Here is a 63,776-nt window from a genome sequence, read left to right as displayed (position 1 = left end):
TCAGCCCCTTCCCGGTCACCAAGTCCGGGAACCGGTACGTACTCGTGGCTATGGGCTACTTTACAAAGTGGCCCGAGGTGTATGTGGTGCCGGACCAGAGCCCGGTGACCACAGTGGAGAAACTGGTTGCATAAATGTTCACCCGTTTCGGGGACCCCGCCGAGCTACACAGCGACCAGGGGCGGAACTTTGAGTCACAGGTGCTGGCTGAGGTCTGCAGGCGCCTGGAGGTGGCGAAGACCCGGACAACGCCGCTCCACCCCCAGAGCGACGGGTTGGTGGAACGCTTTAATAGGACATTGTCCACTCAGCTCGCCATCCTAGCCAGCCAGCACCAGCAGGACTGGGACCGCCATCTACCCCATGTCCTGTGGGCATTCTGGACTGCAGTGCAGGAGTCCAGCCTGTGCATGCCTGCCGCCCTGATGCTCAGGTGGGAGCTCCCGACATCTGTGGACTTGGTGTTCGGGGCCCCGCCTGAGCCCGACGAGCCAGCTTGTACAGAGGCCAGCTACTTCCGCCAGCTGCTGGACCGTCTCCAAGTCGTCCACGTCTTCACCTGCCAGGCACAGGACACCGCAGGCCTGCAACAGAAATGGGTCTGTGACTTGCGCTGCAAGGGACAGGCGTTTGCACCGGGGGACCGAGTTTGGATCCACTGCCTGGTCCGGAAGAAAGGCCTGTCCCTAAGCTGCAGGCGCACTGGCAGGGGCCTGGCGAGATCGTGGCACGGATGGGAAATGTCAACTATATGGTAAATGGACTGCATTTATATAGCGCTTTTATCCAAAGCGCTTTACAATTGATGCCTCTCATTCACCAGAGCAGTTAGGGGTTAGGGGTTAGGTGTCTTGCTCAAGGACACTTCGACATGCCCAGGGCGGGGTTTGAACCGGCAACCCTCCGACTGCCAGACAATCGGTCTTACCTCCTGAGCTATGTCGCCCTCTATGTCGCTCTCTATAGGGTACGTATGCCGGACCGACGGCACTTGGTAGTGCTCCACCAGGACCGGCTCGCACCCTACCGTCCTCTCGCCACTACTGCAGCTGGCGGGAGAAATGCTAGCGGCTCTGTCCCCTCAGACCAACCAGAAGCTGAGGCGGCGGCGCCGGAACCAGGGAGCCGACCGAATCGACAGCGGGACTACGAGGTCAGTCGTGGGTGGACTGCGGGGTCGTCGGAGACTGTTGACCCCTTGGGTGGGGGCTATGTGGCGACCCTAGGGTAGCTAGCTAGGCAGTTAGCTACGATTGCCGTCGCTGGCGCCATGTAAATACTAGCTTGTATATAGCTGTGTGTAGCTAGGTGTAGTTAGCGTGCTTTTGTGTGTTAAAAGTGTAGATATCCATGTTACGTGTGCTTGTACAGTTTTGTTGCGTATCGCATCTCTTGTAGTTGTTGTTGAGTTTCCCCCTAGTTCCTTGCTCCTCGTCTTGTGTGTGTGTCGCAGCTTGGAGCCGAGTAGGCAGGAGCAGCCGCGGTTGGCTAAAAAGTTAGAGCTAGGAAGCCAATCAGCGGCCGCTCTGGCAAGTAAACCTTATTTGCATAGCCCAGTCGATATAAGGGGAGACTCCGAGCAGGGTGAGTCAGTGTGTGTTGTGCCTAAGTGCTGTAACCGTCTGAGAAGTAAACCAATAGTCCTTGTTAGGACTGGTAAAATAAACCGAAGCTCTGTGCGAGCGATTCGTAAACTCCAACTCCTGTCTCTGCCTCCATTTGTCAAGCGTGCCACGATATTGTATGTGAAGCTAGCTATCCTAATATTAATGTAACGTTATACCAGCGACGTTTAGTGTACAGTAACATTACCACGACTACTCTCTTGTTACTACTATAAGCTAGCTCACAGCTGTGTTATTACAGCAAATAGTGGTAAGTTAGCTATAGACTAACTTAGCTATAGCTATAGCTTATAGCATACAGCAGTTTTGACGAGGGTTAGCTAGGAAACCAAACAGCCAAGCCCTTGCTTTGAATGAGCAGTAGTGATATTTTACAATTTGTTTTTCTTCTTATCTATATCTTGTAACTGTTATCTTTGAACGTGTAATAAACTATTTTAATGTAACATTAAGTGTGTTCTCCTTTCATTGTGTTGTACGCCAACAATTTATAGTGTTATTTTATCAATAGCTGATTTGATAGCTCTGCATAACGTATGTATTGTATTTTATACCTTTATTTTATATATTTATTTATTTATTTTATGCATCTTATTTTTACTTTCTATTTTCTTTGCTGAAGTGATTCATTGTACAGCACTTTGGTCAACTTTTGTTGTTTTTAAATGTGCTTTATAAATAAACTTGACTTGACTTTGGCTCAATTTTGATTATCGTTTAGTTGGACAAATTCTTATTTGTTAAACGAAAAAACAAAAAAAACGAAACAACGTATGATCATTACATTTGGCCCACATACAAAGTTAGCAGTGTTTTGAACATGCTGTCCTGTCACAACGGCGGTCGTTAGTTCGATGCATCCTTGCAGTGCGCTGTTAACTTTTGCATTTCGTTTTCAGTATAACTTTTGCTTGTCGGCTAACGTTAGCTAAAGCAAAGACTCTGGCTAAAATACATAGCTAACTGATAACAAAATGTTTGTAAGTTAGCTAACATTAGTGGTAGCTAACGTTATTACTTTTATAATGTTCATGTTTTTAATTAATGAAGGTATGGATTTCTCACACTCATCAATGCTTGTCTATTGTTTCACATCCTGTCAGTTTTGCTAGTAGCAGCGCCATGGCTACTGGCAGATGTCAAGGTTGACCAAGGACGAGTTCTTTTGAATATTCACATATTTACATTTTCAAGGGCAAAAAAAAGCTATGTCTGGGCATGTACCTCCATTGGACTACAATCAGACTCGTCATAAGCAGTGTCACATGGTCCGGGTGTCTGAAAACTGGACTCCGAGTGTTTCTACAGAGTCCACCATCTTCGTGTATAAATATTTTTGGACCAGTTGTTGACCAGAATAGTTATGACATCACATTCTAAATAGCAGTTCACTTCCGTGTTTTGGTACAGTAGTTTTCACACCTGATGCAAACCATACCGGAGTACACATGAACCGTACTCGAGACCACCTTTTCAAGTGGACCCGGGCATGGTTCCTTGATCTGTGCCCGGGTACGGTACACAGTGTTCACACTAATCAAACAAACTGGACTTTGGGGTCAAGTGTACTCGGATCCGTGCCCGGGTACGGTACACAGTGTTCACACTAATCAAACGAACTGGACTTTGGGGTCAAGTGTACTCAGATCCAGGCCCAGGTCCCTGATGTGAAAGCCTCCAAAGAGCTTGTCACCACCTGAAATATTGTCTCATTTTCATTGTTTACAGGAAAAAGTACAATATGTGCAAAGACAGCCTTTTGATACGATTTAGCTGTTCTGTAATGTTGTTAGTCCTACTATCTTGAACTTTGGTACTGACATAGCTAATCTAAGCAGTACAAGGAGGAAATTATTCAAGATGTCATTGCCTAGTGCTGATAAAGTGCCCACCTCCCCTTCCCTTAAGTGGCTTTTGTCGCTTGGCAGGCCGCCATTGTAATTAAGAATTTGTACTCAATGACTTGCCTGGTGAAATAAAGGTGAAATAAAAATAAATAAAATAAAAATAAAAATACCCCTTCACTTAAAAACTGTCCCGGTTAATTGTGCTTTATGTTTGCGTGTTTTTTAAATCATGAAATACACTGTGGTGTGGGGATGGCTGGTTTAAGCAGCCACACCTGCCCTGGGTCAAGCTAATTAGACCTGGCTAATTAGATAATTGGTTAAGAATTAGATAATTGGTCAGGCTAATTGGACCGGGGACAGGGGTGGCTGCACCTGTGTGTAGCGAGGCAATCAGTGCACACAGGTTAAATCTGCCATCCCCACCCACACAAAGGAGAGCCTCCCTGTCATGACAGTGCAAACAATAAACAATAAACAGTGCAAGGGAAAAAGTGTTATAACAATAAGTACAAGTACTATATGTCTATTTGGTGTCCATGGGGGTCAGGATAACAGACAAGGTCAGTGGGGGACCCGGGCCTTGTTGATGAGGCCAGCTGCAGTCGGGAAGAAACTGTTCTTGTGCCATGAGGTTTTGGTCCTGATGGACCGCAGCCTCCTGCCGGAGGGGAGTGTTTGAAAGAGTTTGTGTCCAGGGTGGGAGGGGTTGGTCACAATCTTTCCTGCCCGCCTCAGGGCCCTGGAGGTATGCAGGTCCTGGAGGGATGGCAGGTTGCAGCCAATCACCCTCTCAGCAGAGCGGATGATACACTGCAGCCTGCCCTTGTCTTTGGCAGTGGCAGCAGCGTACCAGATGGTGATGGAGGAGGTGAGGATGAACTCAATGATGGCAGTGTAGAAGTGCACCATCATTGGCATTGGCATGTTAAACTTCTTCAGCTGCCGCAGGAAGTACATTCTCTGTTGTGCCTTCTTGGTAAGGGAGCTGATGTTCAACTCCCACTTGAGGTCCTGGGTGATGATGATGCCCAGGAAGCGGAAGGACTCCACAGTGTCGACTGGGGAGTCACACAGGGTGATGGGGGCGGGTGGGGCTGGGTTCTTTCTGAAGTCCACAACCATCTCTACTGTCTTTAGAGCGTTGAGCTCCAAGCTGTTTTGGCCGCACTAGGACACCAGATGGTCAATCTCCCACCTGTAGGGGACTCATCCCCACCAGAGATTACCCCAATGAGGGTGGTGTCATCTGCAAACTTCAGGAGCTTGACTGACTGATGACTGGAGGTGCTGCTGTTTGTGTACAGGGAGAAGAGTAGAGTGCTGATGGTCCGGGAGTCAGGGACGTGTGTTTCCCCAGCTTCACGTGCTGCTTCCTGTCAGACAGACATTAATAATATCAAAATTACAATATGATCAAAATAGTAATGGCAGTGGATTCTTGTAATCGTAGGTCAAGATTTAATGCTGGGCTTATTCTGATACATCGGTTCTGTGCAGGCAACGCTCAGTTCAACCCTCAGTATGGATGAGTCAATCACAATCTCCTACACGTTCATTCGCCGGTGTGCACGTTAAAAGCAGTTGCGCGCAGTGTGACGTACAACCATTCAGACCAAATTGGAACGAAATAAATATTTGATCTTCTTCTGTGGGACTCAGAAACAAATAGGTGCCTGGAGAGTAATTAGTTTGATGTCAAGAAATTTTAGAGCTTAAAAGTACTGTCCGAAATAATTTAAGTTGGCCTGGGTAAATTCCTAGTTTTAAATGGACTTCAATGGGGAAATTTTCGTTTTGGCACCAGCGGCTGATTAAACTGCAATACCTCGAGTAACCACTGGAGTTTATGAGCTTCACGGAGAATAGCAATCCCTGGTCCCCAGGTCTGGGGCACTCCGACCGTCACGGCATCCGTAGAGCAACAGGAAAAATGGCGGCGCAATCCAACGATGCTGAAGTTGAAAATCTGATTAACTCTGCTTCAAAAGAGGAGGTAAAAATTAAACATTTGATTAAACTGAGTTTCTGAATTACACCTTTAACATTGCAAACTATATACTCAACAAGTAAGATTGTATATGCAGTATTAGTATTCATATTGTATATGGTCATTACTGAAAGCTTTAATTGTCCCATGTGTTTATGGGCCTTCTTCCCTCAGAGCGAAGTAAGGCCTCGGTTACTACTTTTACACGGCGATCTACTGAAGATGCTGCTGCAACGGCGTATTTATTCGTTGCGTGTCCGTAAATATATTGCAGACAGTTACATGATTAACTATACTACTAACTGCTAAACTAGGTAGATTACGTTAAGTCGTATTATAGCTTTGACCCGTTTATAAAGTTGTATGTCTTAGCTAGCCAGGTCTAGCTGCATTACTCTTTCAGCGCTGCATGTCAACCAGCCTTAGTTGGCTAATAGTTAGCTAGTTAGATCAGTTGGAACGAGCCAATCGACGTATTTATATATACCTTACTGCCATAAATCTAACTCTATTTGGAGAAGTACACAACTGTGACTACCATAGTCTTACTTCCCATGTTTCTCGAGTTTAGCCGCTGTAGCCAGGCAGATGTAGTTAACTACAACAAGCAAGTTGGGTCTGTGTTATGTTAGCGAGTGACGCTATTTAACACGAAAACAGCAGTTAATAACAAGATTTCCCAGTATTTATTTGTTGCATTGTTGACGCTGAAGATAACGTTAGCTCGCTCTTGGTCGTTGTGGGTTATCAGTCTGTACATGGTAGCTAGCTAATGATGCTGTACCATGCAAACGCTATTACTGCGTTTATAACTGCAATAACTGGTAGTTGACAATATTGACGCTGAAACAATAACTTAAGTTTTTATCACTGTTTTTGCCAAATAGTGAGTGATTGCGATTGAGTTTGGTTTGGCTTTTCTGTAGGTAGTGAGCGCGACACACGGTTACGCTGTTGATGTGCCTTTATGCGTGCGACATGTCTTCTCTCGCCAACAGGGTAACGTTAGAATGAGCAAATCGACCTGCGGTAAAAAGAAAAGAAAAAAAAAAAAAAACTACATGCAAGAAAAATGTCTAAATAATTGAATGTGCACCGAAATGAATTAGTAGACAAAAATGTGTGTTTCTGCATCTATTTAATTATTTTTAAAAAATTATTCATTTCTGTATATATTTATTTACCGATTTATATTTTTTTGTCCTTATGATAACACGGGGGCTGTCAATCAAAGTATCTCCTTTAGCTCTTGAAAATTTAGTATATTATTCCGAGTGTGTTCTAGCGGGAATTGGATTCTTGGTGACCAAGAAAAACAACAACAACAAAAAAAAAACATCATGTCCCCATCTCTATAAATGTAGCCTAACAGCTGTTCGAGTTATGCTGTCTTTGACTGAGTTACGATATCAGACGTGTTTTTTTCTGTTGTATGTTTCTTAAGAGAAAATGAGAGGGTTGATACCCATGGAGGTCATGGGGACACATGGGGTCAGATTAGGGACTCTAGATGGTGTCAAAAACCATATGCATGTAGTGTCCTTTTGGGGAGACCTTTGACATTTTAAATGGTGTATAATACTTACAAAGAACTACATTTTACGCATCAGTGAATTTGACTTTAAGTTCAGCGGTTTATGGGAAATATGCTCAGCTAATTTGCTTTCTGTGTTGACATGAAGATGCTCCAAGTGAAAAAGAAACAGCCACCCGGTATTGATAATAAGCACATATTAGATTGGTCTGTATCATAGGCTATTTGCCTTGTAAAAGCTTGCTTGGTTGTTGACAAACAAAAGCAGCTTTCTTAATCGTTTTTGATGTTCCCAATAACTTAATTCATGGTAAGGCTGCATTCACACCAGATCAGGCAATCCGGCACTTTCCCGCAGGGTTGTGCGGAAGTGTGGGCGTGTCACAACATGGCCCATTTGTGTGACGTCGTGTTGTGAACTTTAACCCCCCGACCATTTCCTGTCCGCTAACTCAAACAAATGTGCACAAACTGAAGGAAGCTTCTTGCTATCGTTATTTTGCAGCGTAGACTGCAAGCCAGACGCAGACGTTGAAGCTGGGTACATGAAATAAACCAAGCGAGGACACAACTGGGAGAGTATCATTGTTTGGTCCATGAACTCCATAGTGCTATGTACAATAAACTAGCATGCAAGAACTGCTAAATAGCTAATCTTTTTTATCCAGCTTAATTCCAACGTTCAGAATTGATATCTAGCTAGTAACTATTGTTTCGGTACTTGTCCCATTACCCGGTACTGTCAAATCACGAACATAAAATCAAATCTTAGGAAATGAATCACATCAGTAATTCATCTGACAGTTGCTCGGTAAACAGCGGACTGCTACGTGGTAATTTGAACAACTTACGTGATTGGCCACCACAGCATGACTCAGGTTGCGTTACGGCAAAAGTTGATTCTGGTTCTACTTCCCGCAGGCCACTGCGTGTTTTTCTGCACCCCTTGCGGCCCCCACTCCCGCAGCCTAAATGCACTACCCCCATTCAAATGAATGGAAAGACTGCTGTTTTTGCCGCATTGCCTGATCTGGTGTGAATCCAGCCTGAGTTACAAAGTTGCCTGTGCCTCAATGTTTACCTACTGTCTTTTTCACGAATAAAGCCCCTTGTTTCATAATCTGAGAATTTGGCTGGTCTCACATTGGAACCATGTTTCCTTGATGTATGTGCAGAAGTAAACCTGTAAACACACATTACACAGCTTTTACTGGTACAGTTATTCCCCACCTCTATTACAACGGGTATGAATGCAACACCGGATTGCGTGTACTTTGGTTTTAATTGTATCCGACTCCATTAAGTTATAACATAACAATAACATAACAAGAACAGGCCATTCAGCCCAACAATGCTCACATTTTCATGAGAAAATTGTACCTGGTGCTCTGATTACCTACAGACCAGCAGTGTGTAAGTTGTTCAGTGTGTTGTGCAGTGCATGAGTTGTGCAGCGGCAGCAGTGTGTGAGTTGTACAGTGTGTTGTGCAGTGCGTGAGTTGTGCAGGGGCAGCGGTGTGTGAGTTTTACATTGAGTTGTGCAGATTTGGCAGTGTTTGAGCATGCTGTCTCATGCAGTCAGTGGTTTGAATGCAGCGACTGTGTTTGTGTCTTCCAGCCTCCTGCTTCTGTGACCATGGAGCAGCTCCAGAGGAGCCGGAGCCGGAGTCGCGATGGGAGTCGGAGTCAGAGCCGGGATCATAGCCGGAGTCAGAGTCTGGATCGGAGCAGGAGCCGGAGCCGAAGTAGAGGCCGGAGCCGGAGTCCCTCGGCACAAGGAGACGGTGACAGAATGAGCTGCAGTAAGATTGGTGAGCCGTGGTTTGGGGCACAAAGCTCTAAATGAACTCTCTCCTCCAGCTGGGGATTGGTTCGTAGTCGGTCGCCTTACGAACTGCACCACACAGTCTGGCTTTAAGTTAATTTTTGATCATAAATGGATGTGTCCACCACTGATACAGGGAAAATGACATATGACAATATATTAGTATAGTCATTCATTGAATAGGGGTTTAGTGGCAGTGAGTGCATGAGGGTTATGGGAGTTGAATAGGGGATGAGTGGCAGTGAGCGGAGGTGGGTTGTGGGAGTTTAATAGGGGTTGAGTGGCAGTGAGTGCTGGAGGGTTATGGGAGTTGAATAGGGGATGAGTGGCAGTGAGCGCAGGAGGGTTATGGGAGTTCAATAGGGGATGAGTGGCAGTGAGTGCAAGAGGGTTATGGGAGTTGAATAGGGGTTGTGTGGCAGTGAGCAGAGGTGGGTTATGGGAGTTGAGTAGGGGTTGTGTGGCAGTGAGCAGAGGTGGGTTCTGGGAGTTGAATAGGGGTTGAGTGGCAGTGCATCTGCTTCTTTTTGCTGTACTTTATCAGTCTGCCTTCATGAGTCACACCAGCACACACAGCGCTGCTGCTTTTCAGGCGAAAACGCCTCAGAAAAATTGTCTCTCTTATCACTAAATGTGCCTCTGCACCCATATTCAGTCTGTGTTACAGCGACTGTCCAGAGGTTTCAGTGCCCTTTATCTGTCTGTCTGTCAGTTGCAGAAAGCGGGGTGGGCGGCCAGGCTAGCCCGGCAGACGTGGGGAGGAGTGGGAGCTCCAGAGGGGGGTCCGGGCCCAGCGACTCGGACAGCGATACCAGCGGAGATACCGACAGCGAGGAGGGCGAGGGCCGCAGGATGAAGAGCAGCGTGGCCCAGATCAGGGTGAGCAGTGGGGCCTCAATGAGTGTGTGCTGAGTGCTGGCAGTGCTGGGTGGTAGTCCTGAGTGTGTGCTGAATGCTGGCAGTGCTGGGTGGTAGTCCTGAGTGTGTGCTGAGTGCTGGCAGTGCTGGGTGGTAGTCCTGAGTGTGTGCTGAGTGCTGGCAGTGCTGGGTGGTAGTCCTGAGTGTGTGCTGAGTGCTGGCAGTGCTGGGTGGTAGTCCTGAGTGTGTGCTGAGTGCTGGCAGTGCTGGGTGGTAGTCCTGAGTGTGTGCTGAGTGCTGGCAGTGCTGGATGATAGGCTGGAGTTTGCACTGACGGCATTTCTGTGTCTTTCACAGCGTGGGTCTGATGACGGCAGCAGGAACCGACGTAGGAGCTCCTCTGCAGAGTATAGGTACCTGTGAGCCTTTCGTCTCCCTGCTCTTCAACCCTTACACTCCTGCTTTCAGTGTGTGTTCTTTGTTCCCCTGGATATTATAAATTAGTTAGAATTATGATGTTATTGAACTATACAGAACACCACACAGGTAAATCCATACAGAATACCTCACAGGTAAATCCATACAGAATACCTCACAGGTAAATCTATACAGAATACCCCACAGGTAAATCCATACAGAATACCCCACAGGTAAATCCATACAGAATACCTCACAGGTAAATCCATACAGAATACCCCACAGGTAAATCCATACAGAATACATCACAGGTAAATCCATACAGAATACCCCACAGGTAAATCCATACAGATTACCTCACAGGTAAATCCATACAGAATACCCCAGAGGTCAAACGAGGTTATTGTTTGGTAAAAGTTCAGCATTGGTGAATGTAGTGATGGGTGTGTTCCAGACATAGAGAGCGGGGGCGGTCCCGGTCCCGGTCCAGGTCCAGGTCCCGGTCCCGGTCCCCTCACAGTCAGGACAGGGAGCGGTCTGAGGAGCGGGGGCGTCGTCACGGCAGAGGTTACTATGGCGCCGGGAGAAACCGTGACAGGTGAGAGGGATTGCATTCTGAGACTAAACGTGGGCCCGTCTTACACTCGGCCAGTGTGTCCCAGCCCAAGTATAGCAGCCCACTATGGTCCAACCTATAATTTACGTTACGGACAGTCTGCCCTCCGTCTGCGTTTCTCACCTCAGCTTTATTTGGATGGGGTTATGGGGAGAGACGAGATCACAGTACAGAGAGTACCCTGGTGGGGGGGGAGGGGAGCGAGCCCTGGGCCGCACGGGGTGGGGGGGAGCTGGCCCGTTCTGGGGCCCCCTCCTGGAGCTTCATCCTGGAGCTCTGTCCTGGGGCCCCGTCCTGGAGCTCCGTCCTGGGGCTCAGTTCACCGCCCTGAATGTTGGCAGCACTCTCGGGCCTTTGGTCATTGACAAACGTTTAAAATGTGCGCTGAAAGTATGGCACCGTCCCCATCCTGCCTACCTCCCACTAGGGAACAATGAGCAAGTGTAATATTCTAACAGCACCACAATGTGGTTCATGCCTGCTAGCACACTGTACTACTATTTATAAGCTGTTTACACACACTTCATACACACTTTTATAAATGGTTTGTGGGAAATGTTTGATCCGTTTGCACCATTGAAACAGGAAAAAAAAAAAAACCCCTATGAAGAAGTTGAAGAAGCCGCTGTAGACTGTAGGTGAATGGCTGAGCTAGATGTGCAGTTCTCCCCGTTGTGTAATTATTTTCTGCCCTGCTGTATTGGCTGTTCCCACCACGCTCTGTCTAATCAGGTCGAGGGGGCGGTACTCCAGCAGAGAGCGGTATCGGGAGCGCCGCTCCAGCTGGGACAGGGAGGCGGAGCCTCGGCGGCGGGGCCGCTCGGCCTCCCCCGCGCAGAGGGACGACCCCCCCGTGGAAGAGCCCCCCGTCAAGAAGAAGAAGGAGGAGCTGGACCCCATCCTGACCCGCACGGGTGGGGCCTATATCCCCCCCGCCAGACTGCGGATGATGCAGGCACAAATCACCGACAAGAGCAGGTCAGCCAAGATACTCCACTCCATTCCAACACTTACGAGACCACACTATCAAGCACCCTACAGTATAGCATGCCCTCTCTCAGGCAGAACATCTATACAACTTTAAAAAAGACAACCATTTCTGTAAATTAACTCGACTGTTTCCTTAAAACATCTCTAGTGACAAACATTAACAACCTGTTAACGTGCGAGACAGAAACTTTAATGATCACATAATGTTACATTGCCACGGTAGACATGAAACACGTCGCTGCATAATCCTAGCTTACCACTGACCACTTTCTGTGGAGCAAGTTACGCATCACAACTTGGAGTGCGCTTCTTTGTATAGAGGACAACCTTACTGCAGTGCCACTAGCCTTCTTTTCTACCCCGTGCAGTAACTATTTATTCATTCATTTATTTATTTATTTATTTATTATGATTTCTTTTTTGTTGATTTTCCGGAGTTTTCATTGGCCACAGTACAATGATGACATGCACCGAGAACAATTGCATTATCTTTAAAAAGTTATCTAGGGCACATGACGTCTTGTTGTAGACTTTTCGTTCACGTTCAAAGTTTTCACTTTGAAGCTAGCAACGCTATCAGCGGTTGTGCAAATGCACTACATGGCTAAAAGTGTGTAGACACCTGACATTTAAAATCTCATCCAAAATTATGGCCATTAATATGGAGCTGGTCCACCATTTGCTGTTATAATAACCTGCATTGCTGCAGGAATTTGCTTCCATGCAACCAGAATAGCATTAATGGGCAGAATGGGCACTAATTGGGCAATTAGGCCTGGCTCGCAGTCGTCTTTCCAGTTGATCCCAATGGTGCTGGATGGGGTTGAGGTCAGGGCTTTGTGCAGACCAGTCAAATTCTTCCACACCGTTCTTGACAAAACCATTTCTATATGGACCTCGGTGTGTGCCCAGGGGCATTGTCATGTTGAAACAGGAAAGGGCTTTCCCCAAACTGTTGGGGAAGCACAGAATCGTCTAGAATGTGATTGTATGCTGTAGCATTAAGATTTGCCTTCACTGGAACTAAGGAGCCTAGCCCAAAAAGGTAAACCTTTCTATAAATTTAGTATGAATTTATTTAATTAAATTTAATGTAGGCAGTTCTTACCAAATGGAGTTGGGAAGTGTGGCAAAAACTAATGTCAAACCCTGCATTTTTTTATTGGTAAGTAAATTTCCTTTTGAACACATTTGCATTATTCAAAGAGGTTTGACTGAGGTAACTGGAGCTGCGTTGCAATTTGGTGTTAGGAATGGAAAGAGATTTGGTTCGCCCCGAAAGAGATTCAGCTTGAGGCGTAGCACCCCTGCGGAATTGAGCTGAATATGAGAGGATGTCTTTAACGGAGGGGGAATGGGTGTTTTAAAGTACCTGCCTTATGCTCTCGGGAGTGTGTGAGAAGGACGTCTCCTGCCGGCATGCATTAATAGAGGTTAAATGCTCTGGGTGGCTCGGTGCTTTACATTACATTACATTTATTTAGCAGACACTTTTATCCAAAGCGACGTACAAAAAGTGCATATTATGGTCATTGGACACAAAACACAGGTTCAGTAAGTTACAATACTAATTTCGTACAACTACTTATAGCCAAGAACACAGTTCAGTGGACAAACACCTGAGGTCCATACGATTAACATGAGCTCAGCTTCTCTGTCCTCATTTTATTACCCTACAGTGCGTTCATTTAGCTGGTGCTTTTACCCAGAGCAACTGAGCTAGACCTGGCTAACAAATGTGTCCAGACCAGCCAGGGTCAGCAACATCAGTAAAGCACTAAATGCAAGTTAACTTGTGCAGACAGGCTTGGAACTATGGGAGGTGGAGGGAAAGGGGAAATGAGTGCGCGCTTCATCTTTCAGGATGAACCTCAAAATGGGAACATTGCTGTCGTCACACTAAATTTTGTTCCTGCATGTATACGGATGGCTAATTTAGAAAAATACTAAGCTAATGACAGGTTTCTCTAATTGCTTGAATGCCAGTGTGTATTTTCTATTAAAAAGGAGTGGTTTTCCTCTCATCTAAGTTATCGGGAATGATTTGTCCAAATTGTATATGCGCTACCCTGTTACGCATATTGTAGTCTGGGTATTTGTGTTCCCGTCAGCAGCAAAAAACGTTTTTTTTTGGGTGAATTTTCCTCTGAGGTCTTACTTAGCCAAGCAGATAAAGAGGTGGTGAAGCCCCTGCAGCAATGTGTCCTCGTGATTTAAAAACTCGTGCCTCATTGAAAGTGGTTACGTGTAGTCATTCCATTTCTCAGTTTACATTTTCATAAAAACCCTTATTTTCAAAAGACACATTGTGTCTGACGTTACGTTTTTTTTTGGTCATGCTTCTTGTGGTTCTTTGCAGTCTGGCTTTCCAAAGAATGAGCTGGGAGGCACTGAAGAAGTCCATCAATGGTCTCATTAATAAAGTCAACGTGTCCAACATTGCCAACATCATCCACGAGCTTCTGCAAGAGAACATCGTGAGGGGCAGGTAGGTGCTAGCCCTGTTAGCTTCCCATTCTACAGAATCCTTACAGCGCTGGCCCTGTTAGCTTCAGGGTAAATCCCATTCTACAGAATCCTTACAGCGCTAGCTGTGTTAGCTTCAGGGTAAATCCCACTCTACAGAATCCTTACATTGCTAGCCCTGTTAGCTTCAGGGTAAATCTCACTCTACAGAATCCTTACATTGCTAGCCCTGTTAGCTTCAGGGTAAATCTCAATCTACAGAATCCTTACATTGCTAGCCCTGTTAGCTTCAGGGTAAATCTCAATCTACAGAATCCTTACATTGCTAGCCCTGTTAGCTTCAGGGTAAATCTCACTCCATAGAATCCTTACATTGCTAGCCCTGTTAGCTTCAGGGTAAATCTCAATCTACAGAATCCTTACATTTCTAGCCCTGTTAGCTTCAGGGTAAATCCTATTCCAGAGAACATCCTTACAGCACTAGCCCTTCGGGGTGTCGTATTCTGCAACTCAAAACTGTTTCGGTCTCTGTCTGAACAGTGCACAGCTGGTGTGTTTTTGCCTTTTGATGAGTTGTTTTAAAAATAAAATGTTTTTACTGCTTAGCTTTTAGAGTGGTTTAGTGCAGTGCATTGTGATCCAGAGCAGTTTGTTCCGGGGTGCATGTGCATGTGTATTGTGTAATGGATTGTGATCCAGAGTGGCGTGTGCACGCTTGTGCACGTGTTGGGCAGTGCATCCATTGCTTTGCATGTATACACGTGAGATGATGTGTGTCCTGCAGTGTGGTTCATAGCACTGTGTGTGTATGTGTGTGAGAGAGCGTGTGTGCGCGTGTGTGTGTGTGTGTGTGTGTGTGTGTGTGTGTGTTGTGCAGTATATTGTAGTTCAGAGCTGTGAGGGTGCAGTTTGTGTGTCTGTCCTGCAGGGGGCTCCTCTCTCGGTCGGTTCTCCAAGCTCAGAGTGCATCCCCCATCTTCACTCACGTCTATGCTGCTGTGGTGTCCATCATCAACTCCAAGTTCCCCCAGATCGGAGAGCTCATTCTGAGGAGACTCATCCTGAACTTCCGCAAGGGCTACAGGAGGAACGACAAGGTGAGGCAGAGCTAGCCGCTGCAGGGATTTCCACTGCAAAATCCACACTAACGTGCTCACTGTAAAATCCCCTCTAACCTGCTCACTGCAAAATCCACACTAACGTGCTCACTGTAAAATCCACACTAATGTGCTCACTGTAAAATCCCCACTAACCTGCTCACTGCAAAATCCACACTAATGTGCTCACTGCAAAATCCACACTAACATGCTCACTGCAAAATCCCCTCTAACCTGCTCACTGCAAAATCCACACTAATGTGCTCACTGCAAAATCCACACTAACCTGCTCACTGCAAAATCCACACTAACCTGCTCACTGCAAAATCCACACTAATGTGCTCACTGTAAAATCCCCACTAACCTGCTCACTGCAAAATCCCCTCTGACTTGCTCACTGCAAAATCCACACTAACGTGCTCACTGTAAAATCCACACTAACCTGCTCACTGCAAAATCCACACTAACCTTCTCACTGCAAAATCCACACTAACCTGTTCACTGCAAAATCCCCTCTAACCTGCTCACTGCAAAATCCACACTAACGTGCTCACTGTAAAATCCACACTAACCTGCTCACTGCAAAATACACACTAACGTGCTCACTGCAAAATCTCCTCTAACCTGTTCACTGCAAAATCCACACTAATGTGCTCACTGTAAAATCCCCACTACCTGCTCACTGCAAAATCCACACTAACGTGCTCACTGTAAAATCCACACTAACGTGCTCACTGCAAAATACACACTAACATGCTCACTGCAAAATCTCCTCTAACCTGTTCACTGCAAAATCCACACTAACATGCTCCCTGAAAAATCCCCTCTAACCTGCTCCCTGCAAAATCCCCTCTAACCTTCTCACTGCAAAATCCACACTAACGTGCTCACTGCAAAATCCACACTAACGTGCTCACTGCAAAATCCACACTAACCTGTTCACTGCAAAATCCACACTAACCTGCTCACTGCAAAATCCACACTAACATGCTCACTGTAAAATCCACACTAACGTGCTCACTGCAAAATCCACACTAACATGCTCACTGCAAAATCCCCTCTAACCTGCTCACTGCAAAATCCACACTAACGTGCTCACTGTAAAATCCACACTAACGTGCTCACTGCAAAATCCACACTAACGTGCTCACTGCAAAATCCCCTCTAACCTGCTCACTGCAAAATCCACACTAACGTGCTCACTGTAAAATCCACACTAACGTGCTCACTGCAAAATCCACACTAACGTGCTCACTGCAAAATCCACACTAACGTGCTCACTGCAAAATCCACACTAACCTGCTCACTGCAAAATCCCCACTAACGTGCTCACTGCAAAATCCCCACTAACGTGCTCACTGCAAAATCCCCACTAACGTGCTCACTGCAAAATCCCCACTAACTTGCTCACTGCAAAATCCACACTAACGTGCTCACTGCAAAATCCACACTAACGTGCTCACTGTAAAATCCACACTAACATGCTCACTGCAAAATCCACACTAACGTGCTCACTGCAAAATCCACACTAACATGCTCACTGCAGAATCCCCACTAACGCGTTCACTGCAAAATCCACACTAACCTGCTCACTGCAAAATCCACACTAACGTGCTCACTGCAAAATCCACACTAACGTGCTCACTGCAAAATCCACACTAACATGCTCACTGCAAAATCCCCACTAACTTGCTCACTGCAAAATCCCCTCTAACCTGTTCACTGCAAAATCCACACTAACGTGCTCACTGCAAAATCCACACTAACGTGCTCACTGCAAAATCCACACTAACATGCTCACTGCAGAATCCCCACTAACGCGTTCACTGCAAAATCCACACTAACCTGCTCACTGCAAAATCCCCACTAATGTTAATGTGCTCACTGCAGAATCCCCACTAACGCGCTCACTGCAAAATCCACACTAACCTGCTCCCTGTGAAATCCCCACTAATGTTAATGTGCTCACTGCAAAATCCACACTAACTTGCTCACTGGAAATTCATCACGGCATATTTCCACTGTAAAATACTCACTGCAGATTCATCACGGCATAATTCCACTGTAAAATGCTCTCTGCAAATTCATCATGGCATATTTCCACTGCAACAAGTTCACTGCAAATTCGTTGCCAGAGTACTTGCTGCAATGTCACTGCAAAACTGCAATTTCTTCATCATTTACTGCTCTCTGTGGGTGGCAGTGTAGTATAATGGGTAAGGTGTTGGTCTTGTAACCCAGAGGTTCGATTCCAAGGTAGGACAATAGTACCGCAAACTCGTCAACAGGACAACCTGCAGTTGAATCTGAGACCTTTCTCCTTCTCCTTTTTCAGCAACAATGTCTGACAGCATCCAAGTTTGTGGCTCACCTCATTAATCAGAATGTGGTAAGTGTTTGCAGTCCCTCTGACCTACACGCATGAGGGGATGATTCACACGCGTGGCAGGTTTTGAGAAAAAATAAGTGCTTTTTCTTTGTGGGAAGAAAGGCATGCTAACAAGGAGAAACCTTAATGTGCAATTAGGCATTATAGTTACCCAGCATCTGTGCCTCAACCCATGAGCTGCTGACACGTATCAAATAACATTATAATGCAAATATTATATAATTAGGCATTATAGTTACCCAACATCTGTGCATCAACCGATGAGATTCTGACACGTATCTCCTCCAGTCACATCAGTCAAACTTATTTCAGGGGAAATTATTGGTCAAGTTGCATGACCACCAAGTTTTATCAGTTTTACTAATTTTACTGCTAACTTTTTTATGCTCTGTTGGAGGCTATGCCATAGAAGGTCAGTCGATGTCTCAAATTCCCATGTTCGTGTTAAAGTAATGTTTCACACTCTTGACACGGTTATAACGATAATATTTTGTCTATAAAGTTAGTATTTTATATCGGTAGCTACAATATTGGTTCGTTTCATGTTTTTTCTTTAATTTCCGTGCGATATGAGTTGAATTTACATGCTTTTCCCACCTCAGATTCTTTGTATGCAACACTGATTTTTACTTGGAAAGTTTTTAATTTTAATTTTAACATGATTGAATGTGTGTGGCGGTATTAGCATTAGCGGAAGCAGCCCTAATGATTGAATGTAAGTGTGTGGTGGTATTAGCATTAACGGAGGCAGCCCTAATGATTGAATGTGAGTGGCGGTATTAGCATTAGTGGAGGCAGCCCTAATGATTGAATGTGTGTGGCGGTATTAGCATTAGTGGAGGCAGCCCTATATGATTGAATGTAAGTGTGTGGCGGTATTAGCATTAGCGGAGGCAGCCCTAATGATTGAATGTGTGTGGCGGTATTAGCATTAGTGGAGGCAGCCCTAATGATTGAATGTAAGTGTGTGGTGGTATTAGCATTAGTGGAGGCAGCCCTTATGATTGAATGTGTATGGTGGTATTAGCATTAGCGGAGGCAGCCCTAATGATTGAATGTGTGTGGCGGTATTAGCATTAGCGGAGGCAGCCCTAATGATTGAATGTGAGTGTGTGGCGGTATTAGCAGTAACAGAGGCAGCCCTAATGATTAAACATAAGTCTGTGGCGGTATTAGCATTAGTGGAGGCAGCCCTAATGATTGAATGTAAGTGTGTGGTGGTATTAGCATTAACGGAGGCAGCCCTAATGATTGAATGTGTGTGGCGGTATTAGCATTAGCGGAGGCAGCCCTAATGATTGAATGTAAGTGTGTGGCAGTATTCGCATTAGCGGAGGCAACCCTTATGATTGAATGTGTGTGGCGGTATTAGCATTAGCGGAGGCAGCCCTAATGATTGAATGCGTGTGGCGGTATTAGCATTAGCGGAGGCAGCCCTAATGATTGAATGTGTGTGGCGGTATTAGCAGTAGCGGAGGCAGCCCTAATGCTTGAATGTGTGTGGCGGTATTAGCAGTAGCGGAGGCAGCCCTAATGATTGAATGTGTGTGGCGGTATTAGCATCAGTGGAGGCAGCCCTAATGCTTGAATGTGTGTGGCGGTATTAGCAGTAGCGGAGGCAGCCCTAATGATTGAATGTGTGTGGTGGTATTAGCATTAGCGGAGGCAGCCCTAATGATTGAATGCGTGTGGCGGTATTAGCATCAGCGGAGGCAGCCCTAATGATTGAATGCGTGTGGCAGTATTAGCATTAGCGGAGGCAGCCCTAATGATTGAATGCGTGTGGCGGTATTAGCATCAGCGGAGGCAGCCCTAATGATTGAATGCGTGTGGCGGTATTAGCATCAGCGGAGGCAGCCCTAATGATTGAATGCGTGTGGCGGTATTAGCATTAGCGGAGGCAGCCCTAATGATTGAATGTAAGTGTGTGGCAGTATTAGCATTAGTGGAGGCAGCCCTAATGTTTGAATGTAAGTGTGTGGCAGTATTAGCATTAGTGGAGGCAACCCTAATGATTGAATGTAAGTGTGTGGCGGTATTAGCAGTAGCGGAGGCAGCCCTAATGATTGAATGTGTGTGGCGGTATTAGCAGTAGCGGAGGCAGCCCTAATGTTTGTGTTCTCTGCGGTGGATGCTCCACCCCAGGCCCATGAGGTGCTCTGTCTGGAGATGCTGACCCTGCTGCTGGAGCGGCCCACGGATGACAGCGTGGAGGTGGCCATCAGCTTCCTGAAAGAGTGCGGCCTGAAGCTGACCGAGGTCTCGCCTCGCGGCATCAACGGTACGCCCCACAGCCTTTGTATAGCGCCTTTCATTTCGGGAATCTCACCTCAACCACCACCAGCGTGTATCAAGCAGCCTGTAGCGGGACTGATTGATGCCACTGACATCCCACCAGTATGCAGCTCTGAAGGACACTGCAGCCTTTTTTTATATCTGCTGTTCTATAATAATGGTTCCTTAACTTTCAATGTGTCCTTTCTGTTTTTAGCAATTGCTGTTAATGCTTTTTCTCTGTATTTTATTGAATTCTTTCTTTGCTTTCTCCTGCATGTTTCTATAAATTTTTTCACTAGTCATCTTGTTGTATTGATTGTTTCTCTGCAGCCATATTCGAGCGTCTGCGTAACATCCTGCACGAGTCAGAGATCGACAAGCGCGTGCAGTACATGATAGAGGTGATGTTCGCCATCAGGAAGGATGGCTTCAAGGACCACCCGATTATCCCTGAGGGCCTGGACCTGGTGGAGGAGGAGGACCAGTTCACACACCTGCTTCCTCTGGAGGACGACTACAACCAGGAGGATGTTCTCAGTGAGCTCCGCCCCCTGGGCTGCCCTGCCCACAGCCCCCACCCCTCAGCTCCGCCCGCAGCCCCCACCCCTCAGCTTCCCCCACAGCCCCCACCCCTCAGCTCCCCCCACAGCCCCCGGCCCACATCGCTCAGCCCACAGCTTCCCCCACAGCCCCCACCCCTCAGCTTCCCCCACAGCCCCCACCCCTCAGCTCCCCCACAGACCCCCCCCAAGCTCCCCCCCGCAGCCCCCCCCCCCCTCAGCTGCCCCCACAGGATCTCTGGCCAGTCAGTAGTATTAATCAACTAATCAGTTAACTAAATTGAAAACCCTGTGGAGAAAAAGCATTGGAAATCTGCCAAGGGAACCCAAGGCTCCAAAATTCTGACTGACTTTTAGGGCTACGAACTGCAACACTCTTTTAGTCATGTAAACTGAACTTCCGATGCCAAGGTCGTATTAGCTTTTATTAGTGTTTGTTTTGCTTGCTTGGTGGCCATTTTCTCTGTGTGGCTCCAAAGACAAATGTGTTTAATGTACATTAAATGAAATGTCCATTAGAGACTGTTTGGGTGTCGCGGTTATTGCTAGTTATTGTCGTAATAATGGCAATGCTTAATGCTAACACTTATTGAATGTGCTGTTATGGGAAATTGACCCTGAGTACATCTCACTCGCAGTGGCTTAATTGCTGTAGAATGTGTGCTCCCTAAAAGCAACTGCTTTTTTTCCCCAGATGTCTTCAAGATGGACCCTGACTTTCTGGAGAATGAAGAGAAGTACAAAGCGATCAGAAAGGGTGAGGGGAAGTTGGGCACGCACGCTTCCAGCAGCGGCTGTTGGCTTCCAGCACCGGTCGCTTCACTGTCGTCTCTTCTCCCTTTTGCACTTTTAGTTTGAATCAAGCGGGTAGTACGTGATGCTTTCACCACACGCATCACAATGCTGCCTGTTTTTAGCGGAAAGAATGGCGGCATTCTGAACAGAGCTCGTAAGGGACTGAGCGCCGTGCGAAGTTCACTGTCGGGTTGAGCCTCAGCCGTTCTGTCCCTCAGTGCTCTCTTTTCTGTTATTAAACTGTGGAGAAAAAAAAAAATGAATCTTGATCTTGGTTAGCGAAACACGTTAATGTTTACGTGATTGTGATATTTCAGATGGAGTAATAATAATTGTCATAATACTGATGAACCCTGCATTTCTCTGATGTGCAGAGATCCTGGACGAAGGCAGCTCTGACTCGGGCTCAGGAGACGAAGCTGACGGCAGTGATGAAGAAGAGGGCGACGAGGAGGAAGAGGCGGGCGAAGACGGTATGTGCACACTGTGTCGCAGTGAAATTGTGTTTCTCTCCATGCTTCTTGTTCTGCAGTCTCTGGGAGGGGCCTGCACACTGCTAATTGCTACAGGATGGAAACCTCCCTCGCAGAGATTCAAAATGACTCTCCGAGAGACTAGCCTCCTGCAGGAGAAGTGCCATTTTCAGCGATGCACACTATGGACATTGTGGAGCCGATGTCAATTAAGCGATATTAGCCTTTTGATATTGGCCGGTGCTGATGCCTCCCTGTTTTGCACTCAAACAAATGACACTGCAGCCCAAGCATCTGCATACATGGAGCTAAGAGATGAGCAGTGTCAACTTACAAAGAAAAAGTATCAATTTATTTACGTAACAAAGTATGTCCATTTTTTATGCTTTATTATGAAGCAGGGTCTAAAGAGTCGTGGTATAGCTTTGCTTGTGAGTTTGACTGGTGAAATAAAAAAGATAATTTAATATGTACTAAAAGATGTTCAGTTGACTGTGATTGGGCTGCTGTTTGAGCTTGACATTTTCACTTCATTTAGAGCATCAGTGATCCATGAATGTTGGGTCATCATATCAGCCATGATCTTAGCCGATTGGGTGATACCCATAAGTTTGTTTTAAACTATTTTCGTCTGATTCTCATGCTGATAATGTTATGCACCTGCAGTAGTTTACTCTTTCTCCTCAACATTCTCCCCTCATGGTCTGTATTGGCTCTAATTTTTGTTTTGCAGATCAAGAGAAGATCACCATTTTTGACAAGACTGAAGTGAACCTGGTCGCGTTTCGTCGCACGATATACCTGGCCATCCAGTCCAGGTGTGTGTGTGGCGCAGATGTGTCAGCAGGGACTGTGACGTGGCCACGAAGGCGTTATTAGAGGGCGCTGGTAAAGGTCTGCTCCGAGCCTAAACTGAGCCTTCAGTCAACATTCAGTTCCTGCTGAAGAATTTCTTGCCCTATTAGACAAACATGTTTACGTTTTTTGGAGTTTTACATTGGAACTGGTTAGACGCATAACTTTTTAGAGTGGCCTAATAAGACATGTACATTTAGAGTGGCCCATAAATAATGGGCTGGCAGTGGAAACCTGAAATAGAGGTGTACTTATACTGTAGTCTGAGGGGTGTAATGGGGTGTGTTGTCTGAGGGGTGTAATGGAGTGTGTTGTACTGTAGGCTGAGAGCTGTAATGAAGTGTGTTGTACTGTAGTCTGAGGGGTGTAATGAGGTGTTGTACTGTAGTCTGAGAGCTGTAATGGGGTGTGTTGTGCTGTAGTCTGAGGGGTGTAATGGGGTGTGTTGTACTGTAGGCTGAGGGGTGTAATGGGGTGTGTTGTACTGTAGTCTGAGGGGTGTAATGGGGTGTGTTGTGCTTTAGTCTGAGGGGTGTAATGAGGTGTTGTACTGTAGTCTGAGGGGTGTAATGGGGTGTGTTGTACTGTAGTCTGAGGGGTGTAATGGGGTGTGTTGTACTGTAGTCTGAGGGGTGTAATGGGGTGTGTTGTACTGTAGTCTGAGGGGTGTAATGGGGTGTGTTGTGCTTTAGTCTGAGGGGTGTAATGAGGTGTTGTACTGTAGTCTGAGAGCTGTAATGGGGTGTGTTGTGCTGTAGTCTGAGGGGTGTAATGGGGTGTGTTGTACTGTAGGCTGAGGGGTGTAATGGGGTGTGTTGTACTGTAGTCTGAGGGGTGTAATGGGGTGTGTTGTGCTTTAGTCTGAGGGGTGTAATGAGGTGTTGTACTGTAGTCTGAGGGGTGTAATGGGGTGTGTTGTACTGTAGTCTGAGGGGTGTAATGGGGTGTGTTGTACTGTAGTCTGAGGGGTGTAATGGGGTGTGTTGTACTGTAGTCTGAGGGGTGTAATGGGGTGTGTTGTGCTTTAGTCTGAGGGGTGTAATGAGGTGTTGTACTGTAGTCTGAGGGGTGTAATGGGGTGTGTTGTACTGTAGTCTGAGGGGTGTAATGGGGTGTGTTGTACTGTAGGCTGAGGGGTGTAATGGGGTGTGTTGTACTGTAGGCTGAGAGCTGTAATGGGGTGTGTTGTACTGTAGGCTGAGAGCTGTAATGGGGTGTGTTGTACTGTAGTCTGAGGGGTGTAATGGGGTGTGTTGTGCTTTAGTCTGAGGGGTGTAATGAGGTGTTGTACTGTAGTCTGAGGGGTGTAATGGGGTGTGTTGTACTGTAGTCTGAGGGGTGTAATGGGGTGTGTTGTACTGTAGTCTGAGGGGTGTAATGGGGTGTGTTGTACTGTAGTCTGAGGGGTGTAATGGGGTGTGTTGTGCTTTAGTCTGAGGGGTGTAATGAGGTGTTGTACTGTAGTCTGAGGGGTGTAATGGGGTGTGTTTACTGTAGTCTGAGGGGTGTAATGGGGTGTGTTGTACTGTAGGCTGAGGGGTGTAATGGGGTGTGTTGTACTGTAGGCTGAGAGCTGTAATGGGGTGTGTTGTACTGTAGGCTGAGAGCTGTAATAGGGTGTGTTGTACTGTAGGCTGAGAGCTGTAATGGGGTGTGTTGTGCTGTAATCTGAGGTGTGTAATGGGGTGTGTTGTACTGTAGTCTGAGGGGTGGAATCGGGTGTGTTGTACTGTAGTCTGAGGGGTGTAATGGGGTGTGTTGTGCTTTAGTCTGAGGGTGTAATGAGGTGTTGTACTGTAGTCTGAGGGCTGTAATGGGGTGTGTTGTCTGAGGGGTGTAATGGAGTGTGTTGTACTGTAGTCTGAGGGGTGTAATGGGGTGTGTTGTACTGTAGTCTGAGGGGTGTAATGGGGTGTGTTGTACTGTAGTCTGAGGGGTGGAATGGGGGTGTGTTGTACTGTAGTCTGAGGGGTGGAATGGGGGTGTGTTGTACTGTAGTCTGAGGGGTGTAATGGAGTGTGTTGTACTGTAGTCTGAGGGGTGTAATGGAGTGTGTTGTACTGTAGTCTGAGGGGTGGAATGGGGTGTGTTGTACTGTAGTCTGAGGGTTGTCACTGTAGTCACTGTTCCTGTAACCTATGGGGATGTAATGTGCTGTGCAGAGCGCTAACTCGCCCAGCTCTTCTCCAGAGGTACGCCATAGCCTCTCAGCTGTGCTGAATCGATTAGCCCCACTAACCTGTCCAGCACAGGCCCATAGCCTCTCAGCTGTGCTGAATCGATTAGCCCCACTAACCTGTCCAGCACAGGCCCATAGCCTCTCAGCTGTGCTGAATCGATTAGCCCCACTAACCTGTCCAGCACAGGCCCATAGCCTCTCAGCTGTGTTGAATCGATTAGCCCCGCTGACATGTCCAGCACAGGCCCATAGCCTCTCAGCTGTGCTGAATCGATAAGCCCCAGCACAGGCCCATAGCCTGTCACAGCTGTGCTGAATCGATTAGCCCCAGCAAAGGCCCGTAGCCTGTCTCAGCTGTGCTGAATCGATTAGCCCCAGCATAGGCCCATAGCCTGTCCCAGCTAAATTGATTAGCCACACAGGCCCTTAGCTCACTGAGTTAGACTGCATTAGTGCTGGTGGAACATGAGGAGAAACGCATTGTGGGGGAAAATGTATTTGTCAGCGTGTTTGACAGTAAAATGGCATGAGGAAGCGTATGGTCTGTACAGCAAGGCTGCAGTTTGTGTTGTATTGATTTGCTTGTGATGGCTGGAAAAGGTTGGGGGGTTGGGGCACAGGCTGGGAAGTGTGCAGACATGCAGAATGGGCCTCATTCACAAACCCGTTTGAGTGTAAACTGTGTAACAATGTTTGGGCAAACATTTCCACATTCGTCATTTTTGTCTTATCTGGATTTGTTCATGGCTGTTTCCTTATGCTAATCATATGAAGAGGATTGCACATAAAATTTACAAACCGAGCATTCATCATCTCATACACCTGGGATATGCACAAAAGGTCTGCACATGCATCATGAATCCCATGTAGGGGCATTTTTAAGAACAAAAGTAATTATAATTTAAGAGGTTTTGTGAATGACTGGAAAAATTATAGGAAAAATTACTGTTGTGATGAATTGCAAATGTGTGTACATAAGTGGTGCTCATAAGGCATATGATTAAATTATCATGTTTAATTTTGTTTCCACAGCTTGGATTTTGAAGAATGTGCTCACAAGTTAATAAAGATGGACTTCCCTGAGAACCAAACGGTACGTTTACCCTGCTCTGTTAGTACGTCCACTGTCCTAGCTGTGTTAGCACGTCCGCTGTCCTAGCTGTGTTAGCACGTCCGCTGTCCTAGCTGTGTTAGCACGTCCGCTGTCCTAGCTGTGTTAGCACGTCCGCTGTCCTAGCTGTTAGCACATCCTCTGGTCTAGCTGTTCTAGCATGGCTCCTGGCCTAGCTGTGATAGCATTTCTTAGCCTCAGCGGCTGCTTGCAAGGCACTGTCATTTCACAGCATAAAGCACTTTACTGAAGCCGTGTTGCTTGTAAGTGTTTGTTTAAGAGGGTTAAAGAGTTTTTTGGTTTCTTAACTGGCAGCTTTACCATGGGGGACCTACATTCGTAGCAGCATTAGATTACATCATTACATTACAACATAACATAACCATTTTACATTACATCATTACATTACAACATTACATCACATCATTACATTATCTTAAGTCATATTACATTACATTACATCATTACATTACAACATTGTTACGCTACCATATTACATTACGTCATTACATTACATTATATTGCGTCATTAAATTGCAACATTACATCACATCATTGCATTACCATATTACAATTACAACATTACACCATTACATTACATCACCATATTACATTACATTCACATTTCTGATGCTCTTGTCCAGCATGATGTACAGTACTGGAGAATTTGAGTATTCCTCTCAGGAAAACAAAATGTGACACAGAGGCCCATTTATATTAAAGAAGTATAATTTCACCTTGACACATGACAGTTTTTACGGTAAAACCAAGTACCCCACTAATGTTATGGACACTAAGTGTTTTCACTTAATTTTGTAATGTAGATTACAGATAGTCAAGTTAATTATTTAAAATTGAAAGAAAAATGACATCATAAAACTATGCTCCAGCATTGTGCTGAAAATTGTAGGCTAAAGCTGGCAATAAGCGGGGTTGGCGGCGAAACTTGCGCGTGTAAACAATGATGGCAGAGAGCTTGTATGTAGAGAGCACGGAACGTGCGCTCGTCTGTCCCGTGGAATGGAGCTGCACTCTGGTGGATGCAGGATTGAGACTGAGGGTATGCGGGTTTGTAGTGCACTGGATTACTACACACTGCGTTAGGTTGGGGGTTGTCAGTTCCATTCTTTTAGTGCCTTTAGTGCCTGTGTGTGTGTGTGAAGGTCATTTTTGCAACCAGCTACCCCTGGCCCAATTTAGTTGATTACAACAAAACTAGTTTAACCATTGAGTAGACCATAGTAAAATATTTAAATGTCAGAACACAAAGTTTACCAGCTGTCATTCCTGGGTATATGAGGAAATTGGCTAAAATTTCAGGTCATGTAATTATTGGGCTGACTAATGAAATAAGAGCACAGGTGTGAGTGGGTATTGTCTTGTTCACTCCTATTTTCCCTTCTGTTTATAAGGGGATGAGAAAACTAATAAAGAGAACTTGGTTACAAGGCTAATAAACCAGAAATATTATAACCAGCGATATCATGGCCTCCGTAAGTGTGGTTTGGCAGAACTGGCTTCCGCCACTAGAAGGCGCTATAGTAGCATGTTGTGGGGAAGCTGGCTGAATGACCTTGTGTCTGAAGGTCATTGGTGCCTGTGGGAGAGTGAGGGCTGAGTAGGTGAGTAGGGTAGTGTGCGGCGCCTGCTGTGGGGCGGCGGTGCAGGCTGTTTCCGGGCTCCCGGTGCGGCGCCGTGTGCCGGCTCCGCAGCAGACCAGCTGGTGCATTTTGGGTTGTGTAACCGCCCTTGTGACGCTACGCCGCTGTGCCTGGGGAGGGAACAGAGGTGATACTTCAGTCACCAAGCAACCGGATGCTGATTGATTGACATTTTGGGCATTTGTGCCAATTGTTTGACATCTGTGCTGCCTTGACAGTTTCCCGTTTCTTAAACGTCTCTGCCTTTTCTGAAACGGTTTGGGGGGGACCAGGGCCTGAACTGGATGTGTGGGAGATTTGTAGAACTCGGATACTCGTAATGCAGGAAGGCAGTAGACTGGTGTTAAATTAATGACAAGAGCTTAATATACAGAATTTGCTTTCCAACGTATTTTTTAAAAACAACTTCATATTCAGTCATATAAAATGCTATTTAAAATGTAGCCCTAATGGATATCAGGTTTTTAAATGTATGCTGTCAAACTGAAACACAGTAAACTGGTTTGGAGATCAACCTTTCTGACAAGAAGCAATGTGAAATTTGCCTGAAAGTCAAATGTTTGTGCACAAAATCTATTTGCTGTAATAGCCGCATTTTTATGTTACAGGTGAACACATTTCTGGGAAATTATATGTAAAAACTGCAGAGATGAAACGGATTCCTTTGTAAACTTAGTATATAGTTTGTAGGAAAAAAAAAAGTGTACTTATGATCAGAAATGTTAACAGGCTGAACAAACTAGAATAAAATGTCATAGCAATCAACATGCATCTCCTTTTGCATTATGGAATTCCTTTGGGGCCAGTATGGCCCTGTTAAATCTGAACCTAGCCCTGTTAAATCTCAGCCGGTAAAAATAATTTCTACACACATTGAGAGGCATTGAATAGGCTCGCACATAAATGCGGAAAATGTGGTTTTGAAGGATACTGTAAATATCTGTGGAACATCTCTCCACACGATTACACCACATGTCCCAGGGTGCCTATCCTTTAGCTGTTACCCTGCTGCGCACTTCTGCAAACCAGTCAGCGCTTCCTGGCCTTGGAGAATTAAAGTGAGTTAAGAGGTATAAACCCTTCCATCCGTTCTGTGCTGTGCTAATGGGTAGCAAATGGAGGGCATTATACTTAAGCCACTTTTTAGAAAGAGCAGCTGCTGAGCAGCGTGCTCTCCATTAAAGGCTTCTCATCCCGGCATTAGACCAGCTCTGCTTTCTTCGTGGCATCACAAGCGCTAAGCTGAGGACAGTGCTGCCGTCCACCTCTCTGAAAACCGTGGCAAACTTAGACGGGCGACAGTCCTGTTCAACCCGTCCAGGATCGACCCACGGTGGTAGATATGAGCCGTGTTCTTCTGGACCGGAGCCAGGCCACCGAACGTGTCCCATCAGCTGGTGCTGTTTGGACCTTGGGTCAGACAGGGAGGGGGAAGGGGCGAAACTTCAGTTTATTTGCATTTTAAATTGTCAGTGTTCAAACACATTGAGCCTGTCAGTAAGAGAACCAATGTTCCGGCACTTTGACCCTTCCCCAGATGAGTGTGTTATGCACTGTGACAGTAAATGCAAATAGGGTTGTCTTCCTATTGTCAGAATACCTTTTTGAAAGGATAGAATTTTTCCCCCTTCATGTAAGAATAGTGATTTGACACACTGGTGGACTTGTGGGACTTGTTTTTGCTTGTTGTCTGGTGCCGTTTTGTGCAGAAATGGTAATGAGCCCAGTGCATTCTGGGAGTTGTGCGGGGCCGTGTCTGAGCCTGCAGTGAGTCTCTGGGGGGGTGGAGCTTGTTCTGGTGGTTTGAGCGGGTTTGGGGCAGAGACAGGCCTGCTGGGCGTTCAGCAGGGACCCTTGACCTCCCCTGGTACTTTTAGTCTTGCTCACCACTTTATAGATCCATTGAGCTGTTTGGGTACACAGCGAATTCACTGCACACCGTTCATGGGTTTGAAATGTTTGCTTATTTTAATGCAAGTTTGGCCAGCCGTGCTGTAGTGGAACAGATGCTGAGTACGCAGATTCAGGCTATAGCACAATCATCTTTCCCAGTTACAGCTTGTAGTTGCAAGCACCTCCCCATCTCTAAACCCAACTACTGAAGCTGTGTCACTGACTCCTGAAAGGTGGGCCTGGCTGTGACTCCCTTTGAAAGGAGGGCCTGGCTGTGACTCCCTTTGAAAGGAGGGCCTGGCTGTGACTCCCTTTGAAAGGAGGGCCTGACTGTGACTCCCTTTGAAAGGAGGGCTTGGCTGTGACTCCCTTTGAAAGGAGGGCCTGGCTGTGACTCCCTTTGAAAGGAGGGCCTGGCTGTGAGTCCCTTTGAAAGGAGGGCCTGGCTGTGACTCCCTTTGAAAGGAGGGCCTGACTGTGACTCCCTTTGAAAGGAGGGCCTGACTGTGACTCCCTTTGAAAGGTGGGCCTGGCTGTGACTCCCTTGGAAAGGAGGGCCTGACTGACTCCCTTTGAAAGGAGGGCCTGGCTGTGACTCCCTTTGAAAGGAGGGCTTGGCTGTGACTCCCTTTGAAAGGAGGGCCTGACTGTGACTCCCTTTGAAAGGAGGGCCTGGCTGTGACCTCGTTTGAAAGGAGGGCTTGGCTGTGACTCCCTTTGAAAGGAGGGCCTGACTGTGACTCCCTTTGAAAGGAGGGCCTGGCTGTGACTCCCTTTGAAAGGTGGGCTTGGCTGTTCGCGGGACTGATCACATGCCCCTCCCATGGTGATGGCCGCTGTTGTATCACCCGCTGGAGTGTGTGAGCTCCTAAGGCGGAGGTGTGAACAGATGGGCCCGGCTTCACACAGCCCCAATAGCGCAATCTACCAGCCCAGCGCTAACGCACTGCTTCAGCCCCCCCTCTAACGCACTGCTTCAGTCCCCCCCTCTAACGCACTGCTTCAGCCCCCCCCTCTAAAGCACTGCTTCAGCCCCCCCCTCTAACGCACTGCTTCAGTCCCCCCCTCTAAAGCACTGCTTCAGTCCCCCTCTCTAACGCACTGCTTCAGCCCCCCCCTCTAAAGCACTGCTTCAGCCCCCCCCTCTAAAGCACTGCTTCAGCCCCCCCTTTCTAACGCACTGCTTCAGCCCCCCCAACGCACTGCTTCAGCCCCCCCAACGCACTGCTTCAGTCCCCCCCTCTAAAGCACTGCTTCAGTCCCCCTCTCTAACGCACTGCTTCAGTTCCCCCTCTCTAACGCACTGCTTCAGCTCCCCCCTCTAAAGCACTGCTTCAGTCCCCCCCTCTAACGCACTGCTTCAGCCCCCCCTCTCTAACGCACTGCTTCAGCCCCCCCCAACGCACTGCTTCAGCTCCCCCCTCTAAAGCACTGCTTCAGCCCCCCCTCTAAAGCACTGCTTCAGCCCCCCCTTTCTAACGCACTGCTTCAGCCCCCCCAACGCACTGCTTCAGCTCCCCCCTCTAAAGCACTGCTTCAGTCCCCCTCTCTAACGCACTGCTTCAGTTCCCCCTCTCTAACGCACTGCTTCAGCTCCCCCCTCTAAAGCACTGCTTCAGTCCCCCCCTCTAACGCACTGCTTCAGCCCCCCCTCTCTAACGCACTGCTTCAGCCCCCCCAATGCACTGCTTCAGCTCCCCCCTCTAAAGCACTGCTTCAGTCCCCCCCTCTAATGCACTGCTTCAGCCCCCCCTCTAACGCACTGCTTCAGTCCCCCCCTCTAACGCACTGCTTCAGCTCCCCCCTCTAAAGCACTGCTTCAGTCCCCCTCTTTAACGCACTGCTTCAGCCCCCCCCCTAAAGCACTGCTTCAGCCCCCCCTCTCTAACGCACTGCTTCAGCCCCCCCCTCTAAAGCACTGCTTCAGCCCCCCCCCTCTAACGCACTGCTTCAGCCCCCCCAATGCACTGCTTCAGCTCCCCCCTCTAAAGCACTGCTTCAGTCCCCCCCTCTAATGCACTGCTTCAGCCCCCCCTCTAACGCACTGCTTCAGTCCCCCCCCTAACGCACTGCTTCAGCCCCCCCCTCTAAAGCACTGCTTCAGCCCCCCCCTCTAACGCACTGCTTCAGCCCCCCCCTCTAAAGCACTGCTTCAGCCCCCCCCCTCTAACGCACTGCTTCAGCCCCCCCCTCTAAAGCACTGCTTCAGCTCCCCCCTCTAAAGCACTGCTTCAGTCCCCCCCTCTAACGCACTGCTTCAGCCCCCCCTCTAACGCACTGCTTCAGTCCACCCCCAACGCACTGCTTCAGCCCCCCCTCTAACGCACTGCTTCAGCCCCCCCCTCTAACGCACTGCTTCAGTCCACCCCCAACGCACTGCTTCAGTCCACCCCCAACGCACTGCTTCAGCCCCCCCCTCTAACGCACTGCTTCAGTCCACCCCCTCTAACGCACTGCTTCAGTCCACCCCCAACGCACTGCTTCAGTCCCCCTCCCCTCTGTTACATCAGAGCTAACTTTGATGTCTGCCCTCTCAGAAACACTGGATGTGTTTAGTTTGACTCCTCATGAAAAGCTGTTGTCTCGTTTGTCCCCTCAGAAAGAGTTGTGCAACATGATTCTGGACTGCTGTGCCCAGCAGAGGACCTATGAGAAGTTCTTCGGCCTGCTCGCTGGGGTGAGTTCAGCACTAATGCCATTCTCAGAGCTGCGCTGGTCTTTCAGAGACTGCGTTAAATAAAGATGGGGAACACAGTGACCTGTCTGTTTCTCCTTGACAATTGCGCGAAAGATTTGAAAACTGTGGCAGTTTTCTTTCTCATTCATGCATCGTTCCCTCGTTCTGATCTGCCTTCTGGTGCATTGTGTTTGCAGAGGTTTTGTCTGCTGAAGAAAGAGTACATGGAGAGTTTCGAAGCCATATTCCAAGAGCAGTACGAGACCATTCACCGCCTCGAGACCAACAAACTGCGTAATGTGGCCAGAATGTTTGCGCATCTCCTGTACACAGATTCCGTCCCATGGAGTGTGAGCACCGGCCCGATGTTCAGTGTTCCTCGACTGTTACTTATCCCGTGCATTCACATCTTTCTTGCACCATTTAACCTTATTTAGTTCTGAGATCGTTGGTGTTTTAAATATCACTTGGCATTTGCATTCTGTTAAATTGCGTGGCTGAGCAGCAGTTTCTGTCCTACAGGTCATGGAGTGCATCAAAGTCAGCGAAGACACGACTACGTCATCCAGCCGGATCTTTGTCAAGATTCTGTTTCAGGAGCTGTGCGCCTACATGGGCCTTCCCAAACTCAACGAGAGGCTGAAAGATGTGTGAGTCCTGCTCTCCTTCTATTGGGGTTAGCGTTCTGCGCCGTGGATCCAAGAGGCGCCATTTTTAAGAGCTGGCTGGATGTGAGGAGGTTCCCTGGCACGACTGATTCCTCGGTTGTTTTTGTTTTACAGTACATTGCAGTGCTTCTTCGAGGGCCTCTTTCCTCGAGACAACCCCAGAAATACAAGATTTGCCATCAACTTCTTCACCTCCATCGGCCTGGGAGGTCTTACGTAAGTGCTGCACCCTTCGCCTGGGGATGCCCCCTGGACCCCGCTTCAGCTGCTCTCACACTCTCTCTCTCTCCTGCAGAGATGAGCTTCGCGAGCACCTCAAGAACGCCCCCAAAATGATCATGACGCAGAACCAGGAGGTGTCGTCGGACTCAGACTCCTCCTCTTCCGACTCCTCCTCTTCCTCCTCGGACAGCGAGAGCAGCAGCGACAGCGAGAGCAGCTCTGACTCCTCTAGCCAGTCAGACTCCTCCAGCAGCAGCTCAGGTACTGACCAAGCGGCCAAAACCAGACTTCGTTTTTGAAGCTCATTTCCTGGTCTTGTTGTTCCTGGTTGCTCACTAGCACCACTGCGGTTGGCTCCAGTATAGGTGTTTTCATATCTGGTTTCCATGTAAGTCTACAGTACAAATGCGGTCAAAATACAAAGTCAATAATTTTTTCTCACAAGAACAAATAGTCACAATATGTGTATTTTATTCGTCTTGTGGCTGTCCATGGGTCGATTTCATGATTTATTGTGTAATTTGGGCACTGTTATAATATTTGTTGTGGACCAATGAGGTACAGTTTGTGTCACTTTCTGATTAGTGTGGAGGACTAAGCTACAGTACGGGCTACAGTCTATGGTCACCGTGGTGGGAGGTGGCGCCTCTTGGCCTTGACATTGTGGCTCCGACTCATCGTCCACGGTCCACCTGTGCGAAGTCAGAAAATGCTGGCATCCCATTTCGTAGTGATTTCGTTATGGCGTGTGCTATTTACAGCTGCACTAGACGACCATAAAATAATCCTCCTCTGAAGTTTTTTCGGTAGCCAAGTCATTTTTACTATTTCCTTTAGCCTACGTAACCAAATGTGACCGGTGCTGGTGTTTTGGTCCTCAAGTAGGGCAAGGTCATTTTTCAGTTTTTCACAGATTATGAAAGTGCAGATTATAAACTTTCAAATGATGTTTCATACGTTGAAATCTGAAAATAGTTGAAGAAGATATGCTTATTTGCATGTTGGTACTCCTAAAATCAAGTATCAGAGAAAATCCCCTTGAAAGATCTTGAACTTTTCACACTTCTCACAGGGAGATAATGGGTGGGAACAATAGCTAGTTAACTCCACCCCAACCACTCCCCCACTAGAGTACCTGTCAATCCTTGCCCATTTAGGGATTACCCTATTTGAAGCTTTATAACTCCAGATGTGAACACCACAGAGACTAGAAAAATGTTTTAAATGAAGCAATATATTTGTACCATTTATAATACTAGCTTAGATTACTTTATATTCATAATTTTGTAAGAAATAAAGTGCCACAAATGCAATGGTCAAGGCAAAAAATCAAAAATGAATTTACTCCTTTTTTAGTTTGCAATGAAATACTGGGAGATTACGGGTTAAAGTATACATGTCCTGGATCAAAAACTTCTTGACCACAAGTTCATAAAATCTAAGGGTGGATATGTAGAACTACTAAAGATCTATGAAGCATAAACTAAGCAGTGTACCCAGCATCTCCAAATCTACCCAAAATGTCTAAATTATTAACACTGGTCTAAAATAGCTAAGGGTCCAGAAACAAATCCAAAATCTCTCCAAAAAGGAATATAATGCTTTTTGTCCATTGTAAAGCATATGAGCCCCTTATGAAGGTTTAAGATGAAACATAGATATAATTTAAACATAATACAAAATTATAGTCACACAATGCTGCACAGTACCTAAATGTGTAATAATTAACTCTTGTATGTATTTCTATACTCTGTACACTCCTATGTTTTCTTGTATGGGAATGGGACGATATGAAAACAATTTTCAGCCGTCCACCACGTTTTGGCAGTGTTTCAGCACTCTCCTCATCACTGTTGTATGCGTCACAAAAACTATTACACTACTAACTAACGCTTACATTACAGTGTGAAATATCCACATTACATAATACCACTAACCTATTTAAAGACACTCAATTTCTAAAATAACGTATATAACCGAAATATTTTGAGCAGTAATACTTACATTGCAATGATGAAATCTTATCTATGTTCAGTAGATGGAGACAAATCAATGACAGTTCTATCCGCTTCTGTTTTGCTCTAGAAAACGATGTCAGATAGGTCTATCAGCAAACATATGGCTTAGCTATGCCCAGAAGTCCTCAATAATAATGGTATTTTCCAAGGAATTATGAAAAATCGTTGACAACGTTTCGTTAGGTGCAACGTCTTTTAATGCTACCATATATAGAGCGAATGCCATGGTAAGAAAATGTTCGGTTACGCTAACCTATAAAACGCTATTCCAAAAGCAAAATTAGACATGTTATACATCGTTAGAAAGCTTATACTCTCACCTACTGATTGAGCGTCCACCATTGTAGCAACCTCACAGAGTAAACAAACATAGGCTTCTACCACACGGCTTTATTTATGGGCGGTGGCTTGACCGAAACAAAGTGACAATAGCCAACGAAATCAAACATGCTAATTAAACTGCACCCCCATCACGCCTCCAAAACCCGGCTGTAAGAATCACTAAAACAAGCCGACTTTGCTGACAAATTATAAGTATTTAGTGACCCTAAAAATGTTGTTTATTCTATTGAGTGACTTCTTCAACACTTTAACTTTCATAATATGAAAAAAAGGAAAACAGTAAAAAAAAAAAAAAAAATTTAAAAAACCTTTTTTTGCCTCCTAACGCGATTTCAAGATTTGCGACTTGCGGACCTTTTCTCCAGCACCCGTCACAAATAATTAGTTGGCAGAAAGCGTAATCAGGTAACGCTTATTTGCTATATTTGGTAGTCCAGTAGCCTATGCTAAAACAGTTCGCAACTTCGGCTGCCAAGCCATTTGACTAGCTAACTAACGCTAACCGGCAAATATTCAATCTGTCAAACGTGTTTGACGGCTTGTCAGTCGTGTACATTCCGTAAATGTCTACCTGGGCCATGCTTCACAGATGTGACAGAGCTACTATAATCCCGATTTTGGGATAAACACTGCAAAATTTTCAGTTTCACGAAGCGAATTAAGAGTCTTAAGGTTTATATGCTGGATAACATACAACACACGATGAAATCACACACAGAATTTAACAAAATTAACCATCATTGTCAGACTGGCATTTAGAAAGGAACATGTTTTTAGCATTTAAGAGACCGACAAGAGCATTTAAGCCAGTAGTTCTCAGAATCGGTCCTGGGGGCTCCTCATATTGGTGTATTGGCTTTTCTCCATTGGTTTTGATGATCTACAAGAAAAAATAATAATAATTAGAAATTCAATGTACATTATTTTTGTCTTCATGCACCAGGTGGAAAACTTGCTCTACAAAGTGCGTTGTCATATTTACACGCCTGCAGATCAGTTATTAAAATACTTGGTAGATTTGTTAATCACCGCTGAAAGTGTTAATTTTTATTCGTTTAAAAGTGACTTGCGAACGATCGGTCAGCTAGCATCACCCAGCAAGTGAACACCACAAATGGCGATGGAGTAGCAGTTACTGGCTCATTAACTGACTGTGGCGAAAACCTATGGTGATAACTTGCTCGGTTAACAGCAGGTCTACCAGACAGTTAGTTATATGAAAATTAGCCTAGTCAAAAATCACCAGTACGCATCTCTGATTGATTGACCATTAGTGTAGTCAATGTTCTTCCCCTGTGGTTCATATTGCTAATGCGTGAGCTAATAGCCTACCTAGCTCACTGGCAAGCTATGCAAGCTAAGCATATTCGTTTTGCTGAGAAACATAAATTGAAGATAACTGAACATAATTTTATTATTAATGTCTTACATATAACGTGATTACATGACACAGTACAGTCATGGATGGAAATTAAACTCCATAAACATTTGATAATATATCTTAAAGCATAACGGCAGACAGTCAGCTAGCCTGACTGTCATAATCCGTTCAGGTTGATGGGCTTTTCCGCACCGGACTGTCAATCACATTGTAAAAATCACAGAACCGCTGAACTCTATGATTTTGGCTCCAAATCGAGAACATGGCCGCGCACGCCATTGAGCTTCAAAACGTGTTTTAGAGACCCACGGAGAGTCAATGCGTGACGTCACAGTAGCTTTGTCCATATTTTTTACAGTCTCTGGTACTGACCCACTGCTCAGGTACTGACCAACCCCTCAAGTACAGACAGACTCCTCAAGTACTGACCAACCCCTCAGGTACTGACAGACTTGTTAGGTATTGACGAACCCCTCAGGTACTGACAGACTCCAAGTACTCACCCACCCCTCAGGTTACTGACAGACTCCTCAGGTACTGACCAACCCCTCAGGTACTGACAGACTCCTCAGGTACTGACCGACTCCTCAGGTACTGACCAACCCCTCAGGTACTGACGGACTCCTCAGGTACTGACCAACCCCTCAAGTACTGACAGACTCCTCCAGCAGCAGCTCAGGGACCCCCCCCCCCCCCCCCCCCCGCCATCCTCATACGGTTCTCTTCCTCAGCTCTGCCAAGTTGTGTTAATTAATCGCCCCGTCATCCAGGAGCTAACAGCGCACAAGTGCCTCAGAGGGATTTGTTCTTTCACTTAGTTTAAATACTGAATCCTTATCTGGAAACCAATCAACTCTAATTACACCTCACCTTTATGACTTTAATTAGACTGTGTCCCAAAATGAGTGATTGTTCTCCCCTATTTCACACATCTCTGTGATCACTCTGCACTCTGTGTGTGTGTGTATGTGAAAGATGGTAAATGGACTGCATTTATATAGCGCTTTCATCCAAAGCGCTTTGCAATTGATGCCTCTCATTCACCCATTCACACACACTCACACACCAAGGTACCAATCAGCTCATTGGGAGCAATTAGGGGTTAGGTGTCTTGCTCAGGGACACTTCGACACTCCCTGGGCGGGGGATCGAAGCAGCAACCCTCCGACTGCCAGACAACCGCTCTTACCTCCTGAGCTATGTCGCCCCAGATCACTGCACTGTGTGTGTGTGTGTGTGTGGAGCAGGGCACTGTGAGCTTGTGTGTATGGAGCAGGGCACTGTGAGCTTGTGTGTGTGGAGCAGGGCACTGTGAGCTTGTGTGTGTGAGATCACTCTGCACTGTGAGCTTGTGTGTGTGGAGCAGGGCACTGTGAGCTTGTGTGTGTGGAGCAGGGCACTGTGAGCTTGTGTGTGTGGAGCAGGGCACTGTGAGCTTGTGTGTGTGGAGCAGGGCACTGTGAGCTTGTGTGTGTGGAGCAGGGCACTGTGAGCTTGTGTGTGTGGAGCAGGGCACTGTGAGCTTGTGTGTGTGGAGCAGTGCTTGTATGAGATAAATATTCCTCGGTATTTCTAAAGGATCCCTCCTTGTTTCTAAAAAAATGAGATGTAATTACATGTGTAATGCATAATTAACAATAAATCACACATGACAAAGAGAGCAGTGTACTTCTTTATTTCTCCTGACAGCATGGAGGTCATCTTGTGTGTAAAACAGGCTCTATAAACTCCTTTCCTTTGTTTTCCTTTTCTTGCATAATCTGAAGTTTGTTCATAAACAAAAGCTGCATTGTCTGACTTCTGGTTTCATGGTCCCTGGTTTCAGGGAGACACTTTGGTTTATTAAATTTTTAGGGTTGTTGCTCATCCGAACGTACATTAGTTTTTAAAATAAGAATTCATGTCATTTCCGACTGTACAGTTCAGTTACAAACTTAAGTTATAAACTCAACTGTAGGTTTATTTTATCTGGCAAGACCACCCCCATCTTTAGGAAATATTTCATTGTCAGGTTTTGCCTGATTGTCTGCGTGTCACAGCTCTACGCTTCTGTAGTTTGATTATTTTATTTGAATTCATCAGGTAGATGTAGTTCTGCTTTTTTGTCTGGACCGCAACAGCGGGGCCAGCCCTACAAATGCGAATGTCTGTGACTGAGTGAGTGATGAAGTTACACCATTGGTCAGCCGAGTTATGAAGTTAGATGAAGATGAAGATATACTTTATTGAACCCCGTGGGGTAATTTGTCCTCTGCATTTGACCCATCCTTAGTTACCTAGGAGCAGTGGGCAGCTGCCTCTCTTGTGCTGCGCCCGGGGGCCAACTCCAGTTCTGAGGCAAGTGCCTTGGTCAAGGACACTTGCAGGAGCGCACCTAACATGCATGTCTTTACACCATTGGTCGGCCGGATGAAGTGTGTCAGGTCGAGTCATATACTAGGTTTTGACCCGGTCTTGTTATTGCTGACTTTGCAAACGAAGTCCAGATTTTGCAAGCCTTTCTTTTTTAGGTCTTAGTTTGTGTACATGAAGCACAGCAGTGCTGTCCCTGAGGGGGCCGAACCGCACCCTGGGCTGAACAGCTTTCCAGCACCACACACCTTCATGGCCTTTTCTTCCTTCTGCAGATTCAGACTCCAGACAGAAGCGCAAAGAGCAGAGCTCCGGGAGGAAGGACAAGCGCCCGGGCAGGACGTCCCATACAGAGGAGCGCCATGCTGTGAGACAGGAGGAACCTCACGGACCCCTGGACCGTCGCAGAGAGCCCCGCCCCAGCGACCACGACCGCAGCTCCCAGGACCGTGACCACAACCCCAAGGACCGAGACCGCAGCCCCAAGGGCCGTGACCGCAACCGAGACCGCAACCCCAAGGACCGAGACCGCAACCCCAAAGACAGAGACCGCGACCGAGACTTCAGCCCCAAGGGCCGAGACCGCAGCCCCAAGGGCAGAGACCGCAGCCCCAAGGACCGAGACCGCAGCCCCAAGGGCCGAGACCGCAGCCCCAAGGACCAAGACCGCAGCCCCAAGGGCCGTGACCGCAGCCCCAAGGGCCGTGACCGCAGCCCCAAGGACCAAGACCGCAGCCCCAAGGGCCGAGACCGCAGCCCCAAGGACCAAGACCGCAGCCCCAAGGGCCGTGACCGCAGCCCCAAGGACAAAGACCGCAACCCCAAGGACAGAGACCGCAGCCCCAAGGACAGAGACCGCGACCGAGACTTCGGCCCCAAGGACCAAGACCGCAACCCCAAGGGCCGCAACCGTGACCGCAGCCCCAAGGACCGAGACCGTGACTTCAGCCCCAAGGACAGAGACCGCAACCCCAAGGGCCGAGACCGTGACCGCAGCCCCAAGGACCGTGATCAGAACCGGAGTCCCATAGACTGGGACCGCAGGCCCAACCGGGAACAGAGTGACCGCCAGTCAGATCCCGCCAAGCGGCAGGACAGGGCGAAAAACGGCTCCCACCCCGAGCCGGAGCGAGAGAGACGGCGGAGCCCCGAAGACCGCCGCACGGACAGGTCACCGTCTGGAGATGGGAGGCGCAAGGAGACAGACCCCAGGGAGGGGCACAGGAATGGGCTGGAGCGGCGGGCAGAGAGAGCTGATAAGGAGAACAGGCATAGAGACTCCCGAAAGGCAGAGAGGAGCAGCGACACCTCCCCCAGGAGGAGGAGATAGCTCCGCTCTGAAAGGGAGGCCCGAGTGACCCGCATGTGGCATTTTTAAAAATCATCTTCATTTTTTTCTGGTTCTTTGCTTTTGAACTCAATCAGGACCGTTTTCTCTCACTGAAATGATTTGGTAAAGCCTTACCAAAATGTTTTCTCAGAAGTGGAACCTTCTAGCCATAAGGGTGTTTCTTCTACCATTTTAACTCCTTTCTTTTCCTTCTATATAATGTTTTTGTTGTTTATTTTGGAGATATGTAAAGTTTATGAGTTGGGAAGACTTATCATGTATTTGTAACACAATGCGAATTTGTATGATTCATGCAAATACATTTAGTGATATTTTTGTGTTAGTTAAAACAAGCAAAAGGTTTAACTGTTGGTTGACATGCTGAATTTATTAAAGCTGAGATTTTGTAACTCGTCAGTACCAAAAATTCTTACTGATAATTCTGAATTTGTTATATTTGAGCATTTAACAGGTACACTTGCCCAGAGTGATATTCACTGATGGAAATTTTTACATACCGACTGTTTGTACAGCGTATTTCTGAGTATTTCACAGAAGCAGTTCAGGTTAAGCATAGAACAGCAGTGGGAGTCAAACCTGCAACCTTTGCTTTACAAGCCCAGTTCCCTACCCACAATACTACACTTCTGCCTGTTCATGGTTGTGCCTGTTTCACAATTCTTTCAGACCAGCCTGCCACCCCCAGACTCTCCATACTATTTCAGACAGAAGCAATGTGCAATCTTTCTGATGGGTATGCTTTTGATGGGTATGGTTTCTTTATGCTTTCTGATGGGTATGCTTTTTGCATGCTTTCAGTATACTTTCTGCTGCGTATGCCTTCTGATGGGTATGCTTTCTGGTGGGTATGCTTTCTGGTGGGTGTACGTTCTGATGGGTATGCTTTCTGGTGGGTATACTTTCTGATGGGTATGCTTTCTGATGAGTATGCTTTCTGATGGGTATGCTTTCTGGTGGGTATGCTTTCTGGTGGGTATACTTTCTGATGGGTATGCTTTGTGATGGGTATGCTTTCTGATGGGTATGCTTTCTGGTGGGTATGCTTTCTGGTGGGTATACTTTCTGATGGGTATGCTTTGTGATGGGTATACTTTCTGATGGGTATGCTCCTGTATGCTTTCTGATAGGAACACATCTCCTGGTCTTTAGGTCACTTTAGGTCTGGAGGCTTATGAATGTACCTGTAAGTTCCAGCTGTTGGGCTTCACTCTTTTTTTCTTGTTTTGTTGTATTTGTCATGAAATCTGAGGAAGAACAGTTCTCTGATGGTACATGGTGACGATGCAAGTGTTTAGTTTGCTGTATAATTTGATAATGTGAAAATGGGACTGATATTTAAACTGTCAAATAACATGCTTTCATGTCCTAATGGTACATGACATCATGTTTAAGTAGTTTTTCATCCCTTGTTCTGGTTCTGGCTTGTCACAAGGAATCTGAAAGATTAGCTACAGAGCTATCCCCACAGGTTTTAGGTAGACAATGGACCGTTGAACACATTTCACTTCTTGTTGTGGCTGAGTGGGAATTAAGTCGGGTCCAACTGAACTCTCATTGGTCCACAGAAAACCAGGAGGAAATTACAACGAAGTGAATTCAATGTTGGTGCTGGGTGTTGAGCACAGCGACTGCAGAAATAGGGTTTGTAGGAGCAGCATACATGGCTAGGGGTCAGAATGATAAAGCCATTACCTCAGTGGATCCCAACCTGCCACATTCCTGGTTGGCTGATCCACTGCCCATTTGAATTGTGGAAGAATGTAATATGTCTGTTCCACTGTTCAACTGTGTTTTTGTTCTTTTGGGAATTAAATGGTTTCTGTGTCTTATTTCTGTATTGTGTTCCTATCTCTCTCTCTTTAGTACAGTAGTACCCCTAGAAACTGAACCATGCATTTTCCAGGGTTTGTTTTTTTACACCAAATGTATGTTTTTTCCTGAAGTTATTGTTGGTAGTTTTTAATGTAAAATTTGCAGTGAGTAACCTGGCCTTACTCAGGTCTTGCACCACTGTGTGCAGTGTTTTTGTGTGAAATTTGCAGTAAGTAACCTGGTCTTACTCAGGTCTTGCACCACTGTGTGCAGTGTTTTTGTGTGAAATTTGCAGTAAGTAACCTGGCCTTACTCAGGTCTTGCACCACTGTGTGCAGTGTTTTTGTTGTGACGGAACTGGGATTGTAGGTACAGTCTGGCATCGCTCCTCTAATGAAAGACGGACGTCATAAAGATGCAAGTTTTTATGTGGCTGTGGGGTGCAAGTGGGGATGCAGGAGAAGTCTGTTTTCTGTTATTAAGGCAGACTTCCCTTTCAGAGGACTATTGGAGGCAATTAGGGACTGTTGCCGTGGGCAAAAGTCTAGCCTGCTCCTGACTGTGCCCTGAGGTGACCTCTACCTGTCCAATACTGCAGCTCACAGCTCACCTGACACCTTCCTCAGTCACCCACTTTTCCTGGACCCAAGGGCATTTCAAGCCCGTTCTCGCCTTGAAGGGAAACTTCACTTTAACTTCAATTACCTCATACCAGTCTTTCAGGTAAATGTCTTTCATCATGACAACCTCTGCAGCTAGAAACCGACTCTTCACTAGAGATGGGTATTCTTCAGATTTTCTGGATACGGCTACTAAAATGATATTTTTAAAATGGTATCTGTGCCTAAATACTGCCTGAACAGATGCATTTTGTCAAATAGAGAAAATGACAATAGTAAAGAACATTAAAGAACAACTTTTTAACTTTTTATTTGAAAAGGCAAAGAATTTGAACAATTTAATTCGTTCAATTTCGCCAGCCTGGGCGTAGTTACGACCTGGATGGCTGTGGTCAAGACCAGGCTGTGTGCAGTTAAGACCAGACTGGGCGTAATTAAGACCAGGCTGGGTGGAGTTAAGACCAGGCTGTGTGCAGGGAAGACCAGGCTGGGCATTATTAAGACCAGGCTGGGTGGAGTTAAAACCAGGCTGTGTGCAGTTAAGACTGGACTGGGTGCAGTTAAGACAAGGTTGGGTGTAATTAAGTGCATGCTGGCCTAGGGGTAAGAATAGGCGGGTTGCAGTTAAGACCAGGCTGTGTGCAGGGAAGACCAGGCTGGGCATTATTAAGACCAGGCTGGGTGGAGTTAAAACCAGGCTGTGTGCAGTTAAGACCGGACTGGGTGCAGTTAAGACAGGGTTGGGTGTAATTAAGACCAGGCTGTGCGTAATTAAGACCAGGCTGTGCATAATTAAGACCAGGCTGTGCGTAATTAAGACCAGGCTGTGCGTAATTAAGACCAGGCTGTGCGTAATTAAGACCAGGCTGGGTGGAGTTAAGACCAGGCTGGGTGCAGATAAGACCAGGCTGGGTGCAGATAAGACCAGGCTGGGTGCAGTTAAGACCAGGCTGGGTGCAGATAAGACCAGGCTAGGTGCAGATAAGACCAGGCTGGGTGCAGTTAAGACCAGGCTGGGTGCAGTTAAGACCAGGCTGGGTGCAGATAAGACCAGGCTGGGTGTAATTAAGACAAGGCTGGGTGCAGATAAGACCAGGATGGATGTAATTAAGACCAGGCTGGGTGCAGTTAAGACTAAGCTGGGTGCAGATAAGACCAGGATGGATGTAATTAAGACCAGGCTGGGTGAGGTTAAGACCGGATGTTTGTACCTTGATCTCTTCGGTCTTCATTTGTCTGATTAAATAAATCTCTTGTGGGCTGAGATCACCCAAAGGAGCAGAAGTACAGAGGGAACTTACTGAACGCACCAGACGCTTTTACAAAGACTCAGAGATGGTTTCATTTCTGGACAGAACATGATATCCATTTTTAAAGTAGATTTCCACAGCCGGTTCTTGTCATCCATCCATAAACTCTGCAGTGGATTGACAGGCAGATCTGCCCACTTGTGGGGGAGTTCAGCGGCGCAGGGGGAAGAGGTGAGGGGAACAGCACCGTCCATTCGAGCTCTGTGCCCTCCAAAGCCTGGAAGTCTTCATCCTGCAACCAGAGTCGGCTGCGATTGTGTCTGCGAGAGGGAAGTAAAAGGATAATATCGCTGCCTTTCATAAAATTTGCTAAATAAAAATGTGCTTACAGGACAAATGCAAGTGTCCTGAAAGATTTACACTGGCCCTCATTTGACCCTAAGAGAAAATCCTGGTTATCTCTAATGACTAGGGCAGGCACACAGTGGGTTTACATGATGTTTGAAAAAGTTGATTTATTGTTTTAGTCCGGCTAAAACTAGACTTTTAAAAATCACGTAAACATTGTAGTCTGACTAAAATCGTACTAATTCAATTTTTTCAGAGTCGGACTAACATACCTAGATAATGGGGATGGGGTCGACTTACTACGGCATATACATGCTTCAATAGGCCAAAAATTAGCCTAGGCGTTCTGCGCACGTCCTGAAAGGTTAGAGGTTCCTCTGCGACAGGTAATTAACCCGGAAATCGAACAGCGAGCGCATAGTCGAGGAGGTATCATGGCGAAAAAAACACATTTCTGGACGGACGAGGAGACCAACTTCGTGCTATCGCAACTAAAGGAGTTAAATATCCTAAAATACATGGATGGAAGAAAAATGCGGAATGGCGAACTATTCAAAAAGGTTGCGACAAAATTGGAGGAAGCAGGATTTATAAGAAGCCCTGAGCAGATCCATGTACGGTGGAAGAACCTCGTATCATTTGTACCAAAACTAAAGCGTATAGAACGTATGAAATGTACAGTGCTGTAAAGTTGTCCATTTTGTGTCTTTAATCCAGGCACAGACAACATAGCACAGAGGAAACCAACAAAAGTCCGCCGTTCGACAAGGGCGCCGCTAGCTACTAGCTACCTGTTGTTTTGTTTTGGTTCCACTATGTGACGCAAAAGGTCAACCAGAAGAAAGTCTTCGTCAGACACACCTCGGTCAATAAATCGATTCTTTCTGAGTCATGTATATTGGGACAACGACAATAGTCCCATTAAATCTCATCTTTGGCCAAATCGAACTATTAATATAGATCGATTTCAAACGTGTATGTAAACGCACTGACTGACTTCCGCCTTATATTGAGCTGAAACTGTCGGACTAGGGAGAGAAACAGATCATCTAGCATTGTGGGTAATGGAGTAGGCTATATAACAAACTCCTTTGGGAAGGGGGGCTCCAGGAAGAGGCAGCAGATGCACTCTTGACACTGCCTTCCAGTGTGTGACCGGTATACGAATCTCTTCGGTTCGGCCCTGCTCTTTCTCGCCGAGAATCTCTGCATGCCCTAGTCAACCGGAGTGATTTCAGAAATAAGCAGCAGGACTATTTCTTCACTCATGGATCCATTCCCTCAATATTTCACATCTTGCCAGCTTATCTGTTTATTCTCAGTTGACATGTTAAAAATAGGAAAAATAATAATGGGGCAGTGAAATATTAAAGCTTTAAATAATCAAATATTTTGCAACAGCTCAGTAAGGGATTTCTGAAATTTCATGGAGATCAGTCAATTGAACAGATGAATAAAATTGCATTATTTTCTTTCAAGAAAAAATGAACCTAGGCTATCATAACATTAACATGTTTTGTGTGTGTGTGCACGGTGGGGGGGAGTTTTTCCAAAATAAATGCCAAGAAGCAATTCCTGTGTCCCAGTATGGTGAAAGTAACATGCTGTAGATTGGGACAGGGAGAAACTTTAAATTATCTGTTGATGCTATTATTTTTGACCTGACATCAAGCATTAAAACTAGGCCTGGAACAAGCCCTCTTTTTGTGCTAGTATGCCTTGGAGAGGAGAGGAGAGGGGGAGAGAGGGGAGGGGAGGGGAGGAGAGGGAGAGAGGGGAGAGGAGGGGGAGAGAAGGGAGCTGTAAAGGGATGTAACACTTCAGCGCGAGGAGATAATTTCAGTAGCTGAGATGGAGCCATTCACGCCCATTGTCTAATTGACAACTCTGACTAAAAATAAGCTGTGCTATTTCTCAGCCTTCTTTGGTGAAACCTGTTTACAATTCCCCACAATTCTAAATATGTAAAAATGTTCCCCCCTTTTTGCCACTTTGAATGTTGAATTGACTCTTCTGTTTCCTGCACAGTTATCCAAAAATGCAGTAATTCTATACACTGAATAGAGTGGTCATCTTGTCTTCGACATTGTATAACCGTGTCACCCTTGTGAAGTGTAGTTACCTGAAACCTGGAATCTCCTGCTGAGGCTTAATGAACAGAATACTCTCTCAGATCAGCACTGACCTGGGGGGGGGGGCGGCACATAAGACGCTTCCCTGCTGCCTGACAGATTGCACAGCCCTGGGTACCTAAATCATGCAGCCTCCTGCCTTCAGTTCTCTATCCCCCATCCATCTAAAACACCATTAGTGTGTTTTTTAATTACGCCCCTGGCTATTAAAAGGACTGCTTCACATCACCTCTTTCCTGAAAGGTGGCGATCTGATAAATAAGGCCTGAAAACGTGCAGATGATGCTGACAACAGATTTTACTCAGTTATTTATTGTTCATTTTATTTTATTTTTCTTTTGGTGGGGGGGTGGGTTGAAAGATGAAAGAAAGCAGTGATGGTGTAGTGCCACCACAGGGGGGAAACTGCAGGGTGTGGTTGGCCTTGCACAGCCCTTCATTTACACTCTAAAAAGGTCTTTTACTGGGTTACCATGACTGCAGCATGCAATTAACGGCACAGACCTACTTCAGAAAGGGTTCAGTGCGCACAGTACTACAGATGTGCATTACAGCTGTCTGACAAGCTGTAGCTTCAACAACAATAAATAAATCAGATTACGAGAAAATTTGCAGAAGTGGCCAGTATATGAGTCATTGGTACAGGGGAGTATGACCCTTTATGCAAGATCCAAGCTGGTCAGTGTTTTAATGTCCAGTATCGTGTAATGACTGGTTACTGAATAGTCTTAATCCAACTCCCCCGATAGGCCTATTACGTACATATTAGCCAGCTGCTTTGAGGAATAGCTTGCATCAGCGCCCAGCGTTATCTAATCGCCATCAGCGCTGTTAGCGATCTACTGTGCTCACCTCGCAATGAGTAAAACAAATATATATATATATATATACAGTGAGCACCATAATTCATTGGACAGTGACACATTTTTTGTTATTTTGGTTCTGTACTCTAGCACTTTGAGTTTGAAAGGATACAATGACAATGAGGTTGAATTGCAGACTGTCAGATTTAATTTGAGGGTATTTTCATCCATATCAGATGAACCGTTTAGAAATGACAGCACCTTTTGTACATGGTCCCCCCATTTTAAGGTACTACAAATATTTGTTGAATTGGCTTCACAGATGTGTTTCATTAGGCAGGTGTATTCATTTGTGTCATTAGTGAATGCAGAAGAGAGCTGTTGATGTCTACTCTTGATTCTAGACTTTGCAATTGCCTTTGGAGATTGTTGTTGGGGTGTGACAACATGAGGAAGACAGCAGTGTCGATGCAAATTAAGCTGGCCGTCATAAGGCTCAGAAATGAAAATCAATCAGTCACGAACGTTGCAAAAACCCTGGGCATGCCCAAGTCAACAGTTTGGTTCATCATTAACAAGAAAAAAACAACTGATGAACTCAATTATGTCAAAAGACCCGGTAGATCGAGGAAGACCACTGTAGTGGATGACCACAGAATACTCTCTATGGCGAAGAAAACCCCCCTGACAACAGCCCAACAGATCAAAAACACTCTCCTGGATGAAGGTGTAGATGTGTCAAAGTCTACCGTACATAGAAGACTACACCAGCAGGACTACAGAGGGTACACTACAAGATGCAAACCACTGATAAGCCTGAAGAACAGAAAGGTGAGATAACAGTTAGCTAAAAAGCACCTAAAAGAGCCCCAAGAGTTCTGGAACAAAGTCTTGTGGACAGATGAGACAAAGGTTAACATGTACCAGAGTGATGGGAAGAGAGAAGTGTAGAGAAAAAAAGGAAATTCCCATGATCCAAGCAAGTTGGACATTTTTTCCTACATAACTAGGTACAGGTTGTTACCGATATTTCGTCTATTTCATATATAGTTGCAAATCAGTTTACGCTTTCCTGTCTGTCGAACGAAGGTGGTCGAATAGGTTCTCTCACTCTAGCACTGACTTCGTTTCAGGTAACAAACTCATGATAAGCGATAGCTAATAGCTAGCTGACCAGTAATACGCCTGCAATAGTTATGAATTAGCTAACTAAATTGATTGTAGCTAGCTATCTAGCTAAACGTAGCTAACATTGTATAAATTATGCAACCAATTACTCTTTTTTAAAAATATATTTTGATCTCCCTCTTGCCTCTCAAAATAGAGGAGGAGCAACCTCCTCTGTCTCTATAGACCAGCCTCATCTGATATATATATATATATATATATATATATATATATATATATATATATATATGCTACTTGTTTGTTTACAGTGTGATGTACTTTAAACTAATGTGTTTTCCGAAATCTGCTCTAAAATACTTCAAACCTCGCGTTAGCGGTTGCAGCTGTGTTGGAGAGAGTTGCGCAAAGCACTGTAATTCCTCACTGACCAGAGAACTAGCGCAACAGAGCCAGGCTCTACACCGTGAAGATGAGAAAGTAGGACATGTTCATGCGTTCAGGTTGCCCCTCAAGGCCCCGGGATGAGCATGCGTGAAGAGAACCACGACGAACAAGGACAGCACACACCGCTGTCAAACATTCGGAACAGAGTGGCAAGGGGACGCTTCTCTGTGCTACTTGGAAGTAACAAACTCTGTTTAACTTAAGTAGTCAGCGTTTGCACCGTATTTGCGAGAGGTAAGAGGTAAAAATAAAAACAGATCAACCCGGTTTTAATTATTTTTTTAAAACAGCAAACTGTACTGACGTTAAGTTGGGGCAGCTGGCTGCGAAGCGGATTTGGACATTTTTTTTATGAAATATAAGTATAGGCTATAACAAAGGATTTTTTTTACAGATAGGCTCTGTTTGATGCACAACAACTAAGATGACACTGATAAATATGCTAATTGTTTACTGAAGTTGTTTTCGAATACGTTGGTTATCTGGCAGAAGAATGTGTATCATTGGAGGTCTAAATGTTCTTTTACGGGCTGCATGGACACTAGCCAACATAAATGGCCTTTAGGCTTGCCTACATGTGCATATATCTTGGATCATAAAAAAAAGAATTGCATTAATAACGACGTAATCTTTCTGAGGACTCGTGACTTCCGCGCGAGCAAATCTGTATCAAAATGATAATGAATTTCGCTCCACCCAAGTTGTCTGCAAGTTGTATGTGTTCCATGTGATTTCAAATTATTCTGTTTAGACATTTCCTGTTTCAGGTATGTAGCCTATCTTATGTGTACATTTGTTTGCGATAGAGGGTTTTAATTAGTTTTGCTCTTTAAGTTTGAATGCGAGCTAAACGTAAAATGTTGCACGTGTTGTTCTTATGATTTCACTGTAATGTTAGTTAAAACTTCATCGATTGCTGATACAGATATGAAAATATTCATTCCGTTGCATTACATTTCGCGATTCGTGGATTTAGTCCACCGTTTTTCATTTTTTTTCAGTGAAACCGTAATTCCTTCAGCATTAAAATCCCAGTATATATTTTCAGTTTTATTTAAAAGATTCAAATACGGATAGAAGAAAAAAAAAATTCGGAGTCAGCTCCCTCTGACAAGCGAGTGGAAGCCGGTTTCCTACCTCGTTCCATATCTCATCCTCCGTGATCCGGGGTCGGGCGTACCGCTCTTTCTATATATAGTGAGGGATGAAGCAAGGCAATGTGACCTGTCTTTAAAACCCTTCCTGTTCGGCGTTCATACGTGAATGTACGTGAAACTTTGCAAGCTTACCTTGTTAATTCAAGAATGCTGAGATCGTTGAGTCCGACAATAAAACACTTTGTTTGCTCGTACTGGGTCTTGGTGTAAGCCCTAGAAAATCCATTATAGTTCTGCTTAGACCTGAACAAGCACGTGCTGCCTCATTCACTGAATTGCACATACATTTTCCTGGCACCGTGGATAAGTGGAATGGCTTTGCGCGGCAATGTCTCTGCGTTCTCTGCATTATGTGTTGAACAGAAGAGGTAGGAAAATATACTGGCAAATGCCCATTGCTTTTGCAGTTACCTGTGTGAACGTATGTCTGCGAGAGGGTAAAACACAACCTTACATGACCTTGTATGGTTCACACGCTGTTTTATTATATTTATTACGTTTCTACTTTTATCTGCTTTATTTCAGCGTAGCCTATTAAAATGCGCGTACTTACACAAATTTAGTCAGTTAGCATTTCTCTTTGTATTTATTCTGAAGTGTACAATGATAAAATCAGCTGTGTCCCCCGCTACTTATACGTATATTTGGCATCCTAGTTAGTTAGCAATGGATGCAGATTCAATTACAGATTCAACATTGTTCTGTTTGTCAAAAAACATATGTTGTTGAATAGCCTGGTGTGATGTTTATTTTTGTTTGTATTGTACTAATAACTTGTGGGAGGGGCAGTGGGATATCTCACGTGATCACAGTGGCTTTTCAGTTCTCCATGATCCTTATGGGACTCAAGCCCAGACCATCTTCGGCAAGCTTGCCAGCTGCTCAGTTTTGACTGTTTTACTTCATTTTGCTCTGCATGGGACCTCTGGGGTGATCTGCATTCTGAACTTGCGTACAGATTTAGCAGCTATGCGTCACCTGCTCTGCATTTAGCATGTTTGCAGGTTACCTTGAACTGGAACGGAAGCTGCTTGTTATTTGGGTGAAAATGTGATGCATTCAATTGCGTGCAATGGCTTCTCATGAACTTTTAGGCAGGAGTAAAATGCATGCTTATTTTAACATTTAAACTCAATTTTTAACTTAAAGTTTCATTTTCTGTTGCGCATCAATACAATGCCTGGATCAATTAAAAAAGTGATCTGGTAAAAATGATCTTAGTTGTGATTAGTTGTTTTCCATAGGCTGGTGAAACCATAGGAAACAGAACAGATTGATTGCGATTTGCATTAATTGTCTGGTCCTGGTAGCTTCTTGCAAAAAATACAGACATACAGCTGCAACATGAAGGTGCTCCAATGGGATAGCTGCTTCTCTGAGATATTTTGGAAACTGCTGTTCAATTGGGCTGCACAGCTTTCAGTCTCTCCACGTTTGCTTTCAGTGAACTTGGCAGTTTTTGCCATTTTTTGCTTCTGAATTATGGGCGTATGTTTCAACATTGTATGTTTATCCACCCGAGCAGCATTGTAAGCACATTTAGTATATGTAGAGTAGTAGCATCATGTGACAGGTGATCTGGATGAAGGAGTTCTGCAATCCACAGCACACAGAAGTGTGTCTATTGGTAGAAACGCAGCCAGCTCAATGTTTCGTGTTTTAAAAGAGTAAGCAGCCACCGAAATAAACCTGACGAGTTCTGCTGTTCGTTGCACAAGGAGTTCGGATGAGACCGAGTGTACACCTCATTTAAAAAAATAAACAACTTGTATACGCTGCCAACTTCATGCCTGTTTACAGTACGTATGAAGGAGGTATGTATGAAAGAGGTGCCCCCTTCTGCAAAAAAAAAAAAAAACATTTAGATTTTTGTACCAATCTTTTGAAATGTTATCTGAAAAAGTCAATTACAAAAATAAGTTAGATGATATAAGTGCAATAATATGTGTTTAAATTTTGCTAATGAAAAAGGGTATAGGCCTGAATGACTGGCTGAGATGCAGAATAATCCTCTGTGCTGTGAGGGGATGTTTTCTCATTAACTGACAAAGTTCTGGAGCACAATTCATCAATTATTTTTTTATATTAATTTATCAGATTTGACTTTCTAGATTGTTTCAGCCCTGTGTTTTTGCAGTATAAGATTGGTTATCATTCTGTGACTGTTGCTTAGTTTAGTTTAGTTTATTTGCACGCAGTAAAAGAAAAAAAAAACACAAAATACAACAAATAAAAGGTTGCCCTTACTATTAGCTGTGTTAACCAACAAGGGTTTACCAAATTATACATAGAATTATATATTATAACCACTCTTAGTGAGTCAATCAAAGATCTGTGGTTTGAGGGAATGAGTGGGTCCCGTGTCTTCCTATCGCCACCCTTCCCTCGGATTATTTGCAGTTGCTGAGTTTGCGGTTTTCAACCTTCATCTCTATCTCTCTCTCTCTCTCTCTCGCTCTCTCTCTGTCTCTCTCTCTCTCTCTCTCTCTCTCTCTGTCTCTCTCTCGCTCTCTCTCTCTGTATTTGTATTGGTGCAGTTGCAAGATACAATAGTACAGTGTATCTTGTGTATGGGCAAGTGACTACGGGGTGCAGATATCCTGAGTTCTATGTGTATGTTAGGACCCTGAAACTGCTAGGTGTGCAATGGTTTAGAGTAAAAGAGGAATTCTAGGTTAAAGTGAAAGCAGTTTGTTCTACAGTGTGTTCAATAATAGCAATTTACCATGGTGCACTGCAAAACGTTAGTGAAAATGGCTATATGCAAATGACGTGCAGGCGGTTGTATTGATGAATCTCCTCAAACCGTTACACTTTTCTCCTTATATACCCAAGGATGAAAGAAAAACCTCAAATCATCAATGAAAGACACAATCGCAACAAAATAACAGTCACATCAATGACCCTGTTTACATTATCTCTGTTAGCCAATCAATGTATGGTGACCCTGGTAGCAAAGCTGACTCGATAACAGAAATGTATTCATTTTGGAGTGGAAAAAATCCAAATTGTCTTATTAAGAACAGAATGAGTTGCTTGGAAATTAATGTGTCATTTACAAAATGTGTGTTCCATTAACAGTGAGATTTTCTAACTGTTGAAAGTCAGGTTTTTTTTCACAAGACGCCTGCAAGCCTCAAACTGAGGTGGGACTGTCTGTCTTTTCTCACACTGACAGCAGAAGGCAGGTTTGGACTGAGGGGGTCGCGTCTTTCATTCACGTGCCTTGTGTGTGACTGGAGGGCACGTGGATCATTTATGGAGGCTTACATTTTCATGACTGTAAGACTGCACATTAATTAGCCATACAGTCATACCTTCATTTGCTTATGAATGGTGCCTTATCGGAGGAAAGCCATGTCACCTGAGCCCATGTAGCATTCTTTAATGGACTTTGACTGGAATGCCTTTGCTGGGTGTAGTTAAAGTGAAGGGAGAGGGGGATAGCAGATAGTCATTATCCCAGTCAATTACACATGTATTACCATTTAATGGTTATGGCAATGACAAGGTGAGAAATGACTCTCCACATTTAGTCAGGCATGGTGCAAAACTGAATAGTGATCATACTTTTAAATGTAATTTTGTCACTGATGTTACTCAGTGGTATTCTCCAATGCGTCTACCAACTCACTCATATTTCTCTGTTGCAGCCAGTTGTGTGCTAACATGAGCGCTGGCTATGCTCATTGTGTCTGTGTGGTTTAGAGACGGCAGGCTGTTCTGTGTGATTTATGCAGGACGAGACCGGAAGCTTCCATCAGTCTAGCTGCCATTTTTATATTTTAGGTTTTTCAGCCGGTATTCAGAATCAGAATCAGAATTATTTATTCGCGAAGTATGATGTACAAATTTGCCTTAGTGCAAGGTGTCAACATACAATCCAATACAAAGAGCTTAAAAAAATAGCTTAAAAAGAGCTTAAATAAATAAAATAAAATAAAAAATAATAATAAAATACAATGTAATAAAAATACAATACAATACAATATAATATAATACAATACAATACAATACAGTACAGTGCCAATATACAGATACAGAACAAATAACTGGGTTATGTACACAGTTAAGGTGCAAGAGTGTGCAAATGGGCAGAGTAAAAGTCACAGTTAACAGCACAGTTAAAGTGCGAGTGTGCAAGTGGACAGGGGGGGATAGAGGAAAGGTCTTTGTTTAGGAAGATTATGGCTTGGGTAAAGAAGTTGTTCAGGTGGTGGTTAGTCCTAGTCTTTAGGGCTCTCACTCTCGGTCTCCGCTGAGAGGGGAGGCGCTGGAAGAGAGAGTGGCCAGGGTGTGAGGGGTCAGCCATGATTTTCCCTGCTCTCTTCCTCATCCTGGAGGTGTGCAGATCTCTGAGGGGGGGGGGGGAGCTGGCAGCCAATGATTTTCTCCACATACCGTACTATGCGCTGTAGTTTCCACTTAGAATGGGATGGTACAGAGCCGAACCACACGGAGATGGAGGATGTGATGACTGATTGATCACTTGTCATTCAGTACTTGGCAGGATTGTTTGTTTGTTTGCTGAACAGGTTACCCTACAGGGTTGGAGTCCTGATCTATGTGGTCACTTCTGGCACTACGATCTTTACTTCACTCTAGTGTGTTTTTTCTGCACCTCTGCACCTTGAACTGATGCACTTGTTGTACGTGGCTCTGGATAAGAGCGTCTGCTAAATGCCTGTAATGTAATGTAATGTAATGATTCAATTATGGCTGTGTAGAATTGGACCAGCGGCGCTTGCAACAGCTTGAATTTCTTAAGCTGTCGCGGGAAGTACATACGCTGCTGTGCCTTCTTGGTTATTGTAGTGATATTCCTGTCCAATTTGAGGTCCTGTTGGATGGTCGTACCTAGGAATTTGTACGACTCCGCTCTGCTCACCATGGTGCCGTGTATTTCCAAGGGAGGGAGTGGGGTGGGCTTCCTTCTGAAATCAATGACCATCTCCACAGTCTTTTGTGTGTTCAGCTCCAGGTTGTTGGCTCCACACCATGACACCAGCTGGCTTACTTCTTCCCGGTATCTGGAGTCATCACCGTCTGAGATGAGACTGATCAGGGTAGTGTCGTCCGCAAGCTTAAGAAGTTTAACGGATTCACTGTTGGAAGTACAGTCACTGGTGTAAAGCGAATAGAGTAAGGGAGACAGCACACAGCCCTGAGGGGCGCCAGTGCTGAGAAGGAGGGGGTCTGAAGTGAGGTCACCCACCTTGACGCACTGTTTCCTGTTCCTATTAATCACATCTTGGGAGAGTGAAAGGTACTGATGAAGTATTTGACACGTCGGTGTGTGTAAACATGGTTTAATCTTCATATCTGTTTTACCCTGTTCACTTTGTTTTTGATTGATTTTGCACAAAGGACAAACATGCTCCTGTGTGTAGAGTAGATTTCATCTGAAAATGTAAACTTGGACTTCATAAGTCAGCATAGGTTAAACAGAGAACATGAGCATTTGCCTAATTCTGATGTGTGCTTTATTAGCATGTGGCCACCTGGTGGCCTGGAGTAAAGGGTCTGCTAGCTTAGCAGCAGGTTTACTCTGGTGCTCATTTGTTTTGTTTAGGAATTAACTTGACTGGATTGAGTCTTACCTCTCTGACCGTTTCTTCCAGGTTGCCTGGGCGGGTAAGGTATCACCACCCCGCCCGCTCGCCACCGGAGTTCCCCAGGGCTCAGTCCTCGGTCCCCTTCTCTTCTCCTTGTACACCAGATCCCTTGGCCCTGTAATATCTGCCCATGGCTTGTCCTATCACTCCTATGCCGATGACACGCAACTCTTTCTCTCCTTCTCCCCATCGGACACACAGGTCCCTGCCCGCATCTCCGCTTGCCTGAGGGACATTCAGAGCTGGATGGACAATCACCACCTGAAGCTCAACCCGGGAAAGACGGAGCTAATCTTTATTCCTCCTCTATCCTCTCCCCTCCTCGACTTTTCCATTTCCTTAGGGGACACCTTAGTGACATCATCACCCTGCGCCAAGAATCTCGGAGTGGTGATGGACAACAGGCTGTCCCTCTCGCAGCAGTAAGCCGGGCATGCAGATTTTTCCTGTACAACATCCGCAGAATCCGCCCCTTTCTCACCACCTACTCAACCCAGCTCCTGGTCCAAGCAATGGTTCTATCCCGCCTGGACTACTGCAACTCTCTTCTGGCTGGACTACCGGCATCTGCCACCAGACCCCTGCAACTCATTCAGAATTCTGCGGCTCGTCTGGTCTTCAGCCTCCCCAGACACTCCCACGTCACTCCCCTGCTCACTACCCTCCACTGGCTGCCTGTTATAGCTTGCATCAAATTTAAAACATTGGTCCTAGCATACCAGGCAGTCAAGGGATCAGCCCTAGCATACCTCCACAAGATATTCAAACCCTACATGCCAGCCAGATCCCTCCGTTCTGCTACCTCAGGACGCCTAGCACCTCCCCCTCTTCGCACCTGCACTTCCAGAACACGTCTCCTGTCTGTTCTGGCCCCACGATGGTGGAATGACCTCCCTGTGGAGGTCAGAACAGCTGAGACACTGACCCATTTCAAACGACGACTGAAGACTCACCTCTTCAGGCTGCACCTCTCCCCATCCCTCCCTACCCCCCTATAAATGACTGTAAGCTTAGGGTTGTAACTAGGCAGCTGTTTCGTAGGTGACTTAGGTGCATTGACTGTCTTAACGACTACTTGTATTTTTTCCATAGACTGCGTTGTTGCCGTTCTCGTTGTTAGTGTTAATCAGTTTAACCTTCAGGGTCCAAGTTGAACTATGCAGTTGTTCCCTGCACTTGGACCGGTACTTCTCTTTAGGGGTTTCGTCATACTTGTTCCTGGTTATGGTTATACAGTTTGTTGTACGTCGCTCTGGATAAGAGCGTCTGCCAAATGCCTGTAATGTAATGTAATGTAATGTAATTAGCATTTCAATTCTTTGAAAGGGCCCAGGGGCTTCAGCTCAGAACAAGCTGGGAATGAGGCAGAAATAAATTGGCTAGATGTGTCGCGCGTCTCTACGGAGTTTAAAAAAATGAGCACCACAGCCAGGAAAGGACGGTATTGGGAAGGTCAGCTGGTGCGGGTAATTAGCAGCAAGGACAAGGCTGGATGGTGTGGGGAAAGGGAAGGCTTCCCTCAGAGTGGGTAATGAATCATCCCCCTGCTGCTGTTCCTGACAGAACTGGGCCCGCATTATGGGGAAAGGGAACAGGAGAGGGAGGGTGTGTCCTCTGGTGTGACATTACGCTCAGCACTGTGGGCACTGTGGCTAGTGTTCAGCACTGTGGGCACTGTGGCTAGTGTTCAGCACTGTGGGCACTGTGGCTAATGTTCAGCACTGTGGGCACTGTGGCTAATGTTCAGCACTGTTGGCACTGTGGCTAATGTTCAGCACTGTGGGCACTGTGACTAATGTTCAGCACTGTGGGCACTGTGGCTAATGTTCAGCACTGTGGGCACTGTGGCTAATGTTCAGCACTGTGGGCACTGTGGCTAATGTTCAGCACTGTGTGCACTGTGGCTAATGTTTTGCACTGTGGGCACTGTGGCTAATGTTCAGCACTGTGGGCACTGTGACTAATGTTCAGCACTGTGGCTAATGTTCAGCACTGTGGGCACTGTGGCTAATGTTCAGCACTGTGGGCACTGTGACTAATGTTCAGCACTGTTGGCACTGTGGGCACTGTGGCTAGTGTTCAGCACTGTGGGCACTGTGGCTAGTGTTCAGCACTGTGGGCACTGAGGCTAATGTTCAGCACTGTGGGCACTGTGGCTAATGTTCAGCACTGTGGGCACTGAGGCTAATGTTCAGCACTGTGGGTACTGTGGCTAATGTTCAGCACTGTGGGCACTGTGGCTAATATTCAGCACTGTTGGCACTGTGGCTAATATTCAGCACTGTGGGCACCGTGGCTAGTGTTCAGCACTGTGGGCACTGTGGCTAATGTTCAGCACTGTGGGCACTGGCTAATGTTCAGCACTGTGGGTACTGTGGCTAATGTTCAGCACTGTGGGCACTGTGACTAATGTTCAGCACTGTGGCTAGTGTTCAGCACTGTGGGCACTGTGGCTAATGTTCAGCACTGTGGCTAGTGTTCAGCACTGTTGGCACTGTGGCTAATGTTCAGCACTGTGGGCACTGTGACTAATGTTCAGCACTGTGGGCACTGTGGCTAATGGTCAGCACTGTGGGCACTGTAACTAATGTTCAGCACTGTGGGTACTGTGACTAATGTTCAGCACTGTGGGCACTGTGGCTAATGTTCAGCACTGTGGCTAGTGTTCAGCACTGTTGGCACTGTGGCTAGTGTTCAGCACTGTGGGCACTGAGGCTAATGTTCAGCACTGTGGGCACTGTGGCTAATGTTCAGCACTGTGGGCACTGTGGCTAGTATTCAGCACTGTTGGCACTGTGGCTAATATTCAGCACTGTGGGCACTGTGGCTAGTGTTCAGCACTGTGGGCACTGTGGCTAATATTCAGCACTGTTGGCACTGTGGCTAATATTCAGCACTGTGGGCACTGTGGCTAGTGTTCAGCACTGTGGGCACTGTGGCTAATGTTCAGCACTGTGGGCACTGGCTAATGTTCAGCACTGTGGGCACTGAGGCTAATATTCAGCACTGTGGGCACTGTGGCTAGTGTTCAGCACTGTGGGCACTGTGGCTAATGTTCAGCACTGTGGGCACTGGCTAATGTTCAGCACTGTGGGCACTGAGGCTAATGTTCAGCACTGTGGCTAGTGTTCAGCACTGTGGGCACTGTGGCTAATGTTCAGCACTGTGGCTAGTGTTCAGCACTGTTGGCACTGTGGCTAATGTTCAGCACTGTGGGCACTGTGACTAATGTTCAGCACTGTGGGCACTGTGGCTAATGGTCAGCACTGTGGGCACTGTGACTAATGTTCAGCACTGTGGGTACTGTGACTAATGTTCAGCACTGTGGGCACTGTGGCTAATGTTCAGCACTGTGGCTAGTGTTCAGCACTGTTGGCACTGTGGCTAATGTTCAGCACTGTGGGCACTGTGACTAATGTTCAGCACTGTGGGTACTGTGGCTAATGTTCAGCACTGTGGGCACTGTGACTAATGTTCAGCACTGTGGGTACTGTGGCTAATGTTCAGCACTGTGGGCACTGTGACTAATGTTCAGCACTGTGGCTAGTGTTCAGCACTGTGGGCACTGTGGCTAATGTTCAGCACTGTGGCTAGTGTTCAGCACTGTTGGCACTGTGGCTAATGTTCAGCACTGTGGGCACTGTGACTAATGTTCAGCACTGTGGGCACTGTGGCTAATGTTCAGCACTGTGGGCACTGTGACTAATGTTCAGCACTGTTGGCACTGTGGCTAATGTTCAGCACTGTGGGCACTGTGACTAATGTTCAGCACTGTGGGCACCGTGGCTAATGTTCAGCACTGTTGGCTCTGTGGCTAATGTTCAGCACTGTGGGCACTGAAGCTAATGTTCAGCACTGTGGGCACTGTGGCTAATGTTCAGCACTGTGGGCACTGTGGCTAATATTCAGCACTGTTGGCACTGTGGCTTATGTTCAGCACTGTGGGCACTGTGGCTAATGTTCAGCACTGTTGGCACTGTGGTTAATATTCAGCACTGTGGGCACTGTGGCTAGTGTTCAGCACTGTGGGCACTGTGGCTAATGTTCAGCACTGTGGGCACTGGCTAATGTTCAGCACTGTGGGTACTGTGGCTAATGTTCAGCACTGTGGGCACTGTGACTAATGTTCAGCACTGTGGCTAGTCTTCAGCACTGTGGGCACTGTGGCTAATGTTCAGCACTGTGGCTAGTGTTTAGCACTGTTGGCACTGTGGCTAATATTCAGCACTGTGGGCACTGTGGCTAGTGTTCAGCACTGTTGGCACTGCGGTTAATATTCAGCACTGTGGGCACTGTGGCTAGTGTTCAGCACTGTGGGCACTGTGGCTAATGTTCAGCACTGTGGGCACTGGCTAATGTTCAGCACTGTGGGTACTGTGGCTAATGTTCAGCACTGTGGGCACTGTGACTAATGTTCAGCACTGTGGCTAGTATTCAGCACTGTGGGCACTGTGACTAATGTTCAGCACTGTGGCTAGTGTTCAGCACTGTGGGCACTGTGGCTAGTGTTCAGCACTATGGGCACTGTGGCTAATATTCAGCACTGTGGGCACTGTGACTAATGTTCAGCACTGTGGGTACTGTGGCTAATATTCAGCTCTGTTATCACTGTGGCTAATGTTCAGCACTGTGGGCACTGTGGCTAATGTTCAGCATTGTGGGCACTGTGACTAATATTCAGCACTGTTGGCACTGTGGCTAATGTTCAGCACTGTTGGCACTGTGGCTAATGTTCAGCACTGTGGGCACTGTGGCTAATGTTCAGCACTGTGGGCACTGAGGCTAATGTTCAGCACTGTTGGCACTGTGGCTAATGTTCAGCACTGTGGGCACTGTGGCTAATATTCAGCACTGTTGGCACTGTGGCTAATGTTCAGCACTGTGTGCACTGTGGCTAATGTTTTGCACTGTGGGCACTGTGAATAATGTTCAGCACTGTGAGCACTGTGGCTTACGTTCAGCACTGTGGGAACCATGGCTAATGTTCAGCACTGTGGGCACTGTGGAGTACGTTCAGCACTGTGGCTAATGATCAACACTGTGGGCACCGTGGATTACGTTCAGCACTGGATAATGTTCAGCACTGTGGGCACTGTGGCTAATGTTCAGCACTGTGGGCACTGTGGCTGATGTTCAGCAATGTGGGCACTTTGACTAATGTTCAGCACTGTGGGCACTGTGACTAATGTTCAGCACTGTGGGCACTGTGGCTTACGTTCAGCAGTCTTTCTCATTTGTGATTTTGTGCCTCTTCCTGCACTGTGCAGATGCAGATGCTCACCCTCACTGGCATGGCGAGACCCGCCACTTGCCCAAACAGCGATCTGAATTCCGTGCACACACCAGCCCCCTGCCCGAATACCCATCGTACCGTCAACATTTCTCTATGAATTCCGGATAATGCTCCTGCAACACACCATGGCAGGGAGGTGGTGTATACCTTCCGGTTACAGAGTGGGGCAGAGCGGCATTTTCTTGGTGTAGGCCATTCTGTAACGGGTCCCCTTCAGGGTTATGGTGAATAGTGCTTCTTCAGTAGTGTTATGGTGAATAGCTGTTCTTCAGTAGGGTTATGGTGAATACCTGTTCTTCAATAGGGTTATGGTGAATAGCTGTTCTTCAGTAGGGTTATGGTGAATAGCTCTTCTTCAGTAGGGTTATGGTGAATGACTGTTCTGAAGTAGGGTTATGGTAAATAGCTCTTCTTCAGTAGGGTTATGGTGAATAACTGTTCTTCAGTAGTGTTATGGTGAATATCACTTCTTCAGTAGGGTTATGTAAATAGATGTTCTTCAGTAGGGTTATGGTGAATAGCTGTTCTTCAGTAGGGTTATGTTGAATATCACTTCTTCAGTAGGGTTATGGTGAATAGCTGTTCTTCAGCAGGGTTATGGTGAATATCACTTCTTCAGTAGGGTTATGGTGATTAGCTGTTCTTCAGCAGGTTATGGTGAATAGTTGTTCTTCAGTAGGGTTATGGTGAATATGACTTCTTCAGTAGGGTTATGGTGAATAGCTGTTCTTCAGCAGGTTATGGTGAATAGCTGTTCTTCAGTATGGTTATTGTGAATGGCTGTTCTTCAGTAGGGTTATGGTGAATAGCTCTTCTTCAGTAGGGTTATGGTGAATAGCTGTTCTTCAGTAGGGTTATGGTGAATATCACTTCTTCAGTAGGGTTATGGTGAATAGCTGTTCTTCAGCAGGTTATGGCGAATAGCTCTTCTTCAGTAGGGTTATGGTGAATAGCTCTTCTTCAGTAGGGTTATGGTGAATAGCTGTTCTTCAGTAGGGTTATAGTGAATATCACTTCTTCAGTAGGGTTATGGTGAATAGCTGTTCTTCAGCAGGTTATGGCGAATAGCTCTTCTTCAGTAGGGTTATGGTGAATATCACTTCTTCAGTAGGGTTATGGTGAATAGCTGTTCTTCAGCAGGTTCTGGTGAATAGCTCTTCTTCAGTAGGGTTATGGTGAATCGCTGTTCTTCAGTAGGGTTATGGTGAATATCACTTCTTCAGTAGGGTTATGGTGAATAGCTATTCTTCAGCAGGTTATGGTGAATCGCTGTTCTTCAGTAGGGTTATGGTGAATATCACTTCTTCAGTAGGGTTATGGTGAATAGCTGTTCTTCAGTAGGGTTATGGTGAATATCACTTCTTCAGTAGGGTTATGGTGAAGAGATTGCAATAAAGCAAATATGGCAAAAGAACTAGCACACAGCTCCATGCAAAAGATTTAAGTTATGGATTTCCATTCAAAAAGGTCATGCTCTCTAGCTGGGTGAAAGTATTACCCTGCATGAAGTATAAATGGGCTGTGACGGCTTGTTTTGGCCAACTTTGTTGCCTGACCACCACGGTTACAGTACCTAGCCAACACTGTTACAGCACCTGGCCAACTCAGTTACAGCACCTGGCCAACACGATTACAGTACCTGGCCAACACGGTTACAGCACCTGGCCAACACGATTACAGTACCTGGCCAATGCGATTACAGTACCTGACCAACTCAGTTACAGTACCTGGCCAACACGATTACAGTACCTGGCCAATGCGATTACAGTACCTGGCCAACACGATTACAGTACCTGGCCAACACGGTTACAGTACCTGGCCAACACGATTACAGTACCTGGCCAACACGGTTACAGTACCTGGCCAACACGATTACAGTACCTGGCCAATGCGATTACAGTACCTGGCCAATGCGATTACAGTACCTGGCCAACACGGTTACAGCACCTGGCCAACACGATTACAGTATCTGGCCAATGCGGTTACAGTACCTGGCCAACACGGTTACAGTACCTGACCAATGCGGTTGCTTGGCCAAAGCTGTTACCTGTTATTACGACCCCAGTCGTAGGTTTGTGTGTACATTTGTCATTGTTGCATTTGTTTGTTTTTTTTGTGGTTGTCATCTAATTTGTCATTTTTGTATCCGGTTGCCTGGCTTGAAAAAGCCGCCGTTTGCCACCCTCCCAGGGAGACTAGCTCTTCGAACTTGTGGTTGGTGTGTATAGTGATTGTTTCATTTGACTTTGCGTATTTGACCCTATCTTTGTCTGACTCCGATTCTAGCCTAGCCCCTCTGCTTTGTTTGTTGATTGGATTTTGTTTTTGACCGTATACTGCTCCGGTTAGTTAGTGTGTTATCAGCTGGACTAAAAATACTTCCATTGGGATATAAGTTTGTTATTTTGCTTTGTCATTTTTCCTTTATTATTTTTGTAGCTACTCTGGGTGGAGATCTAACTCTCCATAGGGGGTATGCTATTCGGGCTTTTAGTTTCCGACTATCAGATAACTGTCCGAAGTTCAGCATTCAAAGCCACCCCATGCCCAGTAACCTTCAAAGTCTAGCCAGCATTCAGTTAGATTTGGATAGGTAGATAGGGACCGGAGTGACTATCGGTTCACAGTACGTTTCCCTACCCGTTTCCCTTATCAGTCCCTGATCCTAGACCAGGTCGTAACACCTGGCCACCGTGGTTACTTGG

General features: G+C 46.0%; 2 protein-coding genes and 1 long non-coding RNA gene across 5 annotated transcripts in view; 2 read left to right on the top strand and 1 right to left on the bottom strand.

The window, feature by feature from the left end:
- The first annotated feature begins 5,298 nt into the window (after positions 1–5,298).
- Positions 5,299–42,298, top strand: cwc22 (CWC22 spliceosome associated protein homolog). 2 transcript variants are annotated; one of them, XM_035393578.1, is made up of 21 exons: positions 5,299–5,468; positions 8,615–8,807; positions 9,540–9,700; positions 10,037–10,092; positions 10,551–10,694; positions 11,445–11,690; positions 14,062–14,190; positions 15,097–15,265; positions 17,601–17,654; positions 19,800–19,935; positions 20,262–20,468; positions 21,186–21,248; positions 21,661–21,759; positions 22,493–22,577; positions 25,826–25,886; positions 32,058–32,135; positions 32,333–32,485; positions 32,658–32,785; positions 32,918–33,019; positions 33,099–33,286; positions 39,394–42,298. In XM_035393578.1, the coding sequence occupies exons 1-21, from the start codon at positions 5,322–5,324 to the stop codon at positions 40,446–40,448; spliced, it is 3,654 nt and encodes a 1,217-aa protein (XP_035249469.1). In that variant the 5' UTR covers positions 5,299–5,321; the 3' UTR covers positions 40,449–42,298. The 2 variants fall into 2 exon arrangements, with proteins under 2 accessions (XP_035249469.1, XP_035249468.1); XM_035393577.1 differs by having other exon boundaries at positions 5,300–5,468; positions 9,534–9,700.
- A 1,821-nt stretch (positions 42,299–44,119) lies between these two features.
- Positions 44,120–45,487, bottom strand: LOC118214082. The gene is made up of 2 exons (XR_004762568.1): positions 44,772–45,487; positions 44,120–44,471 (listed from the first exon to the last, which is right to left on the bottom strand). It is a non-coding gene; the product is annotated as an uncharacterized LOC118214082 (long non-coding RNA).
- Positions 45,488–49,012: 3,525 nt separating this feature from the next.
- LOC118214080 (zinc finger protein 385B-like) overlaps positions 49,013–63,776 on the top strand; it is a 111,744-nt gene continuing 96,980 nt past the window's right edge. Inside the window, exon 1 of one of the 2 annotated variants that reach the window (XM_035393579.1) lies at positions 49,013–49,240. The gene's annotated coding sequence lies outside the window, so the exon portion shown is untranslated. Of the gene's footprint in view, positions 49,241–49,679; positions 49,774–63,776 lie in introns of those variants that run through there. The other variant, XM_035393580.1, reaches the window with a different exon arrangement.

The sequence above is a fragment of the Anguilla anguilla genome, chromosome 15, assembly GCF_013347855.1.
Source record: "Anguilla anguilla isolate fAngAng1 chromosome 15, fAngAng1.pri, whole genome shotgun sequence".
NCBI classification, from domain to species: Eukaryota; Metazoa; Chordata; class Actinopteri; order Anguilliformes; family Anguillidae; genus Anguilla; species Anguilla anguilla.
This window is presented reverse-complemented; position numbering and strand designations above follow the sequence as displayed.

Bases quoted from the DNA above. Each gene is read 5' to 3' on its own strand.
- cwc22 (XM_035393577.1), top strand. From the start codon at position 5,322: ATGAGCTTCACGGAGAATAGCAATCCCTGGTCCCCAGGTCTGGGGCAC. The intron at 10,093-10,550 runs GTACCTGTGAGC...GGTGTGTTCCAG, and splicing joins AGCTCCTCTGCAGAGTATAG to ACATAGAGAGCGGGGGCGGT. The intron at 17,655-19,799 runs GTAAGTGTTTGC...GCTCCACCCCAG, and splicing joins ACCTCATTAATCAGAATGTG to GCCCATGAGGTGCTCTGTCT.